At 40.0% G+C, this 56,573-nt stretch overlaps 2 protein-coding genes across 2 annotated transcripts; one reads left to right on the top strand and one right to left on the bottom strand.

The window, feature by feature from the left end:
* Positions 1-4,345: 4,345 nt before the first annotated feature.
* LOC117294273 (sarcoplasmic reticulum histidine-rich calcium-binding protein-like) lies at positions 4,346-5,008 on the bottom strand. Its single transcript, XM_033776635.1, has one exon. It carries the CDS (start codon positions 5,006-5,008, stop codon positions 4,346-4,348), a length of 663 nt encoding a protein of 220 aa, XP_033632526.1.
* Positions 5,009-24,530: 19,522 nt separating this feature from the next.
* On the top strand, positions 24,531-43,447 carry LOC117294437 (mycocerosic acid synthase-like). The gene is made up of 4 exons (XM_033776833.1): positions 24,531-24,813; positions 34,175-34,292; positions 34,928-41,787; positions 42,351-43,447. Exons 2-4 carry the CDS (start codon positions 34,253-34,255, stop codon positions 42,699-42,701), a joined length of 7,251 nt encoding a protein of 2,416 aa, XP_033632724.1. The 5' UTR covers positions 24,531-24,813; positions 34,175-34,252; the 3' UTR covers positions 42,702-43,447.
* The last annotated feature ends 13,126 nt before the right edge of the window (positions 43,448-56,573 follow it).

Below are 56,573 nucleotides of genomic sequence, written 5' to 3'. Positions count from 1 at the left end.
TTTTCGTAATGTGAGATTTGGATTAACGATGGAAATCGCTGTATCCTGACTGGACTAGGTACGATCCGGTCTCGCTTTTAACATTTCCAGGTAGAATATGAAATGGTCTATCTATACATACTAATCGGGGACTGTTGCCGACATTCATAACGGGAAAATTTTCCGGGTTTTTGTGACTTGTTTTCTCTGTTTTGGAAGCAATTTTTTACGTACAAATTTCTCTTTTTAAAATTTGAGTTGCACCGATTTTTTTATACATAACGACAGATATGCTCTTCATTTCAGTGTACTTCTACATTATCTTGTCAATACTTTTCAAATAAGGCCGAAAAAGACTGAATTTTAGAAGCCCTTCTACTTCAATGGGCTCAACACAAAGAACCATGACGGCTTTTTGTCCGGTTCTTATTAAGCGTCAAGGCAAGTCATTGGGACAACAACCAGGGGGTCAATTGCTTAGGAACATACCATACTAGGTGGTGAGAGTTTGGCTTGAATATAGATGTTTGCCACTTGGCGAAAGAATGTGAATCCATTGTGTCTATGCACAACTGTCTGAAATGCAGTACCGAGCTAAACAGCGCCTGGAAATGCGGTCCCTATGACGTCAATAGTACATGTCAGGTACCAATGTAGAGGTACGGAGATAACCCCCTGCCACTTGAGGGAGTCCTTGGCCCTGGTCCCCTCTTTATTTAAAAAAAGGAATTGCTGAGTCCAGTCATTCATCAGTCAGCAGACACTTCTTCAATATTAGATCTTCTGATTTTCTTTATTTGCATCCACAAACCATTGATACAAAAAGACCGCCTGTGTACAAGGACAGGAGAATACAATATATAAATAGAGACTAGTTACAGGTACATGTAGTACATTTAATACATATAAGTATAGGCAGTGTGTACTGTAACTCAGAATACATGATCCTCAATGGCAACGCCATTACTATGCGTATAACCCTTGTTCTGTGTATACGTGTACATGTGCATGTAGTTTCATATAAAAGCAAATAAAAATGTCTCATGATAGTGATACGACCCTCATTGTTTTGACAGTAAAAATGCACCTTTTAAATCGGTTTAAAACGTAATATAAAACTCACCAGATAATCTGACGGTCTATGATAAAATACTGACAAGGTTGAAGATGAAGAACACGGGGAAAAAACAGATTCTTGGCTTGATAATAGCCCGAGTCCAAAACACATCTCACTGCCTTGTTTCCGAAGAGAAAAGAGAACTTGACTGTGGGCCAAACCGTATCACTTCCGGCGTAATTGTTACGCTGACCACAACACTTAATTTATTTTACATTCACACCTCCAAGAATCATACATTTGTGGTTAGATTAAGTTCCATTATTCACAGTCTGAATATGGAACACCTTTTCAATACAATATCTTGATAAAAGTAGTTATTTCAATAAAACGTTGCACTATTTTAGTGTTGCGAAAAGAAACTTCTTTATGACGGTAAATAGGTATCAAGAGGCCCAGCCCGCGAAAATGATGACTTAGCGGGAAACACCGCCCTCTACTGACCTTAAATAAAGTTGCAAATAATAATGGGTCCATTTCCCCACACCAATAATTGAAAAAGAGCTTAATGAATATTAATAGGCCTACTTAGTGTTATTATAATAAGCCAGATATTATTATAATAAGCCAGATAATTTGAGGGAGAACAACTATAGCAAAGATTTCACCTGATTTGTTTTCAATAAACCGCAGGTTCCAGATTTCCTAGGATTTGACGCAAGTACGTAAATGGGTCATTCCATGTCAGACCAACGCACTTTTTTACCTCATGTCTTCCGACTTTGAAAAAAATTGCTGTGCTTGTAGGTCCTAATGAGCAATGAATGCACACCAATTTTCAGCCCGATCGGACTTTCCTGGTGGTCAGGGCAGAAACCACTAAAATCTTACAGGATTTAATTTGGGTTGTGGGTGGAGGGGGTGGGGGGAGGCAATTTTTCCGAAACAAAATTCTTTCCAAGATGGTAAACAAAAAATGTCAGTAGTATGAGAGGCGTATATGACCTCCTTTTTGAGAGGAGGGTCATGACCCTCAGTCATGAGGGTCTTCGATCCACTCTAGCAGACTTTGGACTGGGTTTCTCGATTGCTGTGTAAGGGGTGTACTCGTCTAGAAAATTCTTTTGTTTTATATTAGTAAAGAAAAGAAAGAAGAAAAAAAAGAAGCTTTTATTTTTTATTTATTTATTTATTTATTTATTTATTTATTTGTTTGTTTGTTTGTTTGTTTATTTGGTTTTGTTTGTTTGTTCTTGATTTGTTTTTAATTTGTATCAACTGGCATGGTTAGTTTAAGGAAATTAAAGAGACATTGTTCGATGCAAACAACCGTCGTTAGAAACACACCCCTTCAAGAGTGTACGAGGCCGGTAATTTTGATGTCGTCTACCAAGTTTTGATCGTGTCTGAACCTGCTCTAAATGTTCGTTTGTTGTTGTTGTTGTTTTTGTTGTTACATAATTGAATCACCTAACAATGGTTACAAGAAAAACAGGAAGAACATGGGTCATTTCTCGATGCAAATAACTCGTTTATCGAATCACCCCTCGGTCAAGATTAACGTGTCCGCTAGTTCTTTTGGTCGTTTGAACTTGCTCTCAGTTGCCCGACCGACAACCGAGCGGAAGGCCCAATTAAACGGACGTGGCGTATACATTTCTGTATTGCGGTGCACTAATTGATTCCTTTGTTCAAAAATAAAACGGCTCTGTTGGAATGCCACCACGAACCATTATTTGAATATAACGTCTAATAATTTTTTTTTTCTTTTTTTTTTTTTCTTTTTACTCTTTGTATAATATCCATCCACAATTCGGCTATTTTGACAACCATGTTTGCATTTTTAATAAACCAATAATGGTAATAATAAAAAATAAAAAAAATAATAATAATACCCTTTTTTTTTTATTTTTTTTTTTTTAAAAGGTTTAAATACTGTGTACATTACAGTAATAGTATCATAATTGAATATAATTAAATACTTTATGGAAAATACGAAGAAAGGGTACCGATTTTACAAAAGCAATATAGCGTTGCAATCAAAGACCGACGATATATAAACAAGGTCGTGTTTTTTTTTTTTTTTTTTTTTTTTTTTTTTTTTTTTTTTTGTATTACACATACAATGATTTAAACTTTTGACGACAACACCGGTAATCTACACTACTTTTAATAAATAAGAGCCCCAAAGTGTGGGTACAACCGAGTTAGCCATCGGAAACCAAAAAAGATTAAATGTTTAGTTTGTTTGCATTTACACGCCACCCCCCCCCCCCCCCTTTCTTTTTTTTTCTTTTTTTTTTTGGTAGGCCTAAGCAGTTTGCAATACAACAGATAATTTTCTATGCGTACGTTTCTGTACGGACTTATAAACTTACGGTCCATATCCAGGATATGTTTCTGCAAACGATCATATTATTTCCACCGTTCTCTAAAAAGATTAAACGTTAAATAGAGTTATGGTGTCATAATAGAATCTAATAATTACTATCCTAATCTGTAATTGCCAGTGGCCTTCACTTCGTGTACAAACAAAAAGACCGGTGCATGGTTTACGTGAAAACCTCAATGACCCTTGATCACTGAGCCTTATCTGGTAGTTAAAAGATGACGTCACAACTGATTGGTCTACCAGCCAAACGTGTCAGTTCTTGTTCCCCATATACAGTGGAGCTATCTTTGTTTTCTATAACTCCAAGCCCACATCATGTACCACAATCATTCGGACACGGTATTATGTTTGTGTTTACCTTTGCAAAAACGGGCTGCAGAGAAAACGAGTATACACGGAAAAACAAGATATACGTTAACCAAAAACTTTATTCGGTATATAACACTCCATTAACAATAACATCTACTTAAAACCTCCACAATACTTAAAACAATTATAAATGACGAAGACCCCCCCCCCCATTATGACAAGAACTTTGAAATCTGTCAACTGAACTGCGTTCGCATGTGGGTGATTGATTGGACCCCAGCGACCCAGGCCTGCCTATTAAGGAGATAAGGTGGATGGGTTGAGATTGTTGGAAACTAGAGCAAAGACATAATTGTTTTCATGGTTTTGTTTTTTTTGTTTTATGTATATTTTATATATTAATTTATTTGTACTCATCTTATTATTGTTAATATTATTATTGTTATTTCTTTTATTTTTATGTGTGGCGAGTTCACTTATTAAAACCCTCATAGTGTTTACAGTTGATAGATTATTATGCTTTAACAAATTTCCGTTGATATTACTGTTCTGTATTATTACCAAATCAAACAATACAATCTTGGGGTGTACGATTGAAAAACCTTTCATCATTTCAACATAAGTTTAGCATTCTTTATCGAAAAATTCAGTATTTTCGTTGGACGTCTCCCGCTCTCTTCCTCTTCATTCTCATAAGCACTTTCGTCTGTTGATAGATCGCTATCGTCTTCTTGAAATTCCTCCTCCTCCCCCTCCTCCTCTTCATCTTCAAAATCGTCATCATCTGTTGATTCATCACTATCGTCTTCACATAATCCCTCCTCCTCCTCCTCCTCCTCCAATTCTTCGCTTTCATAAGTCTTATCATGTGCCGATTCACCACTATCGTCTTCAAGGAACTCCTCCTCCTCCTCATCTCCTTCATTTTCATGGCCATCATCATCATCTGTTAGTCCATCACTATCATCATCTTCACGGTAGTCCCCTTCCTCCATCACGTCTTCATTTTCAAAATCATCATCATCTGTCGATTCATCACTATCGTCTTCATGAAGCTCCTCCCACTCCACTTCCTCATCTTCAAAATCCTCCTCCCCTTCTGTGGACTCGCCACTATCACCTTCGAGGAGGTCCTCCTCCGCCTCCTCCTTATGATTTTGAAGATGTTTCTTCAAATTGTTTGAAGTGGAAAACACCTTATCACAAATGGGACAAGCTTTCGATTGGCTTCCGATACTGGGGTGCTTGTGTGTCTGTCGGTGTCGTTTCATATTGTCGCTACGCGAAAAGCTCTTCCCACAAATCGGACACGAAACCTTTACCTGTACGGGTCTAAGCAAAGTGTTTAGACGCTTCGACTCCATTTTTATATCAGTGAGACGATCCAAGACGAATGATTTGTGCTTCAAAGTGTACACCGACCACCAGAAAACTATAAATAAGTCGAACCTGTATGGGTCTTTCAAACCTAGATTAAAAGGTCAAGCTGATTCACTGTACAAGATGTCCACGATTGAAACAATCGTCAAACGAACTTGACAACGACCTGGGCCCCATGCTACCTTATAATCTTAAGTTGTTAGACCCATTGGAGGAGGAGGAGGAGGAGGAGGGATTATGTGAAGACGATAGTGATGAATCAACAGATGATGACGATTTTGAAGATGAAGAGGAGGAGGGGGAGGAGGAGGAATTTCAAGAAGACGATAGCGATCTATCAACAGACGAAAGTGCTTATGAGAATGAAGAGGAAGAGAGCGGGAGACGTCCAACGAAAATACTGAATTTTTCGATAAAGAATGCTAAACTTATGTTGAAATGATGAAAGGTTTTTCAATCCTACACCCCAAGATTGTATTGTTTGATTTGGTAATAATACAGAACAGTATTATCAACGGAAATTTGTTAAAGCATAATAATCTATCAACTGTAAACACTATGAGGGTTTTAGGAAGTGAACTCGCCACACATAAAAATAAAAGAAATAACAATAATAATATTAACAATAATAAGATGAGTACAAATAAATTAATATATAAAATATACACAAAACAAAAAAAACAAAACCATGAAAACAATTATGTCTTTGCTCTAGTTTCCAACAATCTCAACCCATCCACCTTATCTCCTTAATAGGCAGGCCTGGGTCGCTGGGGTCCAATCAATCACCCACATGCGAACGCAGTTCAGTTGACAGATTTCAAAGTTCTTGTCATAATGGGGGGGGGGTCTTCGTCATTTATAATTGTTTTAAGTATTGTGGAGGTTTTAAGTAGATGTTATTGTTAATGGAGTGTTATATACCGAATAAAGTTTTTGGTTAACGTATATCTTGTTTTTCCGTGTATACTCGTTTTCTCTGCAGCCCCTTTTTGCAAAGGTAAACACAAACATAATACCGTGTCCGAGTGATTGTGGTACATGATGTGGGCTTGGAGTTATAGAAAACAAAGATAGCTCCACTGTATATGGGGAACAAGAACTGACACGTTTGGCTGGTAGACCAATCAGTTGTGACGTCATCTTTTAACTACCAGATAAGGCTCAGTGATCAAGGGTCATTGAGGTTTTCACGTAAACCATGCACCGGTCTTTTTGTTTGTACACGAAGTGAAGGCCACTGGCAATTACAGATTAGGATAGTAATTATTAGATTCTATTATGACACCATAACTCTATTTAACGTTTAATCTTTTTAGAGAACGGTGGAAATAATATGATCGTTTGCAGAAACATATCCTGGATATGGACCGTAAGTTTATAAGTCCGTACAGAAACGTACGCATAGAAAATTATCTGTTGTATTGCAAACTGCTTAGGCCTACCAAAAAAAAAGAAAAAAAAAAGAAAGGGGGGGGGGTGGCGTGTAAATGCAAACAAACTAAACATTTAATCTTTTTTGGTTTCCGATGGCTAACTCGGTTGTACCCACACTTTGGGGCTCTTATTTATTAAAAGTAGTGTAGATTACCGGTGTTGTCGTCAAAAGTTTAAATCATTGTATGTGTAATACAAAAAAAAAAACAAACAAACAAAAAAAAAAAAACACGACCTTGTTTATATATCGTCGGTCTTTGATTGCAACGCTATATTGCTTTTGTAAAATCGGTACCCTTTCTTCGTATTTTCCATAAAGTATTTAATTATATTCAATTATGATACTATTACTGTAATGTACACAGTATTTAAACCTTTTAAAAAAAAAAAAAAAAAAAAAAGTGTATTATTATTATTTTTTTTATTTTTTATTAGGTGTTCGGCCAACAGCCGAACAACTATTGTTATTGTTCTGTTTTTTTTTTTTTTTTTTTTTTTTCCTCGCGTTCTTCTTTCCCTGCGAACCTTCTCCAGCAATTTGAAACAAAATGTAGCTTGTACAAACTTAAAACTTACTATGTACATCGGCAATAGTGAGTAGACGAAACCGCCACTTTTTGGGAATGATGACGTCATTGATGACGTCATGGCAAGGTTTTTAAAGTTGAAAAACGACATTTGCTTTTCGCTGTATCTCAACGAATATTAATGCTATGATGTTCATACTTGGGCATCACATAGATAAAGACTTGGACAACATTTGAAAAGTTAACGCCAAAATCGTATGACCTCATCTTCCGGTCGTACCGGAAGGTCAAACTCTGCCTTTGTGTTTTTTGTGTTTTTTTTGTAAAAAAAGGCAATTTGTTGTCATAACTCAAGATTGATATGGAATTTAACATTGAAACTCATCAGACAATTGAACCTTAATAATAAGACCACACAAACTTAATGATGTCATGATGACGTCATCAGGTTTTGAATTACAACAAATCAAAGTTAAATATTTTAAAGAAATCATAACTCCTGAACCACATGGTGGATTTTGACAATCTACATATCATCGGACAGGTCGATCAAACTTCAAAAAACGCTACACACAAAATGACCCCATTTGACCTTGACTTCCGGTTCAAACCAAAGGTTGAACAATTTTACAATTTTTGATCTCTAAAACTACGTAACATTTCAACATAAATTTTGCATCCCGTTATAGATGAGTGCTCCTGCTCAAACTTTCCCACAGAGATGATACCAATTTGACCTGAAACTCTGGTCGAAATCGGACGATAAAGCCCACGTGATAACTGCGTACACTGCAAAAGCGCTTTGGCTGGCCGTTCCGCTCCATTGATCACACCTTGTTCAGTCCACGAGGCCTGTGTGTTCTGCTCGGAATAGTGCATCGTTTGACTGTACGCGTGATTTCGATTCATGTTTTGACAAGTCTCAGGTCATTGTACTTACAACGTAGCGCTAGTTTAATGGTGTACCAACATTTTACAATTGAAGTCCGCTCATATCATATTCGGCGTCAAATTGTTCCCCTGTTCGCCCTTCTCATGGCTTAATTATCAAAACGGAATTAAAGACGAAGCTTCGCTGAGATGGCCACCTACTTCAGTGATACGTATGACTTTTAATTATGTGAGAAAATGCAACCAGAAAAAGACGAACATTGGTTATGTTTTGATCAAACACCGGGAAGCGGATTCGTGACATCGACTCGTGAAGGGTGTTTCTATCCGGCACTCACGGCAGTGTTTAGCCCGCTACACGGTAAAGCTTCGTGTACAAATCATTGCTTTTCAAAATAAGTGTTTATTTAATACCTAACAAAATCTAACGTGCATCCCAGTTATCGTAGTTGTATCTGTACCCGTGTCGTACACTTGCGAAACCTCTGTAATACTTAATAAATAAGTCTTTTACAGTTATTTACTTCACAAGTCTAAAATTAGTAAACTGTTGTTTCGTATAAAGTTTCCCCAAATCCAGTTAACCTTTTAAGAAGTTTACTCTTGAGTTAAACATCACAAGGATCACAAAACCTTCAAACTTTGCACATAGTTAGCTCTTTATTAATAAAATACATCGCTTTAACAAGTATTAAACTTAGCATTTGTTTTCTGTGCAAAGAAAGGTATAAATGTAATAGATTTACACTTTTACTTTCTGTGAAAATTAAAAAGCTATCAACAATCTGTTCAATCTGTACAAGCTTAAAACTTACTGTGTACATCGGCAATAGTGAGTAGATGAAACCGCCACTTTTTTGGAATGATGACGACATTAATGACGTCATGACAAGGTTTTTAATGTTGAAAAATTACCATATGCTTGTTGCTGTATCTCAACGAATATAAAAGCTATGATGTTCATACTTAGGCATCGAATAGATAAAGACTTGGACAACATTTGAAAAATTAACGCAAAAATCGTACGACGTTCACTTCCGGGTCGTTACCCTGGATCAAAGTTCGCCTTCGTGTTTTTTTTATTAAAAAAAAAACTTTCGAGCTTATCTACGGAATAACTCAAGATTGAGATTGATTTGAACGTTGAAACTCAACAGATAGGTGAACCTTGGTATAAAGACACCACAGACCTAACTATGTCATAATGACGTCATCGGGCATTAAACTACAAATCAAAGTTTAAAATTTGTAAAAATCATATGGCGCGCAATTTGGGGGGAATATCCAACGGCGCTCTCTTTGGTCCAACGAAAGAGGGCGCTGTTGGGTATAAAGATTTTAGAAACATTGAGCGCTATGTGCAGAGCGGAAAATCGCAATAGTTGAGTGATAACGTCTCGCACCAAACCACAACCTTTTTTGAATTGATGACGTCATTGATGAAGTCATTACATTAAATAGCTAGAAAATTTATATCTTGAGAATCACAAATGCTACCAATAAGCTATTTTTATGGTCTTTTCCACGACAAAATTTGTTTGTGAGTGTTTGACCTTGCTTTCGTTTAGAACCGGCTTTTTATCGTGACATAAGATTTTCAGTTGAAAAACTAAACCTAAAAATCCGGAGTGGCTTTGCATTAACGATCGCATTATGGCACACTTTTCTAAAACATTTTAAAGGGATTCTCAAATCTGTAATGCACATTTAACTATAAAATAACGACACATTGTATAAAAAACATCTTTATGGTTCAATGTTTTTGAACCACGTCATCACGTAACGTCCAACCGAACACCGTGTTTTTGTAATTAACAAAAAGCACTATGTCTAGTTATTACCATTATTGGTTTATTAAAAATGCAAACATGGTTGTCAAAATAGCCGAATTGTGGATGGATATTATACAAAGAGTAAAAAGAAAAAAAGAAAAAAAAAGAAAAAAAAAATTATTAGACGTTATATTCAAATAATGGTTCGTGGTGGCATTCCAACAGAGCCGTTTTATTTTTGAACAAAGGAATCAATTAGTGCACCGCAATACAGAAATGTATACGCCACGTCCGTTTAAATTGGGCCTTCCGCTCGGTTGTCGGTCGGGCAACTGAGAGCAAGTTCAAACGACCAAAAGAACTAGCGGACACGTTAATCTTGACCGAGGGGTGATTCGATAAACGAGTTATTTGCATCGAGAAATGACCCATGTTCTTCCTGTTTTTCTTGTAACCATTGTTAGGTGATTCAATTATGTAACAACAAAAACAACAACAACAACAAACGAACATTTAGAGCAGGTTCAGACACGATCAAAACTTGGTAGACGACATCAAAATTACCGGCCTCGTACACTCTTGAAGGGGTGTGTTACTAACGACGGTTGTTTGCATCGAACAATGTCTCTTTAATTTCCTTAAACTAACCATGCCAGTTGATACAAATTAAAAACAAATCAAGAACAAACAAACAAAACCAAATAAACAAACAAACAAACAAACAAATAAATAAATAAATAAATAAATAAATAAATAAAAAATAAAAGCTTCTTTTTTTTCTTCTTTCTTTTCTTTATTAATATAAAACAAAAGAATTTTCTAGACGAGTACACCCCTTACACAGCAATCGAGAAACCCAGTCCAAAGTCTGCTAGAGTGGATCGAAGACCCTCATGACTGAGGGTCATGACCCTCCTCTCAAAAAGGAGGTCATATACGCCTCTCATACTACTAATGTCACCATGCTGCAACTCTGACTTCATCGGAAGGTTAGCATGCCTTTTTGTGTGCTATACGGTTAAATGGAAATCGCACAGTTAGCACAAAATCTGCTGCTGAGCAGCTCTATTAAAATGGGCACTGAAGTCAGAGTTGCAGCATGGTGAACAAATTGTTCTTGAGGATTTCTCAGAAAGTTACTATGCATTAATTTGTTGTTCAAGATTCATCACAGGGGGTTAAAGTAAGACTGCATAAGTTTGTGATCTACTGAAGAAAGGCAGACAGCTTCTCCATCTCAACCTTGATGTAATCTCTAACTGGGATCACTAATAATCACAGTGGTGTACCCGAAAAGGGGGGGGGGGGGTGGGGGACGTTGGGTCTGGGGGGTTGATCCCAGCTCCTTTTACAATCTTCGAAAGAAATTTTTGGGGAAAATATGGCCCACCCCCCAAAAATAATAAATCCTGGGTGTGTCACTGCTGACAGTTTAAATTCTGATTCTGGTTAAACCACATCAGCCCTCAACAAGAAACAAATCGCAAACCATGAACACTTTAAGTAACTTTAGAAACAGAAGAGTGAGGTTTGTTGGTGGATTTATTATGTAAAGTATATAAATTGACTAGTTTGTGACCTAACAACTGTACAAAAATGGTAATAAAATTGTAAATTTTGAAGAGCCCAGTTGTTTCTAGGTTGATTGTGATAGAGGAAAACATGTTCTATCAAGTGATTTTTATTTTGTTGATTTTTGGAATGATGCATTGTTTCACAAATTTGGTCAAAGGTCACGATAACATATTAAAGATCACGGTACTTGTACAAAAATAGTCACAAACTTTTAAATTCTGAAGAGCCCAACTGTTTCTTAGTGGATTCTGATAGAGGAAGACATGCTCTATCAAGAGATTTTTATTTCATTGATTTTTGGCATGATACATTATTTCAAAAACTGGGTCAAAGGTCACGATAACATATTAAAGATTACAGTGACCTACATTTCAGAAAATTTATTTGTGATGAGAATTGACATGGTTATGACATATTTTTACCAAAAAGGTGGTATTTTACCCTAAAAATTTCAGATTTTAGTGGTTTCTGCCCTGACCGCATGGTAAGTCCGATCGGGCTAAAAATTGCTGTGCATTCATTGCTCATAAGGACCTACAATCACAGCAATTTTTATCAAAATCGGAAGACATGAGGTAAAAAAGTGCGTTGGTCTGACATGGAATGACCCAAATACGTTGATAATAAATTCTGAGAAATGACTCTATAAAAATAACACAAATTCTTTTTGCATATCCGGTCCGCACCGACAGTCAATCTAGTATGACGCGCCTTTTGTTGTGTCTTCTGAACGAATCCCTTCATCCTTAAAGGCAGTGTACACTAAGTGTTCACTTGGTAATTACTCAAAACAATTGTTAGCAAAACCTTTCTTGGTATTGAGTAATCGGGAGCTGTTGATAGTATAAACATTGTGTAAAACGGCTCACTCTGAAGTAACGTAGTTTTTGAGAAAGGAGTACTTTTTGCACGAATTAGATTTCGAGACCTCCGTTTAGAATTTGAGGTCTCGAAATCAAGCATCTGAAAGCACACAACTTCGTGTGACAAGGGTGTTTATAGTCGACCTCAGTCTGGTATACTGTGGTATAAACACTACTGTCAATTTGGAGCAATGGAAACATTGAAAGCACCAATTGCAAAAAATGGCATGTTTAATATGTTGAATATAATGTACAAGTTTACTTATCCATCGTTGTCCAGCTCAGCAAGGATGGGTCGGCATCTCTATATTGTAATCTATGCCATGTACATGAACCAATGGAACATGGGGAGCGCGCGGTGCCTTCACGGATAAACACGTCTTGATAACATTTTGGGGAAAAATTGGGGAGCCCCGGCTTAACTAAATCATTTGTTCAATGTTTGCGCTGTATATAGTTTGTTGTGTCGCCCAATAATTGTCACACCAGGTAGTTTGTAAAACCCGGACCCAAATGACAAAGGCCGTATTGTGTCCACCTTTCAATTCGATGAAAGGCGGAGCTATATAGAAACAGATTTAAGATGTGAATAATATAAATTTCATATTGTATAACATTTTGGGGAAAAAATGGGGGAGCCCCGGCTTAACTAAATCATTTGTTCAATGTTGGCCCTGTATATTGTTTGTTGTGTCGCCCAATAATTGTCACACCAGGTAGTTTGTAAAACCCGGACCCAAATGACAAAGGCCGTATTGTGTCCACCTTTCAATTCGATGAAAGGCGGAGCTATATAGAAACAGATTTAAGGTGTGAATAATATAAATTTCATATTGTTTCAGATTTTTCTCCCTCTTTTTCTAGTTACCCGTTTTCACTGAAATGTACAATATTGTTATTTATCTAATATTAAATGAATATACAGAATGAAACCACGAAAGGTGACATCTCGACCGTTCCCTGTAAGGAAAATGGAACAGTTCAGATTTTCAATGATTATATTTTGATGGTTTTATTAACAGAGGCCTCAGTGCATTTTTGTGTATCTCCTCCTATTCTGGTCAAACAAATAAGGGCCGGTGGAAATTTTGCATTGCTTTCTAGATGCTCTGTGGTGCAATCTTTGGCCAATAAGATGCAACAGAATGGAACAGAACATAAGTCTTTAAAATGTGAGCAGCAGTAGAACCGTTTAAGTTTAGCATCAAGTTCAGGTGCGGATCTATGACACAAGTTTTAGGGGGCAAATCTGCCAAAGAGTGAGCATGCGAGTGTGAAGCCTATACGGCATGGGTCCGCCTAAGGGCCGGGGGAAATTTAGCATTGCTTTCTAGATGCTCTGTGGTGCAATCTGCTTAAGCAAAAAAAATGCTTAATCACGAAAATTGCTCGCTTATTTTTCACATATTACTGACAAAAGTGTCATGCCATATACATTGCTTGTGACTGGTATTTACCTGTTGTTTACTTAGCATAATACATTAGTGGAGTCTTGGCCGGTAATCTGATTTTACTAAGCAGGAATGTTTTTGCTTAAGCAAAATTTTGTGCTTAAGCAGCTCTATAAAATTGGGCCCAGGTGCAGATCTATGACACAAGTTTTAGGGGGCAAATCTGTCAAAGAGTGAGCATGCGAGCGTGAAGCCTTTACGGCATAGGTCCGGGCCCGGCAAGGGCCGTGACAATTTTGCATCCTAGGTGCTCTGTGGTGCAATCTTAGGCCGTAAAGAGACCCAATGGCAAACGAAACAGAACAATAAGCTTTCATAATTTGAGCAGTATAATTTGGGCCTTTTCGTATTATGGAAATACTTGAACTTTCATTCAAAATGAAAAGGATATGGGTGCGTGTAGTGGATTGTTTGCAACGTTTGTATAATACGCAAGGTTTGCGGGAAAAGAGAACAATCTCAGAAACGTCTCAATTGAATGTGGTGTCAAATGGAACAGAGTTAATAACAACCTTGGGTGCGGAGTTACTTGGGTAAAACATTACAAATATTGCTCGAACTATAGAGGCCGCAGAACGCGGCAATGACAGTGCGCCACCATAAAGTAAACATAATTATAACACCCCTTACCAATATTATGCCTTTCCATTCGTTTAGAGCGCGTCACATGACATGTCTTAGTTTTACTAGACGACGGCCGTGTGATAGTGCATCGGTTTGCCGTGCGCTAGTCCGAAGACTATCACACGGCGTGCAGTACCCAGACGTCCGTTGCGTGTACGAGGATGACAAATGAATAGTCTGTAACCAATTCGGGTTACATGACACTACATGCAGCACAGTAAAAGTTTATTGCAATCTGTATTCGCGTCGTCCGTGGATTGTAGCATTCAGGTCTGTAACTAAATATAGGTTTTCTCGGTAAATTTCGGAAAATGAGCAGCCAATTTAACCACCAGCTTATTCTATTTGGCACAAAACTGAATGCTACTGAAAAAGATCATTCGATTTCGTTTTAAGACTAGTCAAATGTACTTTTACGTTATTCGATTTAACAAAATAATCATTCAATTTAACAATTCATCAAAGCAGCATTCAAATGCACAGACGCTTCTTGAGGCGTGTGTGTCACGAAAAAGAATGACGATACGCTAAATTGAACAGAGTGCTAAAGGAATTTGACTCGACTCAAAACGAAATTACACGACCGAATTCTGAATTTGAAACGCAGTTACAACTGGAGAGGCAAAACAGTTTTAAATCGAACCCATGAAAACGAAATTGACTGCTCATTTGTCGAATTTGACCGAGAAAACCTATAGTACAGTATTTAGAAATGTTTGGGGTGATATAAAACAAATATTAACTGTTTTTACTCGTGCAATGGTTAAAACTATGACTCCCTCGGTGATCCCCGGAGCAGTCTATTTTCCCTCGGCTTCGCCCGTCGGGAAAATAGAACGCTCTGGGGATCACCTCGGGAGTCATAGTTTTAACCATAGCACTCGAAGCAGTCAAGATTTGTATACTATCACAGCGAAGTACGTGCCCTTATAAGACACATGAGTTACAAAACTGTGACATTGTGATCCCCCCCCCCCCAGGGACTGATGGCAATGACAGGACACATGGTTTGGGCACAGGGTTTGTTTTACACAGTGCAAAACATGAGTTTCATGATGAAGGTGGTCAAAGGACACGAGGACCATTTGATAGTGTGTCCCACACACTTCGAAAATGGAGTGGGGTACGGGCCCGATTAAAGGCCCGGGAAAATTGTGCACTTTAGATACTCTGTGATGCAATCTAACGCCATTTTTGAGGGGGGGGGGCATTTGATATAGTGTCTCCCACCCTTCAAAAAGTTGTGTCATCCTTTGCCACCATGGTGGGACACATTGTTTGGTCTTACACAGTACAAAACTTGGGCTTCATGATAAAGGTGGTCAAAAAGATGATGAGGACATTTGATATTGTGTACCCCACTCTCTAAAAGATGGGGCACATGTCCCCCTGCCCCCCCCCCCCTGATTGACGCCAATGTCTTTAATTGAGTTGGGGGGGGGGTCTGAAAGGAAACTTTCGTTTCCAATCGACGTTTCGATCAGTATGCTCTGATCGTCTTCTGGATAAAGCTTGACTCTGAAGCTATATGCTGCTGAAGTACCGATGATGCGTATAGCTTGGTGTGTTACCGCAAACCTTACTAATGATGCAAAACTATCAAAAACAAGATAGTTATAATCACTGAGTGTGGATCTTGAATCGAGGCCCTGTAACAAGCAACCCTTGTGATTTAACGATCGCTGCATATATATATATATTATACTGACGATGAAAAACATAGTATCAAGAGCTTAAAAACAAAATATGGGCAAACGAATACATGTACATGTATGTTGATTTCGGTAGTCTAACTGAACCACCAACAATGGCACAACACAAGGTGGTAGTTCAGAAGTCCGAAAATGGTGAAAGCTCTTTGTGTCTGATCCCAACAAACACAAAATTACCCCAAAACATAAATGATTGGCAAACGGCTTTTTCCATTTTCACCACAGTGTTAAAGTGGGAGAGAGAGCGGTTGGCGGCCGAACTGGAGGCCGCAAGGCGGAAGGGTCAGCCCGAGGGCATGGAAGAGGGTTCCCTTCCCGGCAAGTTTCCAATGTTGGGATGTCCCCTGAGTTGGTTGAAAGGGGTGAAAGGCATGTTGGGAGTACACCTCATCAGAGGCCTATCCCTTTCCCGTCGCACAGTTCCAATACGAACCCCTTTCTGAACACTGGGGTTCCGTCGGCAACTGAACGAGGTTTGCACAATGAGGTTTTGAGTTTTTTTACTCATCCTTATGTGGAGAAAGAGTGTCCAAGAAACAGTGAGGTTTGTAAACCTCATGCTGGTCCATGGCCACTCAAAAGAGAGGCAAGGTTGGTTGGGGATGAGGTTTCTTTTCAGCCTAAAGAGGACAGGCCCCACCGTCCTACTATTACCCCCGACCGGTATAAGGGAAAGGTCCTTTGGACCGACTACCACAGGCATTTTGAGGCCTGTAAAAAGGTTAATCAGTGGAGCAATGAGCAAGCAGCCGAGTTTCTGGCTGCGAGCCTCCAGGCTGATGCGCTCCGAATCCTTGGTGATGTAGCAAAGAAGAAGTTCACCTATGATGAACTGGTGAGGCTCCTTGAAAGGAGATTTGGCCCTGGTCAACAGGCTGAAAATTATTTGGTGGAGCTCAGGCATCGAAGACAGGGTGCGAAAGAAACTATTCAAGAGTTGGGACAGGCGGTCCGAGATTTGACTGTGAAGGCCTATCCTGAGATTTCCGAGGAGGCACGAGAGCGCCTCGGGAAAAAACCATTTCATAGATGCTGTGGACAGTCAAGTGGTGAGAGAAGGCATTTATCGTGCGCGCCCAAAATCTTTGGACGAAGCCATCCAGGCTGCTCTCGAAACCGAAAGCATCGAAAAGGATGAAAGTCAAAGAAGAGAGGAACGTAGGCCTGCCAAGTTTGCAAGGTCCGTTGACTCTGGCACCGAACAGCGTCTCCAGGAATTGGAGGGCAGTGCTGGTGAGCAGTTAAAAAAGATGGACATGGTTGTGGAGTTATTGTTTGAATTGACCAAGAAAGGCCCAGGCTGGAACAGTCGAGGTGATAAACCTCAGGGGTTTTCACAGAGGCCTGAGATGAGGAAGAGCCAGGGTGTGAGGTGTTTCAGTTGCGGAGAGCTTGGGCACTTCATACGGGAGTGCACTGAACCTCGCAAAAAGCAGGGGCTTTCGGGAAACGCCGATCAGCCGACCGGGGGGCCCACGGAAAGGCTGGATGAACCCAAGGGTCCAAACGAGGAAGGGAAGAAGAACTAGATACAGCCAAGAAGAGGCGAGTTACAGAGGAAGAAGAGCCGGTGGCAACCCGATCTTTTTCTGTCCTTCGGCCTAGACTTGGGTTGTTTGATAATGGATTGGTGAGGGGCACTTAATGCCGTTTTCTGGTCGATTCTGGTTCGACAGATACAGTAATTAGTGGTTCGGTGTACCATAGCAAAGAACAGAGGCCGGTGATGATCAACGAGGGGATTAATATTCGGCAGGTGTACGGCAGCCCGCTTGCCGTAATGGGTGTTGCCTCGGTGGATGTTCAGGTGGTTAAAACTGTCCATCAGGTCAAGGCAGTTGTCGCAGACATCAAGTGTATGGGTATACTTGGAATGGATTTCTTGTTGCCAACCCGTGGGAACTTGGATTTCCAGAGTCTTGAGTTGAGGTTGAATGGAGAACGACTGAGGTGCACAAGTAGTGCAGGAGAGCCATTTGTTGGCAGGGTAGTTGTCGCAGAAACAACTGAAATAGCATCCGGACATGAGGCCTTGGTGCCTGGGTCGATTGTTAACTCTGGCGAGATACCACTTCGGTCTGCCATCATTGAGCCTGTTGAGGGTGGAGGCGAATTGGCCCAACGAGGTTTAGTTTTAGCCAGATCATTGGTTAAACCTCAGGGTGAGGTATTACCACTTCGAATCTTCGAATTTATTGATTGCATTGTCTAAGGGCCTGATATTATTATAAGGCGAGGTTATTGGGCTGTGTTGTGATTATAAACCTGTGAATTATCTATTGATTATTGTACTTGAAATAAACCATTTAATTGTGCCTTGGAACCTATGAATCCACGTGAGGTTATTTGAGGTTTCCTAACTGCTCGTTTATAATTTGAGGTTAATCTAAGTCTAAGTGGTGGTACATCTCCACCAAACGAACCGCCCGCAGGCTTTAGCCGCCGCTCGGGTAGCCACTCACCTGAGCACCAGGGCTCATAAATATATTTTGGGTGTGATAATTAACCCGGGGGCCGGTGTCCCCGTCGAACAAGACCAGACTTTTTGGCCCCACCCCCGGTCCCGCCACAGTACATTGCAATTTCGAAATCCAATTCTGGAAAAATAATGCAGCCTCTTTGAATCTACGCAATGTCTTTGCAACAAGGAATGTTACTAAACTTGTTTGTTGTGATGCTAGCGCACAGGGTGCAGGGTCAATCATGTGTAATGAAATCCATGTAGCTCATAAGCTCTGGACCAAACAAGAAGCTCAGAAAAGCTCCACATAGAAAGAGTTAAATACTATTCGTTTTGCAATTAATTCTTTTTTGCCAATGTTAAGTGGTTCACAACTTAAAGTTTTCTCAGATAGTCAATCTGCCACAAGAATGAGAAGTATGAAAAGCGATCTGCAAGATATAGCTCTTGATATTTTCACCATATGTTTACGTAATAACATCAGATTAGAAGTCGACTGAATGATCAAGCCGATTTCATCAGTCGTCTAATAGACACTGACGACTGAGAGTTATCCTCACAATTTTTCAACGAATTGAATTCACTTTGGGGCCCACTCAGTATCGACTGTTTTGCCAATTACTATAATGCAAAACTAACTCGTTTTTACTCAAGGTTCTGAAACCCTCGCACGTCAGGCGTTGATGCCTTTACTCAAAACTGGCAAGACGAGAATTGTCTGATAGTCCCACCAGTAGTCCTCATTCCAAAGGTGCTAGAGCACATCCCCCTCTGCAGAGGAAAAGGCGTGTTGGTATTGCCCCAATGGCCCTCTTCCATATTTTGGCCAATCCTCTGGTCACATTACAGGTCATGGATAAAAGGTTTTATCACAACGAAAGGAAACGTTGCACTACAGCTAGGTAGAAATAAGAACTCACTTCTAGGGTCTCCACGATTCACTGGCAATGTTTGTGCTGTTTCTATTGATTGTACAACCCATACTAATACCTTCTCCTCTCAGTAATTCACAATTACATTTACTTATGTAGGATAAATTAAAACATTTCATCTCTACTTTGCCATTCCCATTTGATGCACTAGATTATACTCAAGCAACAGTTTTGGTCAGAGTTCCCCCAAGGTCTGGAAATTAAGAAGAAACGCATCTTCAACGAAGTCATATTGGCCAAAGCGGAAGGCACGATAAACACATACATGTACAAATGCAGACAATTCTTTAGTTGGTTGCAGGATAACGGTTTAGAGATAATTCTTCCAATTAGAGATCAAATAATCGCTGCTTACCTGGTTAATAAGATGGAAACCGCTAAATCCAATAACTTTATCACTTCCTCATCAGCAGCAATAAAATGGTTACACTCATTGGTTAATGTTCACATGACAAACTCTCTGGCTCTTCCTTCGATCTGGGGTATTGATTACATAATTAACTTCGTTGAGTTTCTTTTTGACACAGTAGGGCCCACTGATTTTTGCTTTTAGGGGTTCGCCAGCAAGGCAACAGCAGTAGCACTTTTTTTACCAGGTTTGAAGGTGCGGACTTCGGATTTCAGATCAGCTCTGGTCTTCATCGCCTGCTGAGATGCCTTAAGATGCATTGTGCCACAGAACAAGCTTTGGACAGCCTCTCCCTGAAATTCGACACATAGTCAAGCAAACTGGTCTCGTTATCCTCTGCTAGAAACCTCTCCTTGATGAGTTTCAAAGGCCCCCTCACCTCATGACCATACACCAACTCAAACGGGGTAAAACCTGTTGATTCATTCGGTGAGTCCCTGGTCGCAAATAAGAGAAACGGGACTCCCTTGTCCCAATCTTCTGAAAAATCTTCACAGTAGGCTCTTATCATATTCTTTAGGGTTTGGTGATACCTCTCTAAAGCTCCTTGAGATTGCGGGTGATACGCAGACGATATCACCTGCTTGATTCCCAGCTCACATAGGACTTGCTGAAATACACCTGACATGAAGTTAGACCCTTGATCGGACTGCACTTCTTTTGGCAAGCCATAGCTTATGAAAAACTGCATAAGAGTCTCAACAACAACCTTGGCTGTAATCCTCCTCAATGGAATGGCCTCTGGAAACCTAGTTGACAAATCCATGATGGTCAACAAAAACTGATGTCGAGACTTTGTTCGCGGCAAAGGACCAACACAATCCACATTGACTTTGCAACATGTTGTTTACGTCGTCCCTGACAGTTTGAACCGTCAAAAAAGGCTCTGGGAGAACCAACCGGCTCTTTTCAGGGCGAACAATGCTACTCAGAAGAATCTGTTACATATAGTCTAGTCGAAATAAAGTTGTTCATCTAAACAACTACTTTTACCTTTCCCAACAAACAAAAAGTGTTCGGGATTGGCCGGGCGTCAACCACCCAGATCTTCTGAAAGAACACTATCTAGAGCATAATCAATATTGTTCGACTTTTGCATGAAGATATTTATGGCAAAATGTCACTTTTTTAAGTCACACGTGGAAAGTAATACCATAACTCTTGTACTTAACTGAAATAGATGAGTTTTAATATAGGTTTTCTAGGTCAATTTACACAAAAATCCATTCATTTTAACTCCTGGCTCATTCAATTTCGGGTTGAAAATTAATGGAATTTGAAACAGCATTCAAGAGTCAAAAAGAGTTATTCAATTTCAACAGTTAAGCATTCACTGGTCAAATAAATTCATTCAATTTCATTAGGCCGCAAGACTCATTCAATTTCATTAAATCCAGCAGCAAGAGCTGGTCAACCATTCAATTTCGCTAATGGGCAAACATTTCCCAAATGTTTGCATTCAAATTCAAATTCTATGTTATGTGCTTATACTTTTTCGTTGCTGCCTACTATAAAGGCAGATACTTTCAGGGAAACCTCATTTCTACACTGGTTTGACGTTTAAGCCCAACGGTTTTGAATGAAAAAAACCGGGCCATTAAATTTGTTTTTAGTACCCTACCTACCTACAGTCTTCTTGTACTCTTTTTTTCCCTCAATGTTTTCAGTTTTTCTCTGCATGGAGCAGGGGTCCGTTCATATCCGGCACCAAGCGCCTGCCAATTTTGAGAAAACTTTTCAGTTTCCCATCGTAAGAATTTGAGGAAACATTGAACTAAGATATTTAAGATATTTACTGTTTGGTGGTAGACAGCAATGTCAATCGAAGAACTCAAATCTGACTCTGGACACAAGTACACCAACGGCCAAGTACATAAATAAAAAATACCATACACACATGGCGTGTGTACGAGAAGGAAGCTTGTTCACGCCAACTATTTATTATATTCCTATTCCATTCACGTGGTCTGTTTTGTTAAATAATAATATTATTTGTAAATTACAGATGTAATTCACTTTTATTTTCGTATCTAAATGTATAAACACTTTCAGAGGGAGAAAAAACAAAAAGGGCTCATGTTACCGCGCGAACTATTTGGCACTTTTGTTTTGACCTCTGCGACCTTTCGAGATTAATGACGTCTCAACACAGTGGACGCAAAAGATGGGGGTAAGTTTAACCCGCTTTCGTTCTCACTAGCTGATTTCCCCGGGAAAAACGTTCCCCGGGGTTAACTCCTTTAACCCTACTCCTGAGCAGGGTTAATTATTTCCCGGGAATAAGCTATTTCCCGGGAATTTGTTTGTAGTGTGAACAGATCGACCAAAAGTTCCCTGGAATTTCCCGGGAAAAACCTAAAGTGTGAAAAGGGCTTTTGTTGTAGGCCTATCCCTTACTTTTGTAAAACTTAATACACAATGAAAAGGTAACACGGTACCCACTATAGACCGATTGCGCTCCGTGCGTCACATGATTACAATTGCAATTTTTGGCCCCCCAAAAAAGACTAAATTCTCGAAATCTCTGAAGACTATTCCGGAGTTTGTAACATGAGACCTTACCGGTGGCCGAACAATGCCACAGTATGGGTAAACACAGTTCCACCAAATAGGAAATTCCAATGATTTTCACACGATGTCATGTGTTTGTGCACCGGAAAGTTTGGTTTTACAGTGCCCTCATTGTAATGATTTTGCTGCCAATATTTTCATTAAGGAGCTGCAAATCCCTTTATTTTCACCCTAAAAATATTTGATTAGAAGGGGTAGCTGTCAGCTATTAGTAGGACAACTTCGCGATCTCCCTTATCACAGCCCAACTTCACGCCGTGCACAACGCAAAATCCACGGCGCGTGAGCTCGCTCAAACCTCAGTAATTTACATAGTCTAACCATACTATCAAAGGAAACCTCTTTTGTAGTTGAGTACTGGGAACATCAAGCAGTAAATGTGATTTAAATCATTGTCACAATATTCAACTTTGTAAAAAGGGCTCCGTTTTTAGTTAAAAGTGTTATTTATTGAAAACACAGCCAAATATGGTCCATCGGTACGAGTCTTCCCATGTCTTTACTGTGTAGCTGAGTTTTTCTATTACCCTCTATAGGTCACGTGATCACATGTAAACATTGGTAGCGCAATCGGTCTATTGGGTAGGAAATCAAGAAGCTTAACAAATTAAATCACTCAATCAGTTCAGTTCCGTATCCAAAGACATTAGGACGCATTGAACCAATCCTAAGTAGGACGAGTTAGGACGAGTTACTCGTCCTAACTCGAGATAGGACTACTCCTATAGCGTTTCGTGACATCGGCTGCGAGGATAAAGAATGATTGATTTTGGTTTTACCCATTACACCGATGTGTCTTTTTGGCCTATTGTTGAAAAAAAGGTTTCGTTAACCTGGAAGCCTTTTAAAACTGCTGGTCAAAAAAAGCTCTGGGAGAACGAACCGGCTCTTTTCAGGGCGAACAATGCTACTGAGAAGAATCTGTTACACAAAGTCTAGTCGCAACAATGTTGTACATCTAAACAACTACTTTTATGTTACCTTTGCCAAAACTGATTCAACACACTTTGATTCCCATTCAGAAATACCTTTTCGGTCAAAAAACATTAACACTTTTTGGTCCAAAAGTAAAGAAAAAATGCAAACATTATTGTTCAATGATTTCTTTCAACGCAACACCCCTCCAGCTATGAAATGGTAAGGCCCTCGGGTAAACAACTCCTTATAAGGGAATGCTGTGCGCGTCGAGCGTATCGCGTGATGTGGCACACTGTTCCAGCCGTTGCTCTCGGCCAATAGTAATGTAGGGTGTCGTGGCCGAGTGGATAAGAACACCGAACTCAAGCTCTGGTGTTTCTGTTCAGCAGAGTGTGGGTTCGAATCCCGGTCGTGACACTTGTGTCCCTGAGCAAGACACTTAACTATAATTGCTTCTCTCCACCCAGGGGTAAATGGGTACCTGTGAGGGCAGAGATGGTTCTTGTGATTGATTTAGCCGAGTAGCGCATATTAATGTTGCACAAGGCTGTATACTCCCCACCAGGGAGCTGAGATGGGTTTAAGGAGTGATTTAAGGCCCAGTGACCAGGGGTAATAATGTGAAGCGCTTTGGGACGCCCTCCGGGTGTGAAAAGCGCTATTTAAAAATGGGTTGTTATTATTATTATTATTAGTAATGAAGAAACTGTCTTACAAGCACAGGTGCAAGCTCGCGTGTCACGCCCATGTTTAAACACTTTTTACTGGTGTTATATCACCTCCACGTGATGCCCTCTCGACCAATCTCTTGTAGGCTACTATACTGAAATAGGTGAGTTTTAACATTAGGCTATAGATTCGATAACAAACAACAAACAAACAAACCAGCCAACAAACAAACAAACAAACACCCCCCCCCCCCTACAAACGACCCAAAAATCAAAACTGAACGAACAAATGCTTGACAATAAACCAAGCTATCCGGGATCCATGGAAAGGTGTAGCTACACAACAATAGATATGCTGCCCGCGCAGAAAACCTTGGTGTGTTTGTGGTTGCTTACATTATTCTGGTCAGGTCCGTTTATGCAAACTACAACCAAATTTACAAATGCACGTATGAAGCCCGGTTCATACTTCCTGCGAATGCGAATGCGAAGCGAATCTTGACGTCACAAATTCGCAACGAACAATTCGCAGCAGTTGAACTCTGCTCTACTCCCTTGCGAATAATTTCTGCGAAAGGAGGGTGTGAAGTCAAATTCACGTCAAATTCGCTTCGCATTCGCATTCGCAGGAAGTATGAACCGGGCTAAAGTCCATTCGATTATAATTTGCATAACCGGACCTGGCGTAGCTATACTTCAACTCCTGTATCCGTCGTCCGCGGATGGTAGAAGGTTATATAAAGACGCGCTCCGCCGCACAACATCATTCTTATCTGACGTTTTTACTTCTGCAAAAGTTCTTCCTCCAACATTCAGGAAGAGGAACCGTACAGATAGACGCTTTTCACTGGCTCACTGGCAACAGTCTCGGCTACAATTACAAAGGTAAGTTTGGATTTAAATATCAAGATCACTGGTTAAAGGCAGTGGACACTACTGGTAATTACTCAAAATAATTATTAGCATAAAACCTTTACTTGGTAACGAGTAATGGAGAGGGGTTGGTAGAAACAATGTATAAACATTGTGATAAACGGGTCCCTCTGAAATAGAGTAGTTTTCGAGAAAAAGTAATTTTCCACCAGTTTGATTTCGAGACCTCAGATTTAGAATTTGAGGTCTCGAAATCAATCATTTTGGAAGCACACAACTTCGTTTGGCAATGGTGTTTTTTCTTTTGTTATTATCTCGCAACTTCGACGACCAATTGAGCTCAAATTTTCACAGGTTTGTTATTTTATGCATATGTTAAGATACAGCAAGTGACATGACTGGTCTTTGACAATTACCAATAGTGTCCAGTGTCTGTAAAGATTGTCGTAATAAGATCATTTCATAAGACCGCTTGACTTATTACTTTCGTGGAAGTCGGCAGCAACAGCTGGCCAACCGCTCAATTTCATCAAGTGTAAACAAATATTTATATTTTCAATGCAACTAATTATATTTTCAAGAGCAGTTATTTTTGTTTTAATGAACTTTACGAAACGACAGGCCCCGTTTCATACAGGCCGCATGAGGAGGCCCAGACTATTTTTTGTAACAATTTCGATTTTGCATTTATTTGTTTGGGCGAGTGCATGCATTTATTCAGTGCAGCTATCTATATTTTCCATGCAGCTGTTTCTATGGTAATGAAATCGACCGGTGTTTTTGCCGATGCTGAAATTTGCCTATATTAGATCTAACCCCTTCCCTATATATATATTTTTTACCTTTTTTTTCTTATTCTTCTTCTTCTTATTATTATATTGTATTATATATTATAATACAATACAATACACTTATTGGGCTTTTCAAAAGGTATTCGCTTTGAAATTTCACACAAGCTAAGGCCTCAAACAAAATTAGCACAAACACAAATGACGTTGGTAGTCAGTTTACACGTTTGGTTTAAACATCTGAAAGGATTTTGAAAATCCACTTTGTATTTGAGCGAATAATACAACAATTAGTGGTTTTGCCTAGAAAGCTACATTGCTTTTCCTGAAGGTTAAACATTATGTGTTTCTTAACTCTTGGGCAATCAGTATAAAATCAACCACATAAAACCATGGCTTGCTTTTGTTCTTATACTTGTACCTTTATAAGTGGTTACTTCCATCCGTATGAATAAAGTAAGTAACAGACTTTTCCGGAAATTAGTTTTTGAATGCAGCCTAAAAGCATCTACTTTTACATGAAAAGTAAAATTATTTTCTTGTTAACACTTACTTACTTTCGTATTAATAAAACGGAGTAAATACTACAAAATGCAAGATGATAAAAAAAACGTTTTATAGGTTTGTCAAAAAAGGAAGCTATTGGAGAAATAATAAAGCTTTTTTTTTTCTCAGAAAACAAGTAAATGCATTTCAATAGAATGTTGAGCATAATTATTATTCATGAATACCCAGACAGTTTTGTCTACTCCTATTGGTGGAGAGCGCGTCACGTGGGGGTGTTTAAACGGTTGATAATGACCAGTGTTTATAACCGGCTGGCTTCCGCGTGTCAGGCGCGCAAGATTATCACGTGGAACGCAATTCATAGCTATAAGTAACATCGCGTAATCTACTTCTATGTTTAAGCGCGCGCGCGTACACACAACCCACGCCGGCAAACTCTTCGCAAAGTTTTGGAGAACAAAATTCAAACCTTGAATTTTCAACTTAGTCCAGGAGCTTATGGTGATCCGTATAAAATAAATGATTATAAGATGCCACCTAGCTAGATACCTTCTTTAGGTCCTAAAAAACAAGAAAATACATGTTGGCAAAATTGAAAATCTGGCAGATGGCGGCCATCTTCGATTTCAAAATGACCACCATTTAAGTTCTATTTTTCCTTCAACTTTGGCTGTGAATGTCATAAAGTCGTGATGTTTGTGGCTAGAATTACATATAAAGCAATAAAAGGTCTGAATTGTTTCAGATGACGGCCATCTTGGGTTTCAAAATGGCCGCCTTTGTATGTATTTGTTTCAATAACTTTGGCAATGTTGTTGTAAAATCCTGTTTTGGGGTGAGTAAAGTAACATTCGCAATGACTATCAAGCTATACAAGCTAGCATTAATATAATAAATATATATATAAGATCAAATTAAACAAATATTGAATCATTTAGTTAAGGCCGCCATTTTGAATTTCAAAATTGCCGCCTATCAAATGCATTTTTGCCTGTATCACGGTCTATGAGCCTTACAGAAACTTGGTGTTGGTGTCTATACCCATGTTTCCAGGGTTAATGAACCCAATTAGATCTAGATGGATCGTTTGGTTTAAAGAGCCATCTTGAATTTCCAGATCCAATCTTGGTCTGTGGAGACGCATACATGTACAGGTATAGGTGTACGGGCAAGTTAAATAAAAACATATCCATCACAGCTAACTATGACAAACTGGCTCCAGATCTTGCCCAGAAGTGACAGGCCCTGGCTTGGTCTGGACCAGTTAATGAGATATTCGGGCCTTACCAGACTACAACGGTTCAGAATTAGATCTGGGTCTGGTTAAGCCAAGCCAGGTCAGATCTTGTTAGATCTGTGCCAGGTCTGGCCACACCGGGTCAGATGATATCACATCTGGGCCGAGGTAGGCCAGTCCAGTAAATCTTGATGTCAGACCTGTGCCAGGTTTGGCCACAATGTGTCAGATATCTGGCCCAGATATGTTATTCTCTCAGATTGTGTTGCCAGCCCTGGCACAGATCTAACCTCAAGATTCCTCTGCCCGGTCAAACCTGGCCCTAATTTAAAAATCTGACCAGGTGTGGCCAGATCTAACAGTTGGATTACCTGGTTTGGCCAGACCAGGCCAAAAACTGATCATCTGACATCCTGTTCTAGCCAAACCTGACCCAGAGTAGTGACTCGTTCTTCGTCCGTATGACGTTTCAGCAGTTTAACAAAAACGTTTCGCTTTGATTCGGGGGGGGGGGGGGTCCAGATGAGTCACTTTCATCAAACTGTTGTCAGAATCAAAATCTCATGGCTGACTTTGTTTCTGGTAATTAAAAATTGGTGGTTGGGTTGTGTGTGTGCGTGCGTAGACGTGAATAGGGGTTTCATACAAAGGGAACCTTTTGTGAAGAGCCATTCAGCCATAACAGACAGCTTGATATAAAAAGTATACTCCAAAGCATTAAGTGAATACTTTGCAGTAAAATAATAAATTTCTTCGTACAGAATGCTTTTACTGAACGCTTCTACTTTGAAATTGATGCTTTTACTTGTTGCTATAGTACTTGTCAGTATTTATAACTTTTTATTCATACGACCCAAGGTGCTGCTCTACTCTGACATACGAACATTCTTTCAACTTAGTTTAGAAAGACTCTTTGAACAGATTTGAAGTTTTGGATCGGGGATCAAAAGAAAAGAAAATGTAATAACATAATTTTACTTCTACACATAATTATGTGTATTTTAGCACATACTCAGTACTTTCCTTATAGTTCGGTAAACAAAATCACAAGCAAATTATTCGGATGGGATAAAAAATACGATTTGGTTTTAACCTTTAAACCGATGTGTATATTATGCACTGTGCTCAGTACTTTCCGAGTTCTGTGAACTAATTGTAGAGACACGGTAAGGAGAGCCGGTCCTCTAATTAATAAAGGACGAGCATTCGCCAAAATACAATCAATATTAACAATAAATGAACAATGACAGTTAAGTAAAATATATCAAATAAACTTCTCCTGTACAGGTTTTAATGGTAACCCATAGCAAACAACACAAAAAGTTATAACACTACAGTATATACATTACATAACATTACACAGTGCACAGTGAAAGTTCACAAAAAGGTCAGCACACACAGAGGCTAACGGACGCGCACGTGTGTGACAGTGCTGCCTGGCATACACACTACACATGGTTTTCCAAATAAAACGATCCAAATAGAGAGCTACAAATTCACAATAATTTGGGCATTAATGAGGGTAAAAACACAAAATAATACTCACAAATATCTCTACAACTCTATTGATCCCATATAAATAGGTTTTTGGAGCATGGCCAGAGCCATGCTCCCTATAAAAATAGAGAGAATCACAGACCAAATAAATTAGTTGCTCTTCCAAGTCGAAGCTATAGAAAAAGAGAGTGAATGTCATGTGACATCCCCAAAAGTAAACTTTATTCAAGTCAACCAATGAGGGCGCACTTGGCGGATCCCTACAGGTTCCCTACTTTATAACCACGCGACCCGAGTGGTTTAAACAAAACAAACACAAGTGTGACCTAAAATTATTTAGGAAAAGACAATTTATACAGATAACCCATAATCATCTGAAAACAAATGATACACAAGATCCATCATGAAAAGATGGATTCTAAATCCTTTATACGTCAGAAAAATATATTATAGCCAAAATATCCACTGAAAGTTCACTAAGACCAGGTTGTCTAATAGTAACTGACACAAGCCATACAATCTTAACCCAATCTCAAATAACAAAGTTGATGCAAATGTAATACATTGAGGTCAACCAGAGTGGAACAGACATAACACACCATGGTAACTTTCTCCACACACTAAGATAAGACAACATAAACCAGATGGTGATTCAAGACAAAACTCTACACAACCCTTTTTACAAGCACATAGGACTGCACGAAAGATCATGGAGTATATTAACATTAATCAAACCTTACTTTATATAGGCAATTATACTCTAAACATGAACAATTGGATTTAAAAAGGCAGGCAAAACTGTCTTCTGGCAACAACAAGTGAGTAGGCAGCAACAACAAGTGAGTAGGCAATTTAGCACAAAAACAATACTTTCCTGAAAATGGTCCCATAAATGTCCGTAAATGCTAAATGCATGGTGGAAGACAGTCAGTTAAACAAATCTCACTCAAAAGGGTAATACAAAAATATCCTATCGACCAGTGAGTACAAAAAGTTGGAATACACCAAACTACAAAATTGCTGACACAACAAATATTATTCCACTTAGCAACTACACCAAAAGTAGGAAAATTAAATTCCCATTGATCACGACAAATTCTTAGGGTACACATCTGGAAATGCACTAAAATTGTGGAAAGTAAAAAGTATATGCCACAAATTACTCCATGAGACAATATTTCAAAGTATCTGCCTTAAAATCAAAACCATAATCCTCAAAAAGTCAGTAGAGAAAATAAATAATCATGGGAACATCTTGTCCCTTAAAATATAACTACATGGCAAAATCAAATTCACTATACCATGAAAAGTACATCACAAACATGTAAATACAAGAACTATTTTTAGCTCAAAAAAACAATCCAAGCACAGTGACCTTTATACAAAGTCAAGTCACAAATAAGAGGAACTGGAGAATGAAATGGCTTACATAGCAGTTAATATCAATCAATCAATCACATTAATTTACTCACTAAACTGTAAGGCCCAAAAATGTCAAGCAAAACTGTCTCACACACTGAGAACACAGAACTGGATTTACTACCAACTTCGAAATCATCCTTTTACAGGAATAAAATGCTGACTAATCAAATAATATGCCTTACAAACAGTATTTAAGGAGCAAAGCCCATCACTAAAAGTACTTAGGGTCACAAAAAAAAGAGGAATTGGAAGTCAATGAAAATACATGTACGATTTGATAACTTGCCTGAACACAACCCGTACTTTGGGTAAAATAACCATAAATTCAAATCGATGTGTACACAAAACGACTCCAAACCAATATATAAAGTGATTTAAACATAACAGAAATAGCACTTAAAATTCTCCAAGAACACTCTTAGATTACAATATGAACCTAGCAAAAATGGTCGGACTATTCTAAAAGGTATGCCTATGAGGTGGATCTTGCGACCCGTGTCAGGTATCACAACACAGGTGGTGTTGTGATACAAGCTACCCTCAATGTGCAGGTAATAGCCAACACATTGTAGATATAAATGGTTGAAAAGTTTCACCTTTAAACACAAATTACAATAAGCCTAAACAACTCATAGAGGTGTACATCCTAACCTGTCTCCTATAGTGTACAGGCGATCCTCTGCTATTTACACAAAAGTTAATACAGCAAAGTGTGCATGTTATCTCATCATAATTCTATAGAAAAACTTAAGTTATAGCATTTGGCCACTGACCCAACATGAAAAACACTGTGGGCCTACCGATGGTCACCGTTACTACTGCCAACACAAGTACATGAAAATAAATTACAATCCCTGAATACAAGGGAGACTTCCCTACTTTTTCATTGGCTTTGCCATCTGGCAAACAAAATGAGTGGCTACTTACAATACTGAGGCCCTGGGAAACTGCACAGTGGCTATCATTTAAAACATACACTGAAGGAGAAACAAAAACTCCTCCTGCCAACTCTTGATTACAAAAAATAGCAGTTCCAATAACAATTGGCTCACAAACTAGTGGCTCAGCCTCCACAAAAATAGTATCAACCACCTTAACTGAATGGGAAAAAGTAACAGGGTCAGGTGACTGTAACTTATCACTGTCTAAAACAGGCTTTTTGACAAGCTTTAAAATGGCAGATGTATTATCTAGTATGGCTTGAATGCTATCCTCAGCACGTTTACATAAAATATGACTGACATAATAATCATCTTCATCTTCATCCAATACACAATCTTTTAAGGCACTGGTTAAGTTTCTAGCTATCTCACTATTCGACTTAAATATAGCTTCTGGCAAAGACATGGTTGGAATAATACTAGCAATGCACTTTAAAAAATACGACTTGACAAAATTCAAATGAGGCCTAAATCAATGACCTACAAAACCAGTCTGCACATTAACAGACAATATAAACACAAGTCCAAAATAGTCTAACCACAGTGTAGACAAAACGTACAATTGCTACTCAAAACTTTCCAACTTACAATAGTCTTAAAAAGACTTAAAATTAATACAATGCCAAGATAATTGTAATACACAAGAAGTCAAATACACCATTCGCACAGATGCAAAATAGAAGGATGCAGCTAGCTAAAAACTCAGTTACAAATACAATAATATGTGTGCAACAATGAAACGATTTGACTTCAAAACACTGATCCAAAGCACAGGCCTACAACTGGCTCTTAAATTATATGTTTCTCAAATATGAATCTGGGATAAGATCCACAAAAGACACAACTGCCTTCAAACCACAACAGATTTACACAAAGCTTTCATATAAATTGTCAAATATAACATACAATTCTAAAAATAGAATTTATACAATGAAAGTTGCACAACATAAAATGTAAACCAAAATAGATATCCGTTGAAGAAGTCCTCAGTCCATGCAGGAAAACAAAGTTAGATGGTGACCATCACATCCATAGATCGCAACAAAAACGCAAAACGATTACATAAATCAGTTCTCCGTCGGAGACAAATCTAAAGTCCTGGGTTACATCCGGTTAAAATCTGACAGTGAATAGCGAAAAGTCAAAATAGCGAAATGTTCTACTCCATGATGAAAAGGCGTAGACAAATCCACAAGACAAAACGGCGAAAATATCATTATCAAGGCAAAAGAAAAATTGCAAAAATCTATTGACGAATCTAACAATGAAAATAGTAAAATGGCGAGCACTCAATCCTGTCTACGACGCCATTTTGTAGAGACACGGTAAGGAGAGCCGGTCCTCTAATTAATAAAGGACGAGCATTCGCCAAAATACAATCAATATTAACAATAAATGAACAATGACAGTTAAGTAAAATATATCAAATAAACTTCTCCTGTACAGGTTTTAATGGTAACCCATAGCAAACAACACAAAAAGTTATAACACTACAGTATATACATTACATAATATTACACAGTGCACAGTGAAAGTTCACAAAAAGGTCAGCACACACAGAGGCTAACGGACGCACGTGTGTGACAGTGCTGCCTGGCATACACACTACACATGGTTTTACAAATAAAACGATCCAAATAGAGAGCTACAAATTCACAATAATTTGGGCATTAATGAGGGTAAAAACACAAAATAATACTCACAAATATCTCTACAACTCTATTGATCCCATATAAATAGGTTTTTGGAGCATGGCCAGAGCCATGCTCCCTATAAAAATAGAGAGAATCACAGACCAAATAAATTAGTTGCTCTTCCAAGTCGAAGCTATAGAAAAAGAGAGTGAATGTCAGTCATGTGACATCCCCAAAAGTAAACTTTATTCAAGTCAACCAATGAGGGCGCACTTGGCAGATCCCTACATAATTAACAGGAAAATTACTCGGGTTGGATTCGAACCCACTCAAGAAGTTCGAATCCTTAGCTACGGGTACTGCAACGATTTAATAGATAGTAATTTAAGAAAGGGACTTGCTTTTTATCCCCCACACCAATGTTTATTAAGCACTGTATACCTAGTACTTCCCCCTCCACCTCAACCCCAACACATAAACGAATGTGTTTTTTAAGTTGGCCTACCTACAAAAAAACGGAGATCTTTGAATTAAACCATTTTCTTACAAATTAACAGGATGGTGCTGTTTTCTGTATCAAAGATTTGAAGGTCGTTGCTTTGAGTGATTGTAGAAAAAAAATCCATTGTTTTGTTTATGCCTAGGGCACTTCGGGTAAGCCTACCCTACAATACTCGAAAAATTGCCTTATTTTGCTTAGAAGCGTGTACTTTTTGCAAGATAGAGCCAAGCTAATTAATTTTAGATGGGCATAGCTCAAAACATAATTTTCTAACCTATCATAGTTTGAAAAGGAAAACAAGAAAACTAACTGTAAACAACTCCACAAATTGGTTTAATGTCAAAAGCAGATACTTCAATTGTTTGTGAATATTTAGCATTTTACTAATTTTGTTGTTGACCAAGTTGCTGAGAAACACAAATTTCTTGCCTTGTTGGGTTTACGTCAATATTAACGAATTGAGATACAAAGTTATACATTATGACGGAAATATTGATGCTAATTACGATTTGGGTCACAAGTCCTGTAATTTGGAATGAATATTGACGTCGGCATGTGTCAGTGCCAAATGCTATCTGTGTCTACTAAAAAGTGAAGTAGGATGCGAACCCTTTGATTTCATCGTGAACGGGAACAAAAGGGGTTTTAACATTTGTATGTTCTTACCTGATCAAAAATAAACTTGCGGGAAGACTGGTACGATACAACTCGCTCAATGTGGACAACTCGCTCCAGTTATTCTATAAACTATGTAGTCACTATGTGAGACATAAACGAAGTTCAATAAATTTAGAAAAGCATGCTTTTAATCAACAATTTGTTGTTGTTTTCTCTCCCCAATTCAGGATAAATTGGAACCCCTTTCAAATCTTGTTGCTGTGTGACAGAGGTTCCAGATTCACATCCACATTATAAGAGCAAACATGGAGAACAAGTACCGCCCAATCGCAATTGTTGGAATAGGTAAGTGCTAGTGTCCTTCGTGGATTACTTGAAAGAAAAACCCACACAATTCGATAAATGGTGATTGACAACGTTAGAGGGCGCTGTGGTAGTTTCACCAATGGGTGTACCAATACATTCCCGGCATAGAGGGCTCAATGCAAGATATTCAATAATACACGAAACATACTTTGAAGTCTAACAGTTTTTGTTTTGTAGTAAAGGGGAAATTATTCATTGACTCTTTTGTACTTTTATCCTCTGTTCAAGTTGATATGGGGATTCCCAAGGCCCGTCCAGTTTCTCCCTACACCGGTGTAATTTTCCAAACGTCCAACCCAAGCATCCATCTTTAAAAAATGAGAACCATTTGTGTCAGAGCCAATGTCATCAAGATACCTCAAGTTGGAAGTAAACAACCCCCAGGTTACAACTGGGCACAACGTTTGATGTGCTACACAATATTAATAAGGCAGACGCTCTGTTTTCTCCTAGTAGTGGGGTACACCCACAACTAGCATGAACAATTGGGAATAGTTTGTGCACTTAGGGGACGAGCAAGATGCTGAGAAGATCAATCGAAAAAAATGCGATTATTGAAAGTTTTTGTAAAGGCAAACATTCTTACAACTCCATGTTTTTTATTTGTTTAACAGGATGTCGCATGCCGGGTGGTGTCAAAAGTCCGGATGAGTTCTGGAAGGTCATCCATGATGGTAGAAACACCATTACTGAGGTCCCACCAGACCGATGGTCACTCGACAATTTCTACCACCCAGACCAAACCAAGCAAGGGAAGATGGTCACCAGGCGATGTGGGTTCATTGATGGCATAGACAAGTTCGACAACACCTTCTTCAAAATCTCTCCAAGAGAAGCGATGTCCATGGACCCACAGCAACGTCATATACTGGAAGTAGTCAATGAAGCCTTTGAGGATGCTGGCATCGTACCAGACACAGTCGGTGAGTCCGCGGGGGTTTACCTTGGGATAGGTATGATGGACTACCCGATCCAGTCGCTTGGAGAGACTTCTCTTATTGATGCTTACACAGTGACAGGTTCTGCACATAGCGTGGCAGCAAACAGAGTGTCCTATGCCTTTGATTTGAAAGGTCCAAGTATTGCTGTAGATACGGCATGTGCCTCTTCTATGACAGCAATGCATTTCGCTTGTACCGGCATCTGGAACAACGAATGTAACGTTGCAGTTCTGGGTGGTTGTAACAATCTCCTCATGCCTGATGTTACGGTTGGCTTCAGCGCTCTTGGAGTCCTCTCCCCCGAAGGGCAATGCTGTCCCTTCTCCAGTTCAGCAAAAGGCTACGTACGAAGTGAAGGTTTCGGGGCTCTGATCCTGAAGCCTCTTCAACAAGCAATATATGACGGTGATCACATCTACGCATCGATTCGAGGTAGTGCTATTGCTGCCAATGGATTCTCGAACAGCCTCACCATGCCATCCGTGCCAGCTCAGATGACGGTCATGAAGCAAGCGTACGAGCGCTTTGATGTCCCTCTCTCAAGTGTACACTGCATCGAGGCCCACGGGACTGGAACACCGGTTGGGGACCCGATTGAGGCTGAAGCTATCGGCAAGACCTTCGCTCCGCACCGTGAAACACCTCTTAGGATAGGCTCCGTCAAGAGCAACTTTGGCCACAACGAGTGTGCTGCTGGAATAACGGCAGCCATCAAAGTAGCTTTGATGTTGGAGAAAAAGATGCTTTGTCCAACTATCAACTATACTGACGTCAACCCTCATATAGACACGGAAGAATGGAAGCTGCAGGTCCAGACCAAGCTCGAGCCTCTACCTGATGGTCAGCAAACTATCATCGGTCTTAACAGCTTCGGTTTTGCTGGTGCTGTTGCTCACATGATCTTCCAAGAGCCCCCGGCTCGAGATTCCCCAGATCCAGAAAGTGACTCAAAATCCTTCCGTGCTCAGTGGCAGTTTGGCGGCAGTGATCAAGGCAACAGCATCTTGATTCCTTTATCAGCCAAGTCAACAGATGCTCTAAATGGTGTTGCAGAACAATGGAAGAATTTCACTGATGATAAAGACGCACTCAAAGTTGTCTCATGGCTCTCAACTCGACGAAAGCATCATGAATGCCGCCTAGCAGTCATCACTAAATCCGGAGAACAGTTTCAGAAACAACTCGCCAGCTTCGTGAAAACCGGGAGTGGAGAAGGTATGTCATCTGGAAGTGCCTACGGCAAGAAGAGACAGATCTGCATGATTTTTCCTGGTCAAGGACAACAATGGGGCAACATGGGACGGCAGCTTTACAGAACAGAGAAAGTGTTCCGTGAAATTGTACAAAAATGTGATGAGATCTTCCAAAAGCTGAGCGGTTGGTCCCTGCTTCATGACAAGCTGTTCTTCAATAGACTCAATGGCATGACTAAAACAGGTGAAAAGATAGACGCAGATCAGCTTATCGACGATATGGAGATATCACAGCCAGCTATCCTCTTCTTCCAGATTGGTTTGTTCCATCTTTGGCAGTTTTGGGGGATCATTCCAGATGTGGTGGTTGGTCACAGCCTGGGTGAAGTTGCCGCTGCATACGCATGTGGTGGTTTGACAATTGACGAAGCAGTTAGAGTGATCTACCATCGAAGTACACAACAGGCTAAAGTCAAGGGGGCTGGAAGCATGGCAGCTCTGCGTCTGTCTCTGAAAGACGCACAAGAGATCTGCTCTAAATCTGACAAGCTTTACATAGCAGCACTAAATTCTCCATCTGGTATCACCATCGCAGGAGACACTGAGCTTATCACTGAGTATGCAAAAAACAATCCTACAGTGGCCAAGCAATTGCGGGTCCAATGTGCTTTCCACACACCAGAAATGGATCCAATGGAGAAGTCTTTCCGAGCTGCCATGAAAGGAGCTGTGGAGACGGAGGCAGGATGCCGTACCCTACCCATGTATTCCACCGTAACAGGGGAGCTGTATAAAGGAGATTTTGGTACAGATTACTGGTGGGACAACATCAGAAACACGGTGCAGTTCCAGCCAGCAGTTGAGGCTATTTTGGAAGATACCGAGGCAGATCTTTTTCTGGAATGTGGTTCCTCAGCAACACTCATCTCATCTGTCAATCAGATAGCAAAGCAAGGCAACATCAAATCCAACATAACCTCTATCTCTTCGGGTCAGCGTCGACAAGATGATCGCTACATGGTCCTCAAGGCTTTGGGTGAGCTTTACATTGCTGGCCTCAATGTTAACTGGAAGAATGTTACTGGAGACTGCGCAGAATGGGTATCGATTCCCACCTACCCGTGGCAGCATCAGTCATTTTGGATAGAGTCGGAGCCAATGCGCATGAAACGTCTTGGACTTGACGATCGTACCTTTAAAGGGCAAAATGGAAACATGTCACTGTTGGTATTCCCCTTCCTGGCCGATCATATCGTGCAAGACCGACTAGTGTTTCCTGGAGCGGGCTATGTAGAATACGCCATCGAGGCTTCCTTCCCAGAGAATGAGTTGCCGTGCTTGTCAAATGTGTCGTTTTGCAAACTACTGATGTGGCCCGAGAAAACGGCTACTGGTGGTAGTAAATTTGGCAATCTTCAGCTTGGTTGTAACATGGAAGGTTCAAAGGTCCAGATTGTAGCAGATGGCACAATGTACAGCGAGGCCGATATCACAGCGAATGCTACGATCCTAAACGACCACATCCCAATGAAAAGCATCCTTTCACGATGCACTAGTAACACACCTGGGGATGTGTTCTACAGCAAGCTTGCTGCTCTTGGCCTACAGTATGGTCCAGCGTTCCAGGTTATCGAGAAAATAGCTCTTGGGGACGGTGAAGCGCTTGGGTACCTTTGCCCAGCTCCAGTTAACAAACTGCGACTTCAGATCACCCACCTTGATGGATGTTTTCAGCTGCTCATCTCTGCCATTGGAGACACGTCCACACTATATCTACCCGTAGCCATCAAATCCCTGAAGATGCACGTTCCGTCACTGCCAGCATCGGAGTCGTTTGTTGCTCATGTGAAAGTCACTGAGTGTGATTCATTGTCACTCACAGGAGACATCACAATGGCCACAAACAGCGGGAAGGTGCTGATGGAGGTGGTTGGCTGCAAATGCCAGAACGTGGTTGGTACTACCTCGGATGTACCCTTGTCATCTTGCCTCTACCTCACCAAGTTACAGCCCCAAAAGGCTGCTCTTCCACCAACATCTGCTGCTTATGATGTCTTCGAGCCATACTATCTTCAGGAGAACTACCCGGAAGAGATAGATCCAATTTCAAAAGCTGTTGATGTAGTTCATGTGCTGCAGGCAATCTGCGTCTCATACATTCGGCACGCTTTCGGCGAGGTTCCCGCAGAGGAACGTGGCAAGTGTAACCCACGATACATTAAGAGACTTGAGGAAATTGCAGCAGACGATACAGTAGATGACATACCGTTTGAACAGATCCCCATTGTCATCAAAGACATCATGCAGCGCATCCCAGAGCTCAAACAAGAGTTGACCATGATGACAAGTCTAGGTGACAATCTCCCGACCACCCTCCGTGATCCATCAACTGCAGTCTCAATTCTTTTTGCCGCTGAGAACATTGCGCATTACTTCATAGACTCCCTGACAACCAGACTGTACTACAAAGCAGGAGCCAAGATGATTGAGAATGCAGTTAAAGAAGCTGCAAAGAGCAAAGGAGTTGTGAGAGTTGTGGAGGTTGGAGGAAGAATGGGTGGCCTAGCCAGCTACATTCTAGAGCCCCTAAAACAACTAGGAATGGAAAACAAATTGGAGTACATCTTCACCGACCTGAGTGCCTCCTTCTTTGCTCACGCACAAGGGAGACTTCAGGAGTACCCATTCGTAAAATATCAGCAGCTTGACATTGAGACTGACGTTGAACCACAGGGGTTCGTTCCAGGCTCCGTTGATATTGTGGTCTGCATGGACACCCTTCATTCTGCTGTTGACTTGAACAACGGACTCCACCATATGAGGAACCTTCTATGTCCTGAGGGTTGGTTGGTTATGTATGAAGCAACGAACACCAAGTTTATATCTGAGCTCCTTTTTGGAGCACTGGAGCTGTGCTGGGCTTTCCAAGATTTCCGCACCGATGTTTGCTGGTTGGATCAACAAGGTTGGGTTGACCTGATGAAGAATGGTGGTTTTACAGACGTTTTTGCTGTATCCTCTCCAAACGAGTTTTTCCATAGCATCATGATCGGCAAGAAGTCAATTGAAGAGTGTTGCCCAGAAGAACCAGAATCTGACTGGCTAGTTCTCTCCGACTCCGCATTCCCAGGTAAAGGAAATGTCTTGAGGGCACTTAAAGACTCCCTGCCTCAAAACACCACCTTCGCATCTTCTGACAGAAAGCTTGATGATGCTCTCGAAGGCAAGAAAGAGTGTGCTCACCTTGTCTACATTCTCGGTCAGGCTGACTGGAAAGCTAAACAACTCACCCGCGTCTTACAAGAAGTCAATGAAGACTCAAGTCGGTTTTCCCAGGTTTCCGTTGTTACGACCGGGACCAAGACGTCAAGTGCAGTTGCTGTTGGAATTATTAGGGCAGCCACAAACCAGAGCCAGGTGCCCATGTTTTCTTTTCATCTAGATGACGAGTCAAAAGAAAGCCTAAGCATCTTAGTCAAGGTGATTGTAAGATGTGACGTTAATGATCGGGAAATAAGCATCAGACATGGAGAAGTCCTCTTGCCGAGATTGGTTAAAGCTGAAATTCCTGCCCATGACACGAATAATGACACGTACTGGCAACTCATACAAAACGCTGACATGTCAAGTAAGAACGCTTCAATAGATGATATGGGCTTCAGTTATCTGAGTGAAATGGAACCACCTCCCGGTAAAGTCATAGTTAAAGTCAATGCTGCTGCTCTCAACTTCAAAGACGTAATGATGGCTCTTGGACTCCTATCAGGGTTAGATGAAGAAGATGAGAGGGCCCACTTTGGTCTGGAATGTAGTGGCGTGGTCGTGAAACTAGGCGCTGGGGTAACCTCACTGCACATTGGAGATGAAGTGGTTGGCTTTGGTAAGCACTGCTTCGCCTCACACACCATCAGTGATGAAAAGTTACTGGTCCCTAAGCCGTCAAACCTCAACTGGGTTGAAAGTGCAGGCATAAGTGTGATTTTCTCAACTGCTTATTACAGTCTGGTCGAGAGAGCAAATCTTCAGAAGGATGAAACGATTCTTATTCATTCTGCATGTGGCGGGGTTGGTTTGGCAGCAATTCAAGTGGCTCGAATGATTGGAGCAAAAATCATCTGCTCTGCTGGAAGTAAGAAGAAGAGATCTTACCTTCGAGAGGAACTTGGCATCGAGATGGTGACAGACTCTCGTTCTGAAAGGTTCTATGATGATGTGATGAGCTGGACAGAGGGTAACGGAGTTGACGTGGTTCTTAACTCATTGAGCGGAAGACTACTTCTCAAGGGAATAGAGTGCCTCTCCTTTGGTGGAAGGTTTTGCGAAATCGGAAAGAGAGATATCCTACAGAAGACGAACCTTCTTCTGATGCCCCTGCTCCTAGAAAACAAGTCTGTGTTGTCATGCCAAATAGACCGAATAGTAATGCTTCAGAAGAACAAGGCTCAGAGGCTGATGCGACAGGTGGCGAGTCTATTTGATAAAGGGGCTATCAAACCAATCCACACTGAGACTACTTCAATTACAGACTTCGCTGACACGTTCCGCATCATGGCCAAAGCAAGTCATATCGGCAAGGTGGTTTTTGATATTCCAAAAGACTACAAGCCCCTCCAAGTTGTCCCAACATGCACACTGTTCAAGGTAAATGCTACATATATTGTCACTGGTGGTTATGGAGGACTTGGTCAGGCATTCGCCCGTTGGCTTTGTAAGAAAGGGGCTCGTCATGTGGCGCTGGTATCACGTCGTGGTTGTCATAATGCTTCTGCTCGACGCACCGTCACATTCCTGAAGAGAAGAGGGGTTAAGGTGTATGATTTCGCCGTGGACTTGGCCGATGCTAGTAGTGTTCAAACCATCCTTAGGCAACTCAATGAAGTCCACAACGCTCCAGTTGTCAGGGGCATCTTCCACCTCGCTGGTTTCATCGCTGAAGAATCTTTATCTGACCTTACACCTGAGCTGATGGACAACATCCTTGGTGCTAAGGCGGCCAGTGCCCGACACCTTCACAACTTGACTGACCATCTGCCACTGGATTTCTTCCTCATGACATCATCTGTAATCGCTGTATGGGGACATCCTTCTCAACCGTGCTACACAGCTGCTAATGTTTACTTGGACGATTTGGCCGAAGAGCGGAAGGCTAAGGGTCTGCCTGCAATGAGTCTTCAACTGGGAGCAGTTCGGGGTGCCGGATACCTGGAGAGCAACTCCGATGTTGTCAAAACACTTGGGATGAAGGGTAACATGACGCTACACATTGATGAGGTGCTTCAAGTTGTTGGCCAGCTTCTTCAAGCAAAGGATTCACCAGCTGTGCTTTGTCTTGCAAACCAGGTAAGAATGAAATCATAGTTATGTTTGTTTTACAGTAACCACCAATGTGTGTGTCTACTTGCCAGATAGATTTTGTTCTCTAAAAAGAGGAGTAATGACCAGGTAGATTTCGTTCTCTAAAGAACAAACTCTACCTGGCAAGTACACATACATGTTGTTACCGCAAACTAAATATTTATTAATATTTCACAATGCAGTGCCTCAAATCCCATATATAGAAACAATCATTGGCAAAATATTTAATGTATTAAATAGCTGTAAGTTTTTGTGTACAAGTTCCATGTGATCGCAAGTTGTTTTGTCAAAAAGTTCAGTTTTGAAAGCATTTGGCAGGCTGTATATTAAGCGAACATTTCAAGACTATAATATGAAACAAGAAAGTATAAATGGTAGATAAAGAATACGGAAGTTGCTAAAGTGGAGCAAATCGTACTATGAAGTCCGCTACTTCTAAAGTTTTCTCTCTGTTGTTGTTGTTGTTGTTGTTGTTGTTGTTGTTGTTGTTCTGAATGTTGTTGTACTATTCTGGTTTATAACCTGTTATCTGGTATTATTAACCACAGGACTGGGATGCTACCTTAAGACATTGCCACAACGACTCCCTGAAGTTCCGTCACCTTACCTTGGGTCAGCAGGTCGCCCAGACTGACTGTGACCTCAGCCAGGAAGATCTAGAGGATCGTGTTAGACAGAAGATGGGTCAACTCCTATGCGTAGAGCCAGGAAGCATTGACCTACAACAACCAATGATCAACTACGGTATTGACTCTCTAATGGCTGTAGAGATGGTCACGTGGGCCAGTAAAGAGCTCAACGTCATCATCTCTCAGCTTGATATTCTGGGTGGTATTTGTACCAATGTATTACTGGAGAAAGCCCTAGACCACAGCGTGGTCATTAATGTAGCTGAATAGCTCATGGTTCGACGGGGCATTGGATCAATGGTTAGATGAATAACTGACCAGACACTACTTACTTACCAGACACAAACTGTCGATGTGTCCAATTATCACAGTTGGTGGAAATTATAATCACCTTGTGATTTCAAAATGGTTTCTTCATTTAGTTGGTATAAGTGTCACTCACTTTCATTAGCCAAATGGGAACCCAACTGTTAATTTTTTTCACTTGTCACATTAACTTGGATGGGAGTAGAAAAAAACAAGTTGCAGTTTTCAAACAGTTAATTTATTTCCATATAGGAAATCACATGATCTTAGAGGTTAGTTTTGCTTCCAGACGTGCAAAAATTAGTAACTGTAGCAAATTAAACTCAATTTTTTGAATTAAATATATATATTATTCAGATATGACAAAGAAAATGTTTTCAGATTATGGATAAATTGTTAAAAATGCTTTATATTTACGAGAGTCCATCAATGGAAGCTTGTTTCACGTATAGCACGACGTGAGGTTAGCGAGATATTAACCCTAAGGCATTGATCCGCGGAAGGCCGGGGGTAAGGAGCCAGACTGCCGAGTTTTCTTTTATTTATTTTTTTTGTAATAGTCTGTACACCTAGCTCATCAATGCCGCTGGGAAACAAAACGTTTGCATTCTTGGAAATATGTCTATCGTCCTTTCCATTATTTTGTTTATTTGTATTAATTTTGATTTTTTTCCATACACCGATGTGTGTTAGCACTGTATACTCAGTACTTTCCCGAGTCCTGTGGAAAATATCACAGGCATATTACTCGGGTGGGATTCGAACCCACGACCATTGCAATTCTAGAGCAGTGTCTTACCAACTAGACTACAGAGATTGGCCGGTGGCTAAAGGCAGTTCGAATTCTATGTTTTGGCAGCGGGTATCGCAACGTTATTTTATTTGATTGATTCATTTTGTAATATTTAGATGAGAATTCTATTTTCACTACAGTTGTATGAAGACCACTTAAGTGACAATGAGTGTACAAGTCGTGCATTTAAATTGTTGAAGACATAACCCAAAGTAGCCGTGAATTTTCGTAACCCTCCGGTAAACGACTCTTGCATCGTCAGGAGGATGGAGGGTTCCGATGATCGCACCTTTGCTGGTAGTTCCAGTATTTGGAGTAGTATGTTTTATTATAGCATTTGGATTTATCGTACTTTTGAGACTTTTATGGTTTACCATTTCGGGGTTGTGTTTTATTGAGATAATAACAAGAGTAATGAATAATATTTATAAAGCGCCTTTTACAAAGGTTACAAATCGCTGTACAAAGTATCTACAATGATGTTTAAATGAAGAAGGATCATTCTCATGGCATCATACCTTAACGCAGCCTAGCGCCCCTTGCTGGGCTGTTAGGACTGACGACTCCCTTTAAAACAACTTTTAGTGTGTTAAAATAGATCCATCAGCCAAGAGGTGGGCTAACCTTAGTTGAACAACAGTTTTCTGTTTCGACTGATGACGTGTATACATGTCGGCTGTCACATGACTTTCTGCTGAATGGATATGCAGATTATTATGCCTTACACTAGTTATATTTACATAAACAAAGCACCGGTCTACTTGCAATATTTGGGGCAACAATGATGTACTGGCACTTGCAACAGCTGTTGCACAGTGGGCCAGGTCAAGGTCAAACTGCGCCAAAATAGGCAACTGGTGATTGTTTCAAAAATCAGTACTTCCATTTTGTTATTGTTCTTAATAGTCCAGGGGTATGTTAAAAGAAAGAATTAATGAAAAAAAACTCTTTAAAATTAGGGTTATGACTTAATTTGACAAAAAATCGTAACAAAGTGCGGCAAAACCGTTGAACTTAATGGGTATTTTAACTTGCGACCCTGAACGGCTCATAAAAGATAATGCCATGAAAAACCGTGTCGATGGTTGTTTATAGTCCATATTTCATGAAAATTAAATTAATAATCAGTTTAATTTCTGTTTACTGTTTGAAAAGGTCTGATAAATCCCATAAAATGCCTCCTAGTTTTCATTTATTTCAATCAGAGACATAGGAAATATAAAATCCCGCCGATTGCCGCTTTAATTTTAACTTTTTTCAGTAGTCTGAACCTTCAGGAACAGTCTAAAAGCAAATTTGGTTGCGACATTTTGCGACTTTGGAAATTATTTAATTTTGAAGTTGTATACCCCTATGAGAAACGCCTGTTTTGACTCAACCACCTGTAACGACAGTGCGTGTGTCAGCGGTCATAGTTTTCTGTTAAGCATCAAAGAAAGACCACCCTTTATGAGTACCGCTTTTAGAAACCCTTATGAAAACACACTTTGCATCGCAAAACATTTGTTCACAAACTGTTTCTTTGATATGCCTAGGGGTAAAATGAACAAAACGATATTAGTAGTTATTAAACTCTTGCCGACCAATCACGATTCAGGACTATGATGACGTCAAAGACCTTTAAAACCATGACCATCAAATTCTACGTATCAGAAAACCCCTTACAACCAACAAATATAATTTTCACCAAAAATATGTTGAGATATAATTTTGGCACACTTTGATTCAATTCTGGCCCAGAGTGCGTTGGTACGTTGATGAACTTTTATCACTTTTGTTAATTTCAGAGTTTTTTTAATATTTTTTTTTTACATGTTGTCGTAAACTAGGCGCCATTTTGTTGTTGCTTAAAGTTATTGTCTACGATTATTCGGTTAAATAAACCGTTTAAATGTAAATAACGGGATGTGGTTGTTGATGAGAAGGGAGCGTTAGTTCTGTGTTATCATTGAAATGCAGAAACAATGCGGGGCGGTGCGAGTGAGCTGACTCATTAATTTAACTTTGTTTGGTTTATTGAAAGCTTTCCGGGGGTTAATATTTGATTATATAATGCACGGCTTTAACTGCTTTTCTCAGAGTGTAACATAATATTTTCTGCACAAACTTTGATTAGTCTTTTTATTACATTTTAAGAATCCGACCCATCTTAAATGGGAAACCCTTGGATGCGCTTTTTATTGCGCAGAACCATCGCGAATTGACAAGCGGTTTAAATGAAGAATGAAGAAGGTTTGCGGTGCTCAGTTGTCTTTACTCTCTGCTACAAAAAATATATATTTGTATACAATGGTTTGTAAATATTGGTGAGTGGCTTAATCACTTTAAAGTGGTGAGTGTTTTTTAATAGTTAGACCAAAGGTACACAAGACAAATCTATGTATAATTAACTGATGAATTGTAGTAACGAAAGTCATCATAACAAAAGCTTTCACAATTAACATGGAACATGTAATATATGTAAAAGAAACAAAAGTTCAGTTTCTACATGGATGTGGTGTGTTTGAAACAAACTTAACTATTGATATATGCGACTCTGAATACTTTTCTGCTTAGTTTAGAAGCTTTTAAATAATGGTAAGACAATGTATTAATGTAACACCGAAGTTCGTAATTCTTAAATTTGGTTAGCCTACTAATAACGTTTATTTTGCAGCATTGCAGATTATATTCATAAATACCATTTTGTTTTTGTTTTTGCTCTTCTTGCTTTCTGTTTGTTTAGCAAAACTTTCTGAAGACTATTGATAGTGTACTTGGAAATAAAACAGCTTATTTTATTAAATCACATCAATTAGCATTGTACAAGTAGTTCAACTTCCACACTCATAACAAACTAAGAGTTAATTTTTATGATAATATTTAAAGAAAAGATACAAAGATACGGTATATTATACGTGTTGTGTGTACTCTAAAGTTAATAGCAATAAAACTAACTTAGTTATAGTTAGAAGTACATCAGCTTTCAATAGAATAAAGCCTTTTCAGTTTCATTTCACTTAAATGTGGTCATGGAAATATTTATCATTTTTTATCCCCCAAATTGAGAATATGAGAAACGTTACTCTCAGATACATTTCTCAGATTGTGTATTCCAATTGTAAATTTTTCTCGGCAATATCTTTTTTTAAAAAGCGACGTTTTGAAATAATACATTTACAGGTTAGTTTTATTGTATAAAGCTACATCTATGAAGGAGCAAACGACTGAATACAAAAGGTTCTAGTCTGTCGTTTTCAGAATGTCTCCTACTCGTGAACACACTACGGAGAGGCACAGCGCCACCATTTGTCAGATTTTCCTCACTCTCACTCTCACGACCCAGTAAAAGGTGACAAAATAAGAGCGGATCCAGGGGGGTTGTCAACGGGGGCAAATCCCTCTAAAAAGAACAAACATTACAACTCGCTCCCCAACCAGAATGTTTACTCAGTGAAACTATTATGTATACTTGCATAAATGCACATATTACAACACTTAAAAATTATCTAAACAGATCCGTACTAACCAACCCTTTCATTGTTTTGGTGCTATAAACGGAAAATCGCCCTTTTCCCTTTGGTAAAATGCATGAAACTTCCAACTACATGACATTTTCCATTTAGACTCTACCATGTGAACGATTACATAAAATTTTAAACCATTCTTTTTTCGTGCTTGAAACTTGTATAGGTCATGTGAACACTCATTATGAAAAAAGGGGCGTTTTATCTACAAGTACCCTTGTTAGCCTTCAAACATATTCGCCAACAGTTTGTTGTATTTATATCTTTGAAATGAGATATTACTTCGGTTCAAAACCTTCAGAAAATAATTTAGAGGACCTACTTAGGCCTACCCTAAGTTCAGTTTGCTAAAACAAAAATGCTGATTCGTCACTATAAGAAAAATTAGACGAGTTGTGCCTCTAATTGGCCTAAGATTGCAGCCAGAGCATCTACAATGCACAGTTTACCCGGGCCCTTCAGCGGGCCCTTGATTCGTGCTCCGCGCTCCCGCATGATCCATATTGGACAGATTGCCCCCCCCCCCCTCCGAAAATGTTGATCCGGATCCGCCCTCGCTACCGGTATGCTATGATACGCTGAGAGCATTACTAGGCCGTATTCCAATTGGAGACATACATCTACGGCTACGACTAGTGCTAAGGGTGCTACTAATGACGTCATATACTTCAACACCTGATGACGCGGCAATCCAGCCATAGCCATTAGTCACTAATTCGTACACGGCTTTCTTCATAAGATGGAATATGCAACGCCTGGAACCCTGACGTGGAGGGCGCTCGAAATAATTAGAATATTTAAAGAACCTGTGAAATGAAATTAATGGGAAGCTTATAAATAAATATATTAAAAAAAACTAATGGGAGCACGGTTAAGACTTGTCACATTTTTAACTATCTTCGCAATGTATACTTGCTCATAGCTGGTTAAACTCATTGTCAACAATTTACGAAATGCTCCATCTTACCGTGGTTGACGTGTTGCATCAGAGTTAGAAACAATCTACACACATAGCATACAATTGCAATGCTGTCACCAGAAAGAAACCACACAAGCCTATACTAATATTAATCATAAAATATGTACTAAGGCAAACATGGTTTTAAGCAATTCAAACTCCTACAGAAGTAGAATTCAAAGTTCTATTTTTGTTTTAACTCAAGCAATCCTTACATATCCTGAAAGAGGATATTCCTTAAAACAATAAAGAAACGCATGAAGTAATATTGAGAAATAATTCAGCTCCTTGAAGTAATCACATGAGTATAAGGGCTTTGAATGGGCAGGGCTAATAACCAGTATATACCGCACACAACATATTGTATTATGGCAATCTATTTAAACACAAAGGCACAGTAAAATGACTAAATCTTCTCTATACATAAACACACTTCGTTTACATAAAATCTGTCAACATTTATATATCTAGTCCAAAGAAAAACGCAAATTATATAATTTTAACCCTTTGCTTAAAATGGTTTTCTGTCATCACGTTTTTTTGTAAGCTATAGACTATTGCATATACTGTAGGCCCATAACATCGTAGTCAGTATTTGACTTTAGATAGCTTCGAAGCCTTCGTTTGCGTTTCCATCGATGCCTGGGTCAGCAGCCATCTCATAGTCGTTGTCTTTCTTAGAGTTATACACACCTTAAACAAACAAATTTACAAATAAGAAAGTTGAAATGTGTTTCTTTTTCATTTGGGTGGTTAACGGTCATGGGTGCACTTGTCGCAACATTCAATCATGTTAAGTGACCTTCGGCCTATAGGGTGCGTTTACAGTGTTTCACGAGTTGCTTAGTTAAGTTTTTAAGGCGAATGCGAACGCGATACGAAGTTTTGACGGCACAAACTCGCAACGAACAGTTAGCAAGGGTGGACTTAAGCTCAACTCCGAAAACAGAATTAAGACGTCAAAATTCGCTTCGCAATCGCATTGGCATGAACTATAAAGCGGCCATTATACACTTTCGGTACAGAAAAGAAGAAAAAAAGTTCACAGGTTTACAAATAACTTGCAGGGTTTACAGAAGGTAATGGTGAAAGACTTCTCTTGAAATATTATTCCATGAAATGCTGTACTTTTTGAGAAAACATTAAAACAATATCAATTCTCGATAGCGAGAATTACGGATTTATTTTAAACACATGTCATGACACGGCGAAACGTGCGGAAACGAAAGTGGGTTTTCCCGTTAGTTTCTCTCGACTCCGATGACCGATTGAGCCTAAATTTTCACAGCTTTGTTATTTTGAAAAAAAGTTGTGGTATACGAAGTGTGGGACTTGGACAAAACTGTTTACCGAAAGTGTATAATGGCTTTAAGGCTCTGGCTAAAATTTCAGTACGGGCCATCAAATAGACGTTGCCAAAGTCAGAATCCAAAGTGCCCAAGTCGGAATCTAAACCGAAGCCGAGGTTTCGAAAGCTTCTAATGATTGGTCATATTCCTCATTGCAAAAACAGTGATGTAGACTAGCTATCATCACACCACAAAACGAGACCAGACTGTTTGTCTTGATGCAGACGGTGCCCAAGTCGGAATCCCAAGTGCCCAAGTTGGAATGGTTCTAATGATTGGTCATTATTCAAAACAGTAATAAAGACTAGCTATCACCACACCACAAAAAAGACCAGCGGGGGGGGGGGGGTAAAACATGATCTGTGCAGGTGACTCTGGATGGTTGAATGTGACATGGTATGCAAACCTTTCTTTGGCTGAGAACTCTCCATGTTGGTCTTCTCATCATTCAGATACATCACATAGAAGATGAGAACAATCAGAAGAATGCCAGCTCCAACGGATACACCTATCAATGCTTTCTTGTAGACGGTCAGCTTCTGGTTAAGTTGATCCTTTTCAGTCACATCGGGAATGGATGTTATCTCTGTCGATGGTTTGTCTGTCAACGGTATCTCTGTCGAAGGACGAGCTGTCAAAAAAGAACATTGCACACGGATAGTAATAATCTTGCCAAAACCCCCAAATAATCGTGTTCTTTATGTAATATTGTTGTGACAATCCCCATTATATTGCTCACAACAATAAGGTTATCGAAACTCGTACGTCCCTCAAATTTGTTGGACATTCCCTTGACAAACTAGATAGAATTAACTATATGCTTATATTATCCGTGATAAGAAGAAAAATCACTGAGCAGTTTTGTCGGTCATGCACAATGACATAACTTTTGTTACTGTAAAATATTATTTGAAATATCCTAATCGGTACACGATGTAAAGCTTTTGAAAAGATGCAGAGAATGTATTAACGATGCACTTACATTTCTCAATGTAGTAGATGATATTAAACCCTTCTCCAGGATAGTTGGGGTTTGCGTTGGACAAAAAAAGGACCAAGAGTGCACCCATGGTACTGACAATCTTTTGTTGCTGCTGGGAAGCATACGTGGAGCAGCTTGTAATCAACTTGTCAAGGTTGGGTTCGTATCCATCGAAGATCCCTACATTATGACTCAACTCGCATATGGATTGACTGAATGTCTCCCATTCCATAGCTAGTTGCCTGCCGGTTGGGGCAATTAGAACAGTGGTGCAATTGACGTATCTTGGGTACGCCAAGTCAGGGTAGAGGGGGGACGATACAAGCCCGGCCCTTTCCACATTGATCGTGTCGTTGCATCTCCATTCTGGAAACAAATGATAAAATTAGAAGGCATTGATTCACACACATATATCAATACTGTTATATACAACATTGTGTGTTGTCCCTTTACTTTGTAAAGTAACATAGTTCGCCATTTTGGTGAACCGATTTGTTGAGTCCTGCACTGCAGTCACTCAGCCTACCTTGGATTGTCTCCAGATTGCACCCTTTGCTTCAGACAGCACTTCAACAACACCAAAGCTTAAGTCAGTACCTGAAACAACATCCTTCGTAAAGTGACCAACTCCAGATGGTTAAGATTATCGGTCCTTGTCATGTGCTATATCTGCGGCTTGCAAAGCACTGTCTAAGCAACATTTCATCAGTCAAAGAAACTTGGTACTGCGTTGAATAACACATGCCGCTTGATAACAGGTTGCCTCAAACCAACCCACACCAGCATTATTTACCTCCTTGCAGCTGATTTCAAGAAACGCTAGGATTAATCCTATATCGTGTTAGGACGAGTCTCGTCCTTACTTAGGATGGGTTCAATGCGTCCTATCGTCTTCGGATTCGGAAATTAACTTGTCCTATTAAGTCCTAAGATTATTCTAGAGTTAGGAACAAGAGTTTGGTGAAATCGACGGCTGGTCATTATAGGTCCACCTGACATGAGATTGGAAGTTACTCTTCGAGTTAAGATTAGGCAAGACCATCAGCAATGAACGCCATCTCATTCATGTTGAGGTCTTCAAAGCATACAGGTAGAAGCAAGAATAGAAATTAAAACAACCCTCCTTCAACCGACATGACACCTCCTAAAAACCTCCCTCCTGTGCAGTAGCAACATGGATTGAGTGGGAAAACTCTCAATGGCCTGGGGTCAAAAGTTGGTAGAGTGAAAGCTGTATAAACCTGGACCCTTCTCAAATCCGACCTCAATCGACTAGAATCGTTCCACCCGAGGTGTCAACGATCGATCCTCGGCATTCAGTGGTTTCACTTCGTCAACAACAACGAGGTCACCATAAGATCTTGCCTGCCCACTATCCACCAACAAATTCAATGCCGCCGCTCCGCCTTCTTCAGACATGTTGCTTGCCTGGCTGACAACAAACACCCCAGCTCATCATCACCATCAACTCTCTGGAAGGGGTCTAGCGCCAGCTCCCGGTTGGAAGTAGAATTGATTCAAGTGCCATTTTCCTGCGAGAGGTCCCTACAAGTATATCCGCCATCAAAATGTAACTGTCAAACATGTGGTCCCGAGAATGGCGGCACAGGCTGGGGAGTTTTCTCATGCTATGCAATGGGACTGAAAATAAAAGGACCCTCATGGGATTAGGACTTGAGTAAAGTCTAGGCTGGTAGAGACCCAGAGGCCATCCAAGATCACGCTGGTCTCAACAACTGGGCCGGCCTAGTGAACTCGACCGCACGTGGTGCAAGGATGTAGGACGTGGACTCAGTAGATCGGCGCGAGGACCCTTGATTGTCTCTGCGGCTGATTGATTGATTGACTGCTACTGATGCAACATATTCTGAGTTTTTGGTTTTACTATTTATTATACAATTGAAAAGGTCCCTCCTAAAACCTTGTTACAGAAACTTACCTGCTTTGTATGATGCAACGAAGTTGTTGTTCGTAACGTTGTTAGTGTAGAACTGTAGCATGAACCACCAACCTTCCACTGTGACCACGTTAGCTGTTTCCAATTCGTAGAGACATACACGATTCGTCTTCAGGTAGTTATCGTCCTGATCTAAAGCTTGAAAGACGACATAACTAGAGCAGGACCCGTTGAATTCATCAGCCAGTATTCCGGCGAATGTGAACGTGATAATATTGGCTCCACCACTTGGTTTAATTGACCAGATGTAAGGTTCAACGTCTGATCCTGAAAACTCCTGGTCGAATACTCCGGGAGAAGCAACGAATCCAAAATGGCTTGAATCGTTAAAAGTCGGTCCGCCTGGAAGGAAGGAATGAGATTCAAGTTAAAATACTGATGTTGAACCGTCGCTCTGTTTATACTGTAGAAAGATAGCACTTTGGTGACATGTGCCAACATGTGCCATCAATATTTTATATAATGCTGTCTGACTGGTAGAGAATGTGATCAACTAGTACAACTCACCAACTCTGGGGTCCAACTCGAAATGAATGACTACATCATGATCCGAAATTTGACCTCCCGATACTAGTGGTGAAGTAGGAATTACTTGAAAATCTGCGCCTGCCATTGCGCATGTCAAATGCGTGTGATTCCCTATGACGTCAAATGAGTAGCAGTCATTCCCGCTTTCAATGCAGATCTTTGCGCACTCTTCAGCTGATTCAACGGCAATTTGACATATGACCGATGTGTCGTTCAGGCGAACGTTGTAGTAAGGGTCAAACAGAATGGCAAGGGAATCTAAATGAGAAGAAATAAACATAAACAAATATTGAATTGTAACAGTTTAAACAAATTAGTGCTGGGTCGAGTGTTGTAGATAGACAACGCCCAGGGCCTGCCAATCTGAACATGCGACAGCCAATCTAACAATAAATCCTTTCCATAAATATGGTAAAAAGGACATCACAAAAAATGAGGCAACATTGCGCCTTTTTGTGCGAGGGTTGATGGTGGCGTGACGATTATACAATAGTACTTATGCATTTTACGTCATTTGCCTAGCGGTCAAACGAGGTTGTTCATTGGTCAATCATATGCGTTGTGCGTAATAAATGTGCACGTTTTCATTGTTTCATCAGTGAGCAAGTTAGTTTCCCGGGTAGCGACTAGACTTGACTAAACCGACTAGACTAACCAGAAACCATAGAGCACAGGGAGATTGACTTTATCGAACCATGCACTGGATAATGGTCAACTATGCTCAATTCGAGAGCTACGTTACAGTATCTGGTCAAGTCTAGTCACTCACCCGAACTTGCTCATTGCTTTACCTCTAAGGCTGGATGGCGTCAATTGCATATTTATATTTCTGCATGCTATGTTAGGGTTCACGCTGTTTTGTACATCCGTGTGTGCTATTTGTTCCCAAGGTTGTGTAACAAGACCTAATTGAATGTGTTTCCAAGACAACTAACCACAGTAGGCCTCATCGTTGTAGTCAACGCAGTCGTAAAACCCGTTACATTTGCCGTCACGGGTTATACATCCACCAAGGGAACACCTGTACTCCATATCAGTGCATTCTCGATTTTCTGTGTAACACAAACAACAACTGTTAATAGCCTACGGTTTATACTGTGATTCTTAGAAGAGTAAATATTAAAAATAGTAAAAATATCGAGAACTATAATTGCAGACTCTGAAAACGATGGTGGCTGTAAAGGGACATCGCAAATATATATTGACGCAAAGAATGACGCCAATATTCAAGACTTGTTCCCAAGTCGCAGACATTATCGCAAATATTGGCGTCATATTTGCAATGTCCCATATAAGCCACCATAGCAAACAAATATATAAACTATCACAATTACAGGTGTCACGATGGGGGCCAATAGAAGATATAAAGTGTGGCTTGTGCCGAACGTTTATGGGCACACCGGCTTCGTTTGGCTATTTGGGTAACAAAAATATACCAAAACATTACTCCAAATGTCTTATTATTTGACGAAAGAGACACCAGTGAAAGAGATTATGTATTAAGACCATTGATACAAGTTGTAAATAATGATGACAAATCGAAAGTAAATAATACAATCGATATACGAAAACCCTAGGTTGGATAGGGTGTCGTTTGGGCTAGACGACATGTGTGTATGTCGGTTGGATAGGGTGTCGTTTAGGCTAGACGACATGTGTGTATGTCGGTTGGATAGGGTGTCGTTTGGGCTAGACGACATGTGTGTATGTCGGTTGGATAGGGTGTCGTTTGGGCTAGACGACATGTGTGTATGTCGGTTGGATAGGGTGTCGTTTGGGCTAGACGACATGTGTGTATGTCGGTTGTTTACACCACTTGAACTTGTGTTTGATGGATATGGAGACTGGATCCTCATGCTTTCGCCATTGTGATCATTAATACACAAATAGAGCGCCAGTCTGCTTACAACATTGACCCAACAATGTCGCGTAAACTTGACATATGTAACGACTGGAAAAGCATATACGCTGACCTTTGACCGTGTTTTATTTTGGTTAATTTTTCATTATTTATAACGTGATATTTTAAAATTGTTTCACAACAACCATCTAAATATTGTTGTCTGTTGATTCCATATCCCTTTACTGATGTTTCGAACACGATAAGTGTAGTCTACAGATGTTTTATCTCAAACCACTTACCATTTACACCAAAGCAGTTTATCTGTTAATTCTTGTTTAAAGATCCAGTGTTTTTGTATGTTTTTCGCACAAATAAAAAGCTTCAGAATCCTAGCTTGTTTACTTACGTCCTTCGGGTTCTGATCCGTTGAATATAGGTTCAATCCAATCCAGAAACGTAGTGACCCTTGCATACACGTTGGGGATCTCTATCGAACTACAATCACGGGGTCCAAAACTGACCACACCCACTTGAGTCCATTTGTCTTCAAACTGCAGGACCAAAGGACCCCCACTGTCCCCCTGAAATATCAGAATCAATGACTCCCGTCAGACAATGTAATTCTTGAAATACACGCGTATACAAATCTACATAAGTTGCAATTCGAAACGTACGGAAGTGTATGATGGGCCAAGACAGAACATTCAAATCATCTTTTTGCCACGGTGTTGTCTTATTGTAATGCCATTATGATACAACGTTTAAGAAAGCCAGATTTTAAGTTGACATCGTAAACCCCCAGAGTAGCTTAAATAAAACAGAAGGAGCAAATATTAATACAATATTTGTAAGGTGTTGTATTCAGTATCCACTGCCACGCACATTGAGCCAAACCTCTTCTGTTTGCAGGCATTATACAACACAGGAGACATACGGCGTTAGGCCTATGCGTCTTATCCGAAGGATGCAACATTACGGTCAAGTGTCTAATTGCGTCAAGTGTCAAGACGGTGACTCGAATCTACACTCTGCTGATTGTAAACACAGAGTATGAGTCCAGTAGGTTTGACCGCTCGGCCATGACATAGGCCACTCAGAAATGGCAAGTCGTTCAGAAATAAATATACTGCACTATATTGATTCAACTTTTCGATACAATGCAAAATGAAAAAAGGAAATTACTGAGAATGACTTTTCTGATATGTACGGAGCTCCGGAAATGCCATCCGACATGTTGAAATCCTGACATAAATATCTCCGGAAAAAGGATATCCTCGGATGGCACTTCAAGAGCTCCGTAGATATGCAATGTGACTATTTCCGATCCAAGGCAGGGTTCTTACAAAGCAAGCACTCTTGGTGGGTGTCTCCCCTGGTCTACCTGCACAGATCATCGTATTGTCAATACTTATTAAGCCCTGCTCCGCACTAGACCATGTCGCAGCACAGCTCGTCTGGTTCTGCACGAATAAAGCCACTTCAAGAAGTTCTTCAACATTTGCGGTGCCTTGATACAAAGAACATCAAAGGAAAACGTTATCTCGGTCTGTGCACCATATACATCGATTATAACAGCGTAAAAGGGTTACTAATATCTTGAAATAATTTGTGGGAACTGTTTTCTTGCTGGGTGTGGGTTATAAGAGGTAAACAGTTTAGTGTCACATTTACCATTCTCTGTTTGTCCCCATCCAGTTACCGTCACGACCGTGGCGTTCGAAAGACCCGTCATATTCTTCTTTGGAAGGCAAACAGTCCGTACGTAGTCAGTGATGTTAAAAGGCGACTCCATCTTAAACAAAGCAACATCATTGCTTAAGTTTGAAGTCTTGATGTTGTAGTCCGGGTGCATGTACATCGCCACTGCTCTTCTTTGCTGCATGTTTTCTGAGTTAGCTAGAAGATTGTTGGTTCCCATCC

This window comes from Asterias rubens, chromosome 9 (assembly GCF_902459465.1).
Source record: "Asterias rubens chromosome 9, eAstRub1.3, whole genome shotgun sequence".
Lineage (NCBI taxonomy): Eukaryota > Metazoa > Echinodermata > Asteroidea > Forcipulatida > Asteriidae > Asterias > Asterias rubens.
This window is presented reverse-complemented; position numbering and strand designations above follow the sequence as displayed.

What these genes read in the sequence shown, in the direction of transcription:
- LOC117294273 (XM_033776635.1), bottom strand. Translation starts at nt 5,008, where the DNA reads ATGAAACGACACCGACAGACACACAAGCACCCCAGTATCGGAAGCCAA.
- LOC117294437 (XM_033776833.1), top strand. Translation starts at nt 34,253, where the DNA reads ATGGAGAACAAGTACCGCCCAATCGCAATTGTTGGAATAG. An exon ending in AATCGCAATTGTTGGAATAG is followed by an intron (nt 34,293 to 34,927) that starts GTAAGTGCTAGT and finishes TTTGTTTAACAG; the next exon opens with GATGTCGCATGCCGGGTGGT. An exon ending in TGCTTTGTCTTGCAAACCAG is followed by an intron (nt 41,788 to 42,350) that starts GTAAGAATGAAA and finishes TATTAACCACAG; the next exon opens with GACTGGGATGCTACCTTAAG.